The sequence below is a fragment of the Sceloporus occidentalis genome, unplaced genomic scaffold (genome assembly GCF_023333645.1).
Source record: "Sceloporus occidentalis isolate IW3139 unplaced genomic scaffold, rSceOcc1.0.p SCAF_202, whole genome shotgun sequence".
Lineage (NCBI taxonomy): Eukaryota > Metazoa > Chordata > Lepidosauria > Squamata > Phrynosomatidae > Sceloporus > Sceloporus occidentalis.
This window is the reverse complement of record NW_028317182.1, coordinates 1,272,181-1,344,269: the sequence shown is the minus strand read 5'-3', so window position 1 is coordinate 1,344,269 and position 72,089 is coordinate 1,272,181. Positions and strand designations below refer to the sequence as shown.

General features: G+C 42.9%; 2 protein-coding genes across 2 annotated transcripts; both read right to left on the bottom strand.

Annotated features, from left to right (window-relative positions):
- Positions 1-17,685: 17,685 nt before the first annotated feature.
- LOC149278083 (uncharacterized) lies at positions 17,686-21,097 on the bottom strand. The gene is made up of 2 exons (XM_089502416.1): positions 21,047-21,097; positions 17,686-18,890 (listed from the first exon to the last, which is right to left on the bottom strand). Exons 1-2 carry the CDS (start codon positions 21,093-21,095, stop codon positions 17,737-17,739), a joined length of 1,203 nt encoding a protein of 400 aa, XP_089358542.1. The 5' UTR covers positions 21,096-21,097; the 3' UTR covers positions 17,686-17,736.
- Positions 21,098-42,191: 21,094 nt separating this feature from the next.
- On the bottom strand, positions 42,192-66,138 carry LOC149278082 (uncharacterized). The gene is made up of 7 exons (XM_089502434.1): positions 66,124-66,138; positions 62,853-63,017; positions 61,901-62,021; positions 56,695-57,389; positions 50,787-50,906; positions 44,142-44,513; positions 42,192-42,197 (listed from the first exon to the last, which is right to left on the bottom strand). The coding sequence occupies exons 1-7, from the start codon at positions 66,136-66,138 to the stop codon at positions 42,192-42,194; spliced, it is 1,494 nt and encodes a 497-aa protein (XP_089358560.1).
- Between the last annotated feature and the right edge of the window lie 5,951 nt (positions 66,139-72,089).

Sequence of the window (72,089 nt, the reverse complement as noted above, 5' to 3'; positions counted from 1 at the left end):
AGAAGCAGAAACTTATGTACAGTTCTGTAATGATGGAGAATTATGAAAATGTGGCCTCTGTGGGTAAGGAAGCTGAATCCATTGCCCTTCCTGTGGAGACTGAGGGCCCTTTCATAATTCAATGTCAGAACGCTATAATTCCACTTTAGAATTATTGAATCAAAGAGTTGAAACAGACTGCAAGGACCATCCGGTTCAATCCTCTGCCATGCAGGAATAGACATTCAAAGCATCTCCGAGAGATAGCCATCCCGTCTCTGTCAAAAAACCTGCAAAGAAAGAGCACCAAACTCTGAGGGAATATGGCGCAGTACAGACCGTCAACAAGCGGCGTACCAGCACCGGTATTAGGGTTGGGAAGAGCGCATCATATACATGCTCCCTAACCGTAATACATACCAGCAGCACCATAATGCCAGCGCCCTGTGTACATGGGCACTGCTATTATGATGTCATGCACGCACCATGTCTAAACCTGAAAGAGCTCCTTCTGGACACGCACCTCATTCTCACAGCCACCAAATGGCTGCGAGAATGATGGCAGGGAGAGAGGCCCCTTTCTGCCATAGCTCTGGCTCCCATGGTGTCCAGGGGCATGAAGCCCCAAGGACATCCATTTCCAGGCCACAGGGACGCAGCATTTTGCCGCTTCTCCATGGCCTGGAATTGTGCTGGATTGGGGCCTCTTGGCTGCCAGTATCGCTGCCCTGGCCCAAATCCTCCGCGGAAAGGGGCAGCTGCAGACCACCCCTTTTCCATGGTCAGTACTGGGCCTATATTCCACTATTGAAGAGCTCTTACTGTCAGGAAGATCCTCCTAAAGTTTAAGTGGAATCTCTTGTCCCTGTGGCTTGCATCCATTGTTCCATGTCCTTTTCTCTGGAGTAGCAGAAAGCAAGCCTGCTCCATCCTGAATATGACATCTCTACAAATATTTCAATAGGGCTGTCATGTCCCCTCTTAACCTTCTCTTCTCTAAAGTAAACATACCCAGCTCCCTAAGTCGTTCCTCAGAGAGCATGGTTTTCAGACCATTCAACATTTTGGTTTTCCTTCTCTGGACATGCTCCAGCTTCTCAGCATTTGTTTGAATTGTGGTGCCCAGAACTGGACACAGGATTATTGCAAGTGAGCCCTACCAAAACAGAATAGAGTGGCATTATTATTTTCCTTGATCTTGACACTATACTCCTATTGATCCAGCCTAGGATCACATTGGCCTTTTCAGCTGCTGCATCACACTGTTGACACATGCCCAACTTGTGCTCTACTACCATTCCTAGTTCCCTTTCACACATTATTTAATTGTCAAAACATATTCCTGTGGAATCTTGGAATTTTTAGTTTTAGTGAGGCACTATTGTTCTCCACTTTGTAAGGATATCCAACCCTAAACTGCTAATTCTGGAATTTTGTGGGAAGGAGCCATGGATATTAATGCTTTTTTGCCCCTAAATGGTCCTCAGCCCATTCCTGAACAAGTTTCCTGGCTTTTGTTTCCACTTTTCCAGGCTCTGGAGAGGCTTTGTGGGAAAAAGTCCTCCCTTGACCCTGCAATGGCCCAGAGAGGGCCCAGCAGTGCCAAATGGCCTCCACTTCCCCAAAGGTATGCTGTGGGATATTGAGGGGCAAAATATTATGCCATATTTTTAGGCGACACAATGTGGGGTTGCCTCAAGATCCTGTGGCAGCCAATGTGACTCTCCCCAGTCCCCAACAGTAGTCCATCCCTGTCTTGGAGTTGTCTTAAAGCTGTTTTAAGGCTCTCCATGAACCTCACCAAAATTGGAATCCAGGTCCCAGCCCCTTTATTCTGCTTTTCCTAATGCATTATTTGTAAATTGATTGTCCTGCCTTTCTCAAGAAATGAGTCTCAAAGTGTCCCTTTTGTGCATCACACTCTGTGGGTGTGTGTCTGTGATAGAGAGATGGAGGGAATGTGAAAAACAGAAAAGCAGGAAAGAGATGGTGAAGGTGAAATGCTGAAGCAGTGCAGATGGGCAAGAGTGAAGGCTGGAGAGCAGAGAGAGAAAGGGAAGGGGATCAGGCCTCTGGGAGCCAGGAGGGGAAGGCAGGAGCAAAGCCAGGATTGCCTAGCTCTGTGCAGACAGGAAGGGATCTCTAAGAAGGGCCAGGAGAGGGGCCTTGGGGATTGGGAGGCAGCCACCAACTCGACAGATTTTAAGACCTGAACTGATGAGAACTGGTTCAGGCCCTTGTTTTCTAACATATTTAGCAATTATGAGCAATGTCTATGAAGAGAGGAAAGAGGGACAGAAAAAATTTCCTTTTTCTCTGATGTTTCTTTTCCAACCTGAGCTTGCTTGGCTCCATGGTTGATTCCAGAAGTGCTTTGTTACCTGAAATGCTGGAGTCTGGGGAGGACACCCGCAAGTGCTATGCTTTTAGGGGAATTTCATGCTTAGCTCAAAGGAGAGATTGAGGCAACAGTGATCTCGGGATTCATCCCAACTATATCAGGCCGCAAAGCACACAGACTCCAAAGGCATTTCAAATAGGTTTCTGTGTTTCATTTAAGGGGAAAGCAAAACACACACACACATACATCTAAGTGTTCATGAACATACACAAGAACTAGGTAACAAAGGTGGTCGTGGTGAATAGTGCAAGGCTTTGCTAATGGTAATACATTACCTAGATGGAACTTGATTGCAATTGCTGAGGGTCCAGAATGGGAAGAGAAGTCAGTAACTCCCATGACAAGTGAGGCTGGCGAGTGTAGTGAGGTGTTTAGCAATGTAAACCAATGGAGTGTCTCTCTGCAACTGGATTGATGCTGAAGACTAGTCAGTTGGGGCTGATATTTATACTGAAATTGTTGCTTGGGGGCAGAAACAAAACATTCGAAAAGGTTTAAATTGCTTTAGAATGTTTCCTGGGTGGGGAAAGAATTGTCTGAAACTGAATTAAATGCAGTGGGTCCTTGGTGGAAATTCTTCAGCCAAAAAGGATCATCACACTGGCTCTCAGGTCCTTCTTGGCTCTGAATTTGGGTCCCATTCACAAGCCAATGTATAGCACAATCTGAAGGTGACACTCCCAGAGATCAACAATAACATAGCAGAGAACAGAAGAAAATCTCCAGATATAGGTATTGGCAATGCACTGATTATTTGCCACACTTAAAAATAACTCATAGACACAGTTGATTTCCTCCAAGTCCTTGGAGGTTCTTTATCTTGAGTTGGAATAGAAAACAAATATGTACCAGCTCTCCTCACTGACTTCCATCAACTTCACAATCTCTTCTACACCCAACTCCAACCCACATCAGTCCGCATGTGAGCTGTATACTGTATTGGTTGTGAGGCATCTCCTTGTGTCACACAGCATGAAGCGTCTTCTGCAGTTAGCTTGCATCATGCCTTAGGGTCTGGATCAGGACTCTATGGCCGTCTCACAAGATACGATGCCACTTTTCAATCAAAATATTTTGACATATATTTAATGGAATTTTTTCAACTGCCTGATTTTCTGCTTCCACTGATTTCCTTATGGCAGTTTCCCTACAATCTCTTCTTTGCAAGCTCCTATAAGTAAGGATACAACCATTATATGGATTTGGGGGCATCCAGAACAGGGTCATGTCGGGTCACTCACACCAACTTTATTAATTTAACCTGAAATAGGGAGGGGTGAATGTAGGGCTAAATCTTGGAGTAACACCTTCCTCTCTTAACGCTGAGATTCAGTCTTCTCTGTCATTGTTCTCCTTTACAGAAGAACTTGTCAGTCGTGAGCGAATCCACACAACAAAGAAGTTACATAAATGCCATCACTGTGGGAAAAATTTTGCTTACAAGTCAGTCCTAGTCATGCATGGGAGAGTCCACACAGGAGAGAAGCCATACAAATGCCAGCATTGTGGGAAATGTTTTTCTCGGCAGTCACACCTAGTGAGACATCAGAGAATCCACACAGGAGAGAAGCCATACAAATGCCAGCATTGTGGGAAATGTTTCTCTCAGAAGTCAGACCTAGTGACACATCAGAGAGACCACACAGGAGAGAAGCCATACAAATGCCAGCATTGCGGGAAATGTTTTTCTTTGAAGTCAAACATAGTGAGACATCAGAGAGTCCACACAGGAGAGAAGCCATACAAATGCCAGCATTGTGGGAAATGTTTTTCTTTGAAGTCAAACATAGTGACACATCAGAGAGTCCACACAGGAGAGAAGCCATACAAATGCCAGCATTGTGGGAAATGTTTCTCTCAGAAGTCAGTCCTAGTGATGCATCGGAGAGTCCACACAGGAGAGAAGCCATACAAATGCCAGCGTTGTGGGAAATGTTTTCCTTGGAAGGCACACCTAGTGACACATCAGACAGTCCACACAGGAGAGAAGCCATACAAATGCCAGCATTGCGGGAAATGTTTTTCTTGGAAGTCAGTCCTAGTGATGCATCGGAGAGTCCACACAGGAGAGAAGCCATACAAATGCCAGCATTGTGGGAAATGTTTTTCTTGGAAGTCACAACTAGTGACACACAGGAGAAAAGCCACACAAATCCCAGAAGTGAACTAACATTATTTTTGTCAAGAATTGTGATGTTTTGTGTTAGGTGTGTCTGTCCGTATGTCTGTTTATGTTTTTAAATTTTATTTTGTTAGGTTTAGGTTCTAATTGCTATTAGTATATATCATTGCTTTAGTTTATAAGATTGACTGGGGATTATTGGTCGTGGTATAGGTTAGCTGAATAGAGGGGTGGGATTTGTTGCAGCTGGCTAGTATAGTTATGGCAATGATAGCTTTTGGAATTTGTGGGATGTTGGTTGATGAAAGTTAGAGGCCAGTATTAACAGAAAGGGCTAGTCTATGGGAATGGCAAAAGGGGCCTTGTTACCTGTGGGGCATAGACTGTGGGTATTGGAGGTGGGGGCTAGGTTTGAAAGAGGGTGGAGTTTTAGGTTTTGGGGTTTAAATGTATTCTTTGGCTTGAGGTGGGCAGTTCTGACTTAAATGCTGAATTTCTGACTATGTGTTCTTAATAAAGTTCTTTGTTGTTTCAACACACTGTACTCACTGATGCACAGAAGTTCTGCATTTGCACAAAATCGACACTTTCTTCTTTCCTCAGGCCTTAGATCCTTTCCTAGCCACAAAAACAGAGGCAAACACACATAAATTTATACACACACACACAGAGAGAGAGAGAGAGTGAGAGAGAAAGAGCTATATGTACAAAGCAGAGCCTTCCCAGCCTTTCCCTCCTGAGTCCAGCTCTGTAGCTCGGGCTCCTTTCCGGAAGGAAGAAAGGAAGGAAGGAAGGAAGGGCGTACTCTTTCCCTTCTTCCAAAGGCCGACAGTGGAAAAAGCATCAGCAGCAAGGGCCTTTCGATCCCTGCGCATGCTGAGGAGGGGCCTTTGGGGCATCTATGCATGCACAGTCTGAGCCCCTGAAGCCATTACTACCCTCACAGTCTGTTCAGAGGGAGGGAGTGAAGTGGGGATAGCCCTCGTCCATTCAGAGGAATGGCTGGAGGGTCTTCTGGGGGAGAGTTGGGGTGTTGTAAGAAGGAAGGAAGCCCCTCTTCTTCCCCCAAAGAAAGGCAGGGGGCCTATCAGGCCTCCTGTTCTTCTTTCCTTCCCAGCTCCTCCTTGGGGGTTTCCTTGGGACCCAGGTACTTGGGGAAGGGGGTATAAATAATAAATAAATAAATAAATAAATCTTTTATTTGTATCCCACTTTTCTGTGACAAGACAATCAAAGCGGCTCACAACACATTAAAATCCACATTTACAAAATTATGTCCCAAATTCCCCCCCTTAAAACAGGATCAAACATGTTAAAATATCTATTAAAAACACAATAAAAAATACAGCGAGGACAAAGCAGTGGGCTAATACATGATGTGGGGAGCAGTCATTCTGTGGCCGGCACTTTTATTCAGGAAAGGCCTGCCGGAAGAGATCCGTCTTGACAGCTTCTTTAAAGTTGTCTAAGCTGGCAATTTGACGGATCTCGTCTCACAGACCGTTCCATAGTTTGGGAGCAATTGCAGAGAAGGCCCTGGTTTTTAAAGGCTGCAATAGATTCCTCCCAGAGGACCTGAGGGTGCGGGGCAGATTATGTGGGAGCAGGCAATCTCTCAAATAGGTTGGACCCAAGCCATGCAGGGCTTTAAAGGTTATAAAAATAATAATGTTAATAATAAGTTTTATTTCTATATCGCTATTCCAAAATTAGATCACAGCGGTGTACAAAACATTCAATATGCAATACAAGATAAAAATGCAATGATCAATACTCAATTCATACAAAGGCTAATAAAACATTACAAAATACACATTCCATATTAAAACCGATAAAACACAATCACGCCAGCTGAAATATTTGAAGTTATCACACAATTATAGGGAAGGATCGCGTTAAGATGGGACTTCGGGGAAAGCTTGATGAAATAGAAAAGTTTTCAATCTCTTTTTAAAGAGATCTAAAGTGGAGGTGGCACGGAGATCCTCTGGAAGGGTGTTCTAGATCCCAGGTGCTGAGATGGAAAAAGCTCTCTGTGAGGTTGACTTATATCTGGAGGAAGGGATTTTCAGCAGATCCTTACCAGATGACCTGAGAGTGCGGGGCGGATTATATGGGGAGAGGCGGTCCTCCAAGTACCCCGGGCCCAAGCCATTTAGGGCTTTATAGGTCATAACCAACACCTTGTATTGTGCCCGGAAGCGAACAGGCAGCCAATGAAGGTCTTTCAGAATCAGTGTTATGTGGTTGGCCCTGGAACATCCAGAGACCAACCTGGCTGCCATATTTTGAACTATTTGAAGCTTCTGAGTTTGGTACAAGGGTTGCCCCATGTAGAGCGCATTGCAGAAATCCAATCGAGAGGTTACCAGAGCATGTACCACAGTTTCAAGGTCCCCCCGGTCGAGGTAGGGTCGCAGCTGGCGTATCAGTCGAAGCTGATAACAGGTGCCCCTGACCGTCGCATCCACCTGAGAAGTCAAGTGGAGCAACGAATCCAGGAGCACCCCCAGACTGCGGACTGTGTCCTTCAGGGGAAGCGTGACCCCATTCAGGACAAGTGGACAAATTACCTCACCCCGACCAGGAGAGCCTATCACAAGTACTTCCATTTTCTCTGGATTCAGACTGAGTTTGTTTTCCCTCATCCAGCCCATTACCAACTCCAGACAAGCATTTAGAGGAGAGATGCCAACCCTAGTCACTGCATCAGTCGGAGACACAGAAAAACATATTTGGGTGTCATCAGCATACTGATAACACCACGCCCCGTGTCTCCGGATGATCTCACCCAGCGGTTTCATGTAGATGTTAAATAGCATGGGGGACAGAATGTCTCCCTGAGGGACACCAGATGTAAGTGCCCTCCTGTTGGAGCACACGTCCCCCAGCTGCACCATCTGGAATATACCCGAGAGGTAGGAATGGAACCACTGGAGTGCAGTGCCTCCGATTCCCAACTCCCCCAGGCGTTCCAGAAGGATACCATGGTCGATGGTATCGAAAGCCGCTGAGATGTCCAAAAGCACTAACAGGGACACGCTTCCCCTGTCCATGCCCAGACAGAGATCATCGACTAAGGCAACCATGGCCATCTCAACTCCATAGCCCGCCCGGAAGCCGGTTTGAAATGGGTCTAGAAAATCTGTTTCTTCCAAGATCCCATGAAGCTGGAGAGCAACCGCTCTCTCGATCACCTTTCCCAGGAAAGGCAGCAGTGATACCGGTCAATAGTTATTCGGGGATAGGGGGTCCAGGGAGGGCTTTTTTAGTAATGGTTTTACTATTGCTGTCTTTAGACTTGATGGAAATTGTCCCTCCCTGAAGAATGAATTAATTATACAGTGGAGCATGGAAGTAACTGCCGTTCCTCCTTGGGCTGCCAACCATGAAGGACAGGGATCGAGAGAGCAAGTCGTCTTCCTTACGCTTTGAAGAATCTTGTCCACTTCCTCGGTACTCACAAACTCAAAGTGATCCAATTTAATAGAGTCCACAAAGTCTCTGGATACCTCTCTTATAGGTTCTGGCAAAATACTGGCGTCGAGATCAGCCCTCAGCTGAGAGATTTTATCCGCGAAGAAGTTGTTAAATTCATCACAGCAGGCTATCGATGGTTCTAAAATAGGGTTCAGGGGAGGGGGCAGTTGAGTCAGCCTTGTAGTTGAGTAACCAACACCTTGTACTGTGCCTGGAAACGAATAGGCAGCCAGTGTAGAGATTTTAGGATGGGTGTTATTCGGTCACTCCTATTTTTTCCGGAGACCAGCCTGGCTGCCTCAGTGTCAACTAAGGAAGGCATCTCCCCTCTGAATGAATGTCTTGAGAAAGTAAAGGTCTAGATGAGGAAAAACAGAATGAAGCTGCATCCAGATGAGACGGAGCTGCTCGTTGTTGGAGATCCTAATCCAGATATGGAGGTTTGTCACCTGCAATCCATCTGTGGATGGGGTCACACTTCCCCTAAAGGACTGTGTTTGCAGTTTAGGGGTGCTCCTGGATCCATCGCTCCAGACGTTGGCTCAGATAGATACGATGGCCATGAATGCCTGTTATTAGCTTCAGTTGATACGCTAACTGCACCCCTTCCTGGAACCTGAAGAGCTGAAAACTGTAATGCACACACTGGTGATATCCCCCAACCCTGAAGCCAGGCCATCAATAACAGAGCAATACACAGATTAACATGGGAATCACTTCTCCTTACCCAGGATCACACAGTGTGTGTGTGTGTGTGTGTGTGTGTGTGTGTGTGTGTGTGTGTACCCATTCTCTTCCAGGTCAGCATTCTCTAAAGATGGCAGCCACAGATATCAGCGAAACGTCAGGAATAAACTCTTCTAGAACATGGCCACATAGCCCAAAAAAGTACTACTGGTTTGATTTTATTTTTTTTAGCCAGACTCAAAATAGACCCGTTGAAGAGCTTCTCTTCGATACTTGAACCTCTCAACTTGTGCATATGGAAGATATTACACATTATACTATTTCTAGATGAAATGAGATTCAACCATTACAGGTGGAACTGACTGGAAAGAAATCAAATCAAGGAAAATGTTTATAATGGAGTCTCAAAAATGTAATAATAACAATTTATTAAGCTTTCCACTGCTATTTATAATTTTCCTGGAGGTACTGTTAAACAAAATAAGAGAAGATTAATCAATTGAAGGATTTAAACTGAAGGGGGAAGAGTATAAATTAGGTGCGTATGCAGACGATTTGGTCCTGACTATTTCAAATTCAGAAGAGAGCATTGAACATATTTTAAAAATATTAAAGAAATTTGGAAAAGTAGCAGGTTATCATGTAAATATAGAAAAAACAAGCATTTTGACGATGAATCTGAATAAAGAAGAAAGGAAGTCCCTACAAGAAAAATCAAGTTTCAATATAGTTAAATCAGTAAAATATTTAGGGGTAATATTAATATCAAAAATATAGAATTATTTAAGAACAACTATGAAACGATGTGGAAAGGTATCAAATTAGATTTGGAAAAATGGGCTAAATTACATATTTCGTGGATGGGTAAGATAGCAATAATTAAGATGGCGGTGCTTCCCAAATTTTTATTTTTATTTCAAACTCTCCCAATAATTGGCAATGACTTGACTTTTAAGAAATGGGAAAAAGAAATTTCTAAATTCATTTGCGATAGGAAAAAAGCAAGAATAAAAACAAAAGTACTACAAGACTCAGTGGTTAGAGGGGGTCTTGCCCTCCCGAGTTTAAAATGGTATTACCATGCCTGTGTGTTGGATTGGGTATTGGACTGGGTTAAACTTCAAAATGAAAGAATAATACATTTGGAAAAAATGGATTTAAAATTTGGGATTCACGGATACTTATTCTACAACAAGATTAAGATAGATGCAAATTTTAATAATCACATAATCAGGAGAATCCTTTTAAGAATTTGGAATACATACAGGAATAGATGGTGTCCCCAATTACCACTTTGGACCTCGTCTAATGAGGCACTATTTAAGAGAGAGGAATTGGAAAAAAAAAAAAAAATCCCTGGGTGACATATAAGGATATCTCTAAACTTCAAGAATGGGAGAGAGTTATGAAAACTCAGGAAGAGTTGATTGAAGAAGGCTTCTCTCTCATGCAACTGGTTCACCTACAGACAGTTGAGGGAGAGATTTCTAACGGATATTAAGGTGGAATTGGTTCGGTCGAGAGAGAATCAGAAAAAATAATAGAAGACCCCACAAAACAAATTTCCAAATTATACAATTTAATTAGAAAGTATGAATTAGAACAAGAAACAGTCAAGGGATTTATGATGAAGGGGGCACAAGATTTGAAGGAACAGATTCAATTGGAACATTGGGAAAATTTGTGGCAGACAAAAATTAAATATACACAACGTGTGATGTTAAAAGAAAATGTATACAGAACAATGTATAGGTGGTATTTAACACCATATAAAATATCAAAAATGTGTTGGAAATGCAAAACAAAAGTAGGAACATACTTACACTGTTGGTGGGGCTGTAGTAATTCAGAAAAATATTGGAGGAAGATACATAAAGAGATTGGAAAAATAATTAAGATTAGAGAAAAAGCTGTATCTCTTAAACTTGACAGACACTTTAGATTTGGATAAAGAAAATGAAAAATTGCTTTTCTTTCTGATCGTGGCGGCAAGAGTATCATTCACCAAATATTGGAAAGTGGAGGAAAGTCCGACGATAGATGAATGGAGACTGAAAGTCATGGATTATTTAGAGATGGACAAACTGACTACACTACTCAGGAAAGGCACCTTGAATAAATTTTACCAAGTATGGAAACCTCGGAAGGAATACTTACAGAGAGAAAAAGCGGTTACAATACAGACGGGGCTTGAAGTATAAGCGAACAGTATATGAAGGAGAAATTAGTTCCGGGGGGTAACACTCTAAAGGGGTAATTAAAGGAAGTTTAGGATTTCATATTAATAGGAAAAGGATTCTATGGAAAGTCATAAAAGAAAAAAGATAGGAGCTAGTGGATGTAGTTTAGGAGGTAATGGAGGATAATGGTAATTAGCCTTAGGAAGAGATAGGTAGAATTAGATAATATAGTAGTATTCAAAGATGTACATAATGTATATATCAGAAGTAATTTAGGATGGGTATGTTTTATTATCTGTTTTTGAAAAGGATCTGTAGATATCAATGATTGTAATTTCTCATAAATAAAGGATATTTGAAGAAATTTTTAAAAATTAAGCTTTCAGAAAGTTAACAACAAACCATGAGGAAATGCAAGAATATAGATCTATAGGCATTTCAATGTTGCATTTACTATTGTTATTGGATTTAATGTTGTGCTTATTCCTCTGTGATTGTCTGTACAATATGATTCTATTTTTTATTATTATTAAATTTTTTTATTGAAAATTAAAAACACACAACAACAATAACAAATGTATCTCGGTACAGACTCACTAGTCCTTATATCGAGTTGTACATCAAGAGGAAATTGGACAGAGCAGAGATCTAGAAAGGATTACGTAACCCAAGGGGGGAGATATACATGTACAGATATATATATACATATATATATTTACGTGTTGGAGAAGTGAGTCTTTCTCTATTCCCATAAAGTTTAGATGTTGTATCTTATCTTCTTTCTTTAGTGTTTTTGTTTCCCCTTTACCTCTTGTCTTCCGTTACATCCCTCCTTGTTCCTTCTGTTTTAGTTGAACTCCTTCCTACTGTTACCTTCTACTTCTTCCATCCTCTCCTTAGATCCCTTCTTTTCTTCCTCCCGTCTAATTACCTTCACCACTCCTCTTCTCTCCTATCTTTACTACATACACTCACCTTCCAACACCTACTTTACCTTCATTCATTCATTCTCTTCCCTCTTCCACTCTTCCACCATCTCTCATCCCATTCTTACCAGACTTCTCTCTCTGATCCTATTGGGTATAGTTGTTTTTGTTTTCCACCCTTTTGAACTTACTTCAGATTTATGATACCGTTATTATTTTCCTTTCAAAGGTCCATCCACAGCGATAGTATGATTTCTAAATCTTCCCTTTCCGCTTATTCTTGATCTTACTGCTATCTATTTATTGATCCTATACGTAATTCATTTTAAACCCATCTAATATCTTTTATTATTTTAGGTCGTCGAGATTTTTTCTTTCGTCTTAACTCTCCAACTCTTATAATCTACTAGAAATGATATGTGTACTCTACTATTTTATTTATTACTATTATTTACAAAAGCTAATTGTTGCTATCTTTCCCCATTCCTTGTTCAAACTTTCCAAAACTTTCGCCCATTCTTCATTTACTTCCTCTAGAGATTGATTTCTGAGCAATTGTGTCATTTTATCCATTTCTATTGCATCGTAAACTTTCATTAGCCAATCTTTTTTGCTTGGAAACTTTTTCCCTTTCCATTTTTGCGTTAGAGCCAATCTCGCCATTGATATTAGATAATACAAAACCTTCCCATGTCTTCTGTCTACATCCTCTTCCCACATATTTAATAGGAAAGTTTCAGGGAGAAATTTGATTTTTGTTGGTAGAGTCAGGTTTATCGTCTCGTATACCTTTTTCCAGAAATTCTTTACTAATTTACATGACCAGAGGCAATGATATAAAGTTCCAGGTTCTTTTTGGCATTTCCAGCATAAATTGTTTGTTGATTTATAAATCTTGGATATCTTTTCTGGCGTTAAGTACCACCGGAAATAGGTTTTATAATAGCTTTCTCTCAAATTATGTGAGGCCGAATATTTTAATCTCTTTTTCCACACCGCTTCCCATCTATCTAAATTTAGAGGATAACCAATATTTTTTGCCCATTGTATCATATTTTCTTTTATTACTTCTTCTTCTTCTTGCTGCCAACTAAGCAATAATTTGTAAAATTCTGATATCCATTTTGGGTTTTCTTTTTCTATTATTTTCCCAAATTCATTAGATTCGGCCTCAAAATTTGCTATTTTGGAATCCACTTTGAATCTTTCTCTTATCTGCCAGTATCTAAACCAATCTAATTCTATCCCTTCCTCAAAGAGTTCCTTTTGTGTTTTGAATTCTACACTTTCCTTTTTGTCTTTTTTAAATAGTTTTGAATATGTTAGCCATTCTGTTTTTTGTCTCGTTTCTGATTTTTGAATAGCTTCCTGGGGGGAAAGCCAAGTAGGAAATTTTGCCATAATTCTAAATTTATATTTATTCCATGTTTTGAGTAGTGACCTTCTAATGTAATGTAAATTAAAATCTTTATTTGCTTTTATTTTATCGTATCCCAAATAAGCATGCCATCCAAATATTACTTTGTCACCCTCGATCTCTAATAGTTCTTCATCTTTTAGCAAAATCCATTCTTTGATCCACATTAAACTGCATGCCTCAAAATATAATTTTAAATTTGGTAGGCCTAATCCACCTCTCTCTATTGAGTCTTGCATTGTTTTTAATCTAATTCTAGGTCTCTTTTTTTGGCAAATAAAATTACTTAAATCTCTTTGTCAGATTTTGAAAAAATCGTCTTTGATTACGATTGGGAGTGTTTGGAATAGATATAAAACTTTCAGAAGAACCATCATTTTTATTGCTGCTATTTTCCCCATGAATGATAAATTTTATTTTCTCCATTTCTCCAATTTCAATTTAATTTCTTTCCATGTTTTTTTATAGTTAATGTCGAATAGCTCATTCAGATTGTTAGATATTGTTATTCCTAAATATTTTGTGTTTTTTTCTATTTTAATCTTTAACATTTCTGATAATTTCCTTTCTTTTTCTGGAGACATGTTTTTAGTTAATATCGTGGATTTATCTTTATTTAGCTTACAACCTGTTATTTCTCCAAATTCTTCAACTTTTTTTACTAATTCTATTGCGCTTTTACACGGGTCATTTAAAAAAATTACAAGGTCAACGGCGAAAGCCCGCACTTTGTATTCGTGTTTTTTTTATTTTTAAACCTTGTATATGGTCATTATTCTTGATCATTTTAATCAGTCTTTCAATTGTAAGTATAAATAATAACGGGGAGAGGGGACAGCCCTGTCGTGTACCCCTGTTAATTTTGATAAAATTGGATTTTTCGCCGTTCACCATAATTCTTGCTTTTTGGTCTTTATATATTTCTCTAATCCATCCTATAAACTTGGTGCCTAATTCCAATTTCCCTAAAATTTCAAAAAGTGTCTCCCAACAAACTGTGTCAAATGCTTTTTCTAGATCTACTAATAATAAGCCTAATTCTCTTTCGTTGTGTTTTTCATAGAATTCCAATATGTTTAATACTAATCTTGTGTTTTCTCTTATTTGTCTCTTGTTGTCCATTGTTCTGGTCCATTGTTCCAGGTGATGCTGGAGAAGAGTCCCTGCCTCCAGCGGAACCAGAGGCTGCAGGCGATGAGGAGAGGGACTCCTTGCCCAATGCATGGCTCACCTGGAGGCCCAGCACCAGGAAGGCCAGTCCCCCCACCTTCACAAAGGCCCCATTCCCACTCCCTCATTTGCCCTGGACAGAACTGGGCAGATCCAGGTGCCCCCATATCGAATCTCCCCGGAAACAAGTTCCTACTACCCTTGACCTCAATCTGGGGAATCAACCCCCTGAACTTGACCTGATCATGACCGGGACTGAGTTCATATTTGCCGGCAGCAGGGAAGAGCCGGTTGTTTTCAAAAAGAAAGGGTCAATAGTCCACTTTCAGTAAAGCCACGCTAGGGGGGATTTGCCCTGGATCTCTTGCGCAAGCCCCTGATCAAGTTGTGTTAAAATCGGCGCATGTGTGAACTTCCAACTTTTAAACCGGTTTGGGAACCAGAGTAAAATGTAGTCTGAATGGCCCCTACATTTAAGGGTGAAGGGAGCAAGAAACAACAAGCAAAGTCTAAACACTTCCTTTGACCATTGCAGCGTTGGAGTGTGTCGCCACCCTGGAACTGTCAATGGCTCAACTGCAGCAAGGCCAGGAGCAGCCAGAATGTGGCTATACAACTCGGTGTGTGGCACTCACCACAACAAGGATGTGGGTCTTCCTTTTTTTACTTTCAAAATTTTTTATTACACTGAGATATTCCCATGATAGTATTTAAATTACCAAATATCGACCAAATATTAACTATTAATTTAACAGAATGGTATCGCCTTTTTCTTCAAATGTTTTAAGACAACTCCATTCCATTTCTAAATATCCTTTTGGTTTCCCTCTTAGTAAGGCAGAAACTATATCCATATTTCTAGCTTCATATATCTTAATCAACCAATCTTCGACAGAAGGATTAATTGTAGATTTCCAAACTTGAGCAAATAAGATCCTTGCACATGAGACCATGTATAAAACAATTCTATTGTATTTTACTGACTTGATGTTGTGTGTCATGTTTAGTAAAAATAAATGTGGTTCAAAGGGAATATTTATATCAAGAATGTTTTGGATGCTTCCATGAATCCTTTGCCAGAATCCTTTAGCTTTAATGCATGTCCACCAATATGAAAGAAGCTTCCCCCCATTTCCAGCACTTAGCATTGCCAGTTTTGTATATCTGGTGGGTTTCTGGGGGGTTAGATACCACCTGTATAACATTTTGATATCATTTTCTTTATAGTTTTGGCACAGAGTGAATTTATTTGTTCCTTTCCATGATTTTCCCCATTCCTCTATAGTTATAGTTTTATTTATATCACGTGCCCATCTTACCATGCTGTGTTTAATAATTTCATCTTCTAGATCTCTTTCTTTTAATAGCTTATAATATTTCATATGTGTTTACCTTTTCTGTCCATCATCATTTTATCTATTTCATTGTTATCCATCGTTAACTCAGGAGCTTTATTGTCTGCCTTAAAATGATTGTTTAATTAGTTGTATAAAAACCAATCCTTCATGTTTCCTCTTTCATTAACTTCTTCCATAGATTTCATATTGTATTTTCCTTCTGGTGTTTTGTTTATTAAATCTCCGTATCTTAGCCATGAAGTATCTTTGTCCTTTGTTCTATTGTAATAGGCCTCTTGCAATGACACCCAAAATTGATGTCTCATTTTATACCATACTTTAAGCAATGATCTTCTTATAACATGATGGTTAAAAGTATTATCTTTTGGTTTTGTATACCACATATATGCATGTATACCAAGATTCAGGTTAGCTTTTTCTATATTCAATAAAGTCTTGTTTTCTAATTTGAATCATTCTTCTAGTCATTTGAGACAAGCTGCATAATAATACAGCTTAAAGTTTGGTAAGTTACATCCCCCCTTGAAGCAAAGATCATTTACTAAGGCAACCATAACAGTTTCGACTCCGTATCCCATCCTGAAGCCAGTTTGAAATGGGTCCAGATAATCTGTCTCATCCAAGACCACTTGGAGATGAAGAGCAACTATCCTCAAAATTATGTTGGTTAGAAATTGAAGACAGGAGACCCGTCTGTAATTGTTCATGTCCAAGGGATCTAGGGAGGGCTTTTCCATAAACGGCCGTAACACTGCTTCTTTTAAGCATGATGGAAAATAGCCCTAACTAAGAGATGTATCTATGATATATTTCAGGTGATATAAAAAGGGCAAGGGTTGGGAGGGCAAGTTCTCCTCTTCACACTTACAAGGAGCTTGTCCACATCCTCAGTACTCAGATTCAAACTGATACAGTATGATCTTACTCATGGACACCTCACTTATAGCCTCCGCAATAATGCTGACGTCCAATTTGGCTCTTATCTGAGAGACATTATCTGTGAAATAGTCATTTAAAGCATCATAGTGAGCTGTGGAAGGCTCTAATAATGGGTTCCAGGAGGAAGGTGCCTGAAACAGGTCCCAAATCCCCACCCCCACCCCGGACTTCAGCAGTCCCTTTATGCTTCTCTTCCCTTGGCACTTTCATTCCTTTCAGATGCCCCAAAGACCCCTTCTCAGCATGCGCAGGGATTGTAAGGCCTTTGCTGCTGCTGCTGTTTATTCCATTGTTGGCCTTTAGAAGAAGGGAAGGACTACGGCCTTTTTTCCTTCCTTCCGGAATGGAGCCCAAGCTGCGGAGCTGGACTCAGGAGGGAAAGGCTGGGAAGGCTCTGCTTTGTACATATAGTTCTGTCTCTCTGAGTATATATGTGTGTTTGCCTCTGTTCTTATGGCTGGGAATGGAGCTGAGGGCTGAGGAGAGAAGAAAGGGTACATTTTGTGCAAATGCAGAATTTCTGTACATCAATGAGTCCAGTGTGTTGAAACAACAAAAACTTTATTTCAAACACATAATCAGAAATTCAGTGTTTAAGTCAGAGCTGCCATCCCCAAACCAAACATTAAAACCCCAAAACCTAAAACATCACACTCATCCAAACCTGGCCCCCACCTCCAATTCCCACAGTCTATGTCCCACAGATAACAAGGCCCCCTTTGCCATTCCCACAAACTAGCCCTTTCTGTTAATACCTATCCCCAACTTTCTTCAGCCAACATCCCACAAATTCCAAATGCTATCATTCCCATAACTATTCTAACCAGCTGCAGCCAATCCCACCCCTCTGTTTAACTAACCTATTCCACCACCATGATCCCCACTCAAATTTATAAACGAAAGCAATAAACTATAATAAAGGCAAATAAAACCTCAAAATAACAAAATATAATTGAAAAACATAAACAGGCATATGGACACACAAACCTAACACACGAAATCACAAGGGCTTTTTCTTATCACCACAAGATTTAAAATACATTCTTTGTTTTGCTTCTTGATAAATATAATGTTAATTCATTTCTGGAATTTGTGTGGCTTCTCTCCTGTGTGGACTCTCTGATGTTTCACTAGGTTTGATTTCGATGAAAAACATTTCCCACAATGCTGGCATTTGTATGGCTTCTCTCCTGTGTGGACTCTCTGATGTCTCACTAGGTGTGACTTCGAAGAAAAACATTTCCCACAATGCTGGCATTTGTATGGCTTCTCTCCTGTGTGGACTCTCTGGTGTGCCAATAGATATGACTTGGAAGAAAAACATTTCCCACAATGCTGGCATTTGTTTGGGTTCTCTCCTGTGTGGACTCTCTGGTGTGCCAATAGATATGACTTGGAAGAAAAACATTTCCCACAATCCTGGCATTTGTTTGGGTTCTCTCCTGTGTGGACTCTCTGATGTGCCAATAGGTATGACTTTGAAGAAAAACATTTCCCACAATGCTGGCATTTGTATGGCTTCTCTCCTGTGTGCACTCTTTGATGTGGCACTAGGTTTGACTTCTGAGAAAAACATTTCCCACAATGCTGGCATTTGTATGGCTTCTCTCCTGTGTGCACTCTCTGATGTGGCACTAGGTTTAACTTCACTGAAAAACATTTCCCACAATGCTGGCATTTGTATGGCTTCTCTCCTGTGTGGACTCTCTGATGTTTCACTAGGTCTGACTTCCAAGAAAAAGATTTCCCACAATGCCGGCATTTGTGTGGCTTCTCTCCTGTGTGGACTCTCTGATGTATCACTAGGTGTGACTTCGTACAAAAACATTTCCCACAATGCTGGCATTTGTATGGCTTCTCTCCTGTGTGGACTCTCTGATGTGTCACTAGGTATGACTTCGTACAAAAACATTTCCCACAATGCTGGCATTTGTATGGCTTCTCTCCTGTGTGGACTCTCTGATGTATCACTAGGTATGACTTTGTACAAAAACATTTCCCACAATGCTGGCATTTGTATGGCTTCTCTCCTGTGTGGACTCTCTGATGTGTCACTAGGTGTGACTTCATACAAAAACATTTCCCACAATGCTGGCATTTGTACGGCTTCTCTCCTGTATGGACCCTCCGATGCATGATAAGAATTGACTTGTAAGCAAAATGTTTCTCACAATGCTGGCATTTATGTGACTTGTTTCGTGGGTGGACTCTCTCATGACTCAAATGTTCTTCTGTAAAGAAAGACAATGACATATGAGACTGAAAATCAGAGTTAAGAGAGGAGTGTGTTACTCCATGATTTAGCTCTCATTAACCCCTCCTTATTAGAGATAAAATTAAGAAAGTTTCTGTGAGTAACCTAAGCATGGCCCTGCTGCTTATGCCCCTAAATCCATAGAACGATTGTGTACTTACTTATAGGAGTTAACAAAGAAGAGATTGGAGGGGAATTTGCTTAAGGGAATCAGTGGAAGCAGATAGTCAGACAAAGGATATTCTATTAAACATGTGTAGAAATATTTTGACTGACAGGTGGCATCATATCCTGTGAGACTGCCATAGAGTCCTGAGTCAGAGCCCAAGGCATGATGGAAGCTAACTGCAGAGGATGCTTCATGCTGTTTGGCTCCAGGAGATGACTCACAGCCAATACAGTATACAGCTCACATGCGGATTGGTGTGGATTGGATTGGAATTGTATGTACAAGAGATAGTCAAGTTCATGGAACTCGGAGAGGAGAGCTTGCAAATATTTGCATTATTAGGAGCAGGTAACTAGTGATTTGAGAAACCCATGTTTTTCTTCTCGTTCGTTGAGAACTCGATGAGAATTTCTTTAAAAAATATTTGTTCCACAAATCCCCCTTCTAAAAGGTGATTTCTTCTCTCCCTTTCAGCAGCTAGCGAAATATTTTTCACAGATTTCTCGAATGACAATAAAAGACAAGTCAAATAATTATACTACAGTGGTCCCCCGGGTTACGAAATTAATTGGTTCCGCTGCCGCTTTCGTAACCCGGAAACTTTCGCTAGCCGAATAGCCCATAGGCGCTAATAGCGAAAGCCGCGATTTCATGTGAAATCGCGCCGAAAAGCACCAAAAATTTTTTTCGTAACCCGAAAAAAAAAACATAACCCGGAACAGTTTTTTTCTTTTGAATTTTTTCGTATCCCGGGAATTTCGTAAGGCGGTGCTTTCGTATCCCGGGGTACCACTGTAATTACTTTGCATTTCAAACTCAATTACCATGTCAAAAGGAAGTTTGGCAGATGTTTAAAGACCATTCCTATGCTTAAAAAAAACCTGAAGGCACACACACAAAAGGGGGGGGGGGGAATCCAAGTCTCAACAAATAAACTATGATCAAAGCCCCAACAAGAAATGGTAGAGTTGAGGGGACCCTCAAGGACCATCCAGTCCAACCCCCTTCTTCTTTGAAGTAATATATAGGAATACATGGTATCCTAGAGGACATGTAGTCTGACCCCTGTTCAACATCAGGATGGCACTGGAAGATGGGACAAACTGAGGGTTTTCTTGACATAAAGAGGAGCTTTGCCATGGGATGCCGCTGAAGTTGAGACAGTGTGGCCCTCACAGATGAGAAGGGGAGGGGTGGGGTGCCAAGTGGCAATGCTCTTCTGCCAAGCAGGAATCCTCAAGAAGGAGCAGAGTGGGGTGCGATGGCAGGAATTTTGCCATGGATAAAACCTACCATGAAGGAATACCAGTGAATTTCTATGGTGAACTGGGAGGCTAGAGTTCTAATCTCAGCTCAGCCATGTAAATCCACAGGGTGACATTGGGTAAGTCACACTCTCTCACTCATGGATGTTCTGCACTCTCCTTACCTATTATTACCATTATTGTTATCATTGCATGATAGGTTTGGCCCTTACCATCACCATGGGAGAGGTGCAGAGAGAGAGTTGGCCATGTACTGCCTCTGAGGCTGAGAGAGTGTGAGCCTCACAAAAGAGAAGAAGGGGCAGGTTGGAGTGCAATAGCAGGAATTCTGCCATGGATAAAACCTACCATGAAGGAATACCTAGGAGTTGCAGTTGAAGCTGAGAGCCAGTGACTTGCTCAAGGTCAGCCAGTGAATTTCTATGGTGAAGTGGGAGAATGAAGATCTACTGAACTTTTCCCCTTCCCCACTGCCATACTGTTGTGTGCCGTAATAAATTATGTAGTAAGAGCTCTTCCACAGTGGAATATACTCTCTTAGAGTTTAGTGGAGTCCTCTTCTTTGGAGGTCTTTAAACAGAGGCTGGATGGTGCTTGGAATGTGTATTCCTGCATGGCAGAAGTGGGTTGAACTGGAAGGCCCTTGTGGTCTAGTCCAACTCTATGATTCTGTAATGCTGGTGGATTCCAGTTCCTTACCCACAGAGGCCACATTCTCATAATTCTCCATCATTATATAATTGTACATCAGTCTCTGCTTCTTCGTCAACAATTTCCATTCATCCTCAGTGAAATATACAGCCACATCCGCAAAGGTCACCTGCAACAGAAAATAGCCCTCATCCACAGAGTGACTAAGCAAAAGGGGAGGAAAGAACATGGTGCCTCCAAATATTATTTCATCACTTCAGAATTCAGTCCAGGAAATAAATTTTAAATGCTGTCCACAAGAAAAAAGCTACTGGCTGTGAGATCAGTTTGTATTGAATCCTTTCAATATAATAAAAATATAATTCAGGCCATGTCTGGAATACTGAGGATGGATTAAGATACTGACTATCCCAACACATATAGTATATTTAACCACAAAAGACTTATGGTGCGTTTAGCCATTTCTTGCCAAATTTTAGAACCAAATGTCATTATTAAAAAAACATTTGTGGGAAACACTCTGGGCTTGAGGGCCACTGGGCCCACCCCATAGTTAGATCCAGAGATGTTCTCCCATATCCCCCAACTTTTCACAGATTGGAAAAGCAATACACATGTGGATAAGCAATCTAGAAGGCGGTGGAGATGGCCAAAGTTGTTTATGAGGAAGATCACACAAGCTAGGAAGAGCACAGCAATTTGCTTTTGCTTCAGCCTCCTGGGAAGGGCAATACCTCGCTTCCTTCTTTCCTTTCCCCACTTTTGAGTTGATGGGGTGCAAACTGAATGGCACTCAGGAATTGAAGTGAGCTGAGAAGGGGGAAAGTGGGAGGATAAGAGAGCAACCGGGACATTTTAAAAAGCCCCTGAAAAAGTGGGGTGACAGAGGGTTAACCAGGACTGTCTCTGCTAAATTGGGAGAGTATGTTCTCTGCCTGCTTTCAAGAGCTGGCCCAGCAGTGACACAGATGAAACTAATAGTCAAGAACCTCAACTCACCAAAGAGTTCTTGTATCTCTGCATCCTCTTTCTGTTGGAGCCCAACTCCCTCCGCTTGGCCTCTGTGTCGGCCATTAGGTGGGCAGGGGTCCTGGTGGTCTTGCACTTGGGTCACTTCCAGCAAAAGGTGCCCCAAAGCTGTGTCCAAGGGGGCCAAGATGAAGTTCCTGCAAAAAGAGACCAGAGATTCAAAAAATGACACAAATTGGATTTCCTATAAAGAATTAATCCAAATAGATAGAACTGGTTATAGAATAAAGACACGAGAAAATCCTAATGATCAGGGTTATAATCTTTCATGGTTCTTTTACAGACAATTAAGAAAGCTCTTCCCAATGGATAAAAACAATACATTATTGGCAAATCAGACTCTGATCTAGAACAGGAAATAACGTTGACGAAAGAGAACAGCATCCTGCTGGTGAGATACACAAGTGATACATGCCTCCTTTGGGCTGATGCAGAGGTGGATATCCCCTTCCCCCCTCTGTTCCAAACAAAGCCCCCTGGACCTAGCCTAGATTCACCGCAGATCCCCTACACAAAAGATACTCCATGCCTTATTAGAGTGGTGAAGGATGAGGGGATGGGGAATTGGAGAGGGCCCTGGTTATGTCCCTGTAGCTAGACGTGAAATGAGTGCATCATAAATAAATAAATAAATCATCCGCTGAAACCTCAGTGCTTTCCCCCATCATCAGCCCCTTTCCCAAGGCTGCATCCACACTGCAGAAATAAGATACTTTGACACCACTTTATACCACTACTAATCCCAGGAGAGTTAACACACTTTAGAACTGGATTATTTCTGTAGTGCAGATACAGCCTGAGTCAGTTGTAAAAGGGCAGAAGCACCCAAGTCTTGTTTTTACCTTCCTAATAACGGTTTTCCTTTAAAAAAAAAAAAGCAGTCTGCTTATCTGTCTAATCCTTATTTTTGTTGTTCTTGTTTGTTTCTATGTTTATTTGGTAATAATATGAGATGGTCTGGTCTGTCTCCTTCCTTCTTGCCTGAAAATCTCTTAATAAGGAAACTGAGGAGACTTTTAAAAACTCCCAAAGGAGCTACTTTTGGGCTAGTTTTGGGGGCAAGCCTCTCCTTAGAAGTCAAAGCCCGATGTTTGGGAATAATAACAAGGCTTCTATTAAAACCATCCTTCCCATTTCTAATCCCTTTTAAAACCCATGTTCCCCAGTAGAAGCAGAGCTGTGTAAGAAAACCCTCTCAGAAAAGACACACAAAAGGACACACTTCCTTCCTTTTGGCCCAAGGAGCCTGGTCTCCTTCTTCTCAGGGAGAGAAACAGGAGCCTCTCGGTTCAACTGAAGAGGCCTCAGAGAAGGTTCTGGAACATTATTCCCACAGTCACAAGCAGCACAAAATGGCCGCTAGAACACAAAATGGCCGCCTCTGCTGCTTGGCAGTTGGAGGCCTTCAGGGAACCCTTAATGGAGGATGAAAGGGCCCCAAAATAGGAAGGGAGCCCAAACATGATTTCCAAACCACAACAACACCTAAAAATTATCCTGATGCTTCTGTTGAAAGTAGAAACCTGATCCCTCTCTCTCAATACAATCAACAGTAAAAGATATTAATATTTTCTCCCCATCCAACCACTGCCTTCAACACATAGGCAGCACAAACTCAATACAGCATGAGCAGATCAATATCTATGGGACTGACAGGAGTAGATTGGGTCCCCTACTACAGCCCTACTACAGAGTCCTGACCGTTGAGAAGCAGCCTTGAGCAACTGAGGATTTCAGACCGATACAGTTCCAGCTGCAGGACTGTTGGAGACTGCACTTCCCAGAATGAGATGCCTCCCTTTTGGTGCATTTTATGTAAAGGGACTGACTAAAGAGGACTAAATTAAAGGCTGTATTGTTGACTGTTAAAATACACACTAAATAAAGTCATGGGAATATCAATAATGTACACGAAAATTTCCAGTCAAGCTTATAAATGTTGGGATCCTATGGATAAAGTTGCTCTTTCTTTGCTCCCAGAGGCTGCCTTGTCCTGAGTCCTGGGGGATGCCAAGGCTCCCCTGGAGCAGGAGAGAGGGCTCCATAGGGGTCTGAGGGATGCTCTGGTGGGGGATGCTGGGAACTGCAGTCCAACAATCTCTGCAAGGCCTTGCTTTGCCTTCTCCTCCTGAGCCAAAGCAAAAGAGGAAATCTTGCTGGAGGACTTTGTGGAGAAGGAAAGGTGTTTCCAGGGGGAAGCAGAAATGGCAGTTTAAATGCAGGCAGGTCCTTGAGGGCAGGCTGACCAGTTGTCCTCCTTTCCCAGGACATGTCCTACATTTCAGCCTGCTGTCCAGGAGGAGGCCCAAAAGGTCATCTGTTTTTAGCCTGACTAAGAAGCATGAATGTACATTTCTCTGAAGGTTTTTAGCTTTTATTTGGTCACGCTCTCCATTTTCCTTGAATGTCTTCCACTTTGCAGTGCCTTGTCCTCCTTTCTGGGGAGGACATCTGGTCACCCTGCTTGAGGGTCTCTTCCCCGATAGGGGGATGTGGTCCAGAGGGAGGGCCAGCCGTGGGTCTCCAGGGGTAGTGTTAGGGTCCAGAAAAGGGAGGGAGAGGCTGGGAAGCCAGACCTTCAGAGTTTCTCCATGCAAAGCAGCTGCTCCAACCACTGGGCTATATTCCCTTCCCAATGGGTGCAGGGGTACAAAGCGGCTGCTGGCATTTTGTCTTCTGAATCCTCCCTGCATTGATCACCTCTCCTGTGGCACAGCCCCACTTCTGCCCCAAAACAGTCTTACGTAGGGATGCCATATCCCGCCTGGGGGCGGGACTTTCCCAGTTTGGGGTGGGTCCGCACGGTCCCGCCCCGGTTTGGCCCCGCCCCCGGGACCCCCCTCCTGCGACGGACGCCAGGCAGGGAAAGGAGCCTCGCATGAGCGAGGCCCCTTCCCTGCTTGGCCTCTGCCACCGAGGGAGGTGGCCTGGCTCTCCTCCCTCTTTCCAGGCCTCTGTGAAGGCCAAGCCTCCACAGAAGCCGGGAAAGGGAGGGGGCCGCCCGCGATCGCTGCGATCGCGGGCGAGCTCCTGGCTCTTTCCCGGCCTCTGTGAAGGCCAAGCCTCCACAGAGGCCGGGAAAGGGAGCGGATTCCTTCTCCGCTTGGGCTCCGTGAACGGAGCCCAAGCGGAGAAGGAATCCTCGCTGAGCAGAGGGATTCTTTTCCCCTTGGGCTCCGTTGGCAAAAACGGAGTCCAAGGGGAAAAGAATGCCTCCCTGGGGGAAGATTCCTTCTCCGCTTGGGCTCCGTGAATGGAGCCCAAGCGGAAAAGGAATCATCCCCTCAGCGAGGCTCTTTTTCAAATGTAGGACCCCCCCAAAAAATAGGTCCTACATTTGAAAATTTTGTCCTACATTTGTCCCGGTTTGGAGGCCCTGACTAATGGCAACCCTAGTCTTACGGAGAAGGCCCAGTTCAAGGGGGAGCTGAGGATTTCTGTTCATCCATTTTGTGAGAGATAATGTTTTAAAGAAAGCTTTTCCTCTGCTTTGGTTTTGTGGAAAAATACCTAATGTATAGCATTTCCCACCTTGGCAGGGGATGGGGTCAGATCAGTGGGGTCCCTAGGGACTGTGGGCCCCATGACCTCTTAGCAAATCTATGGGAGACGCTGCCTCAAAGAGCATTGGAGGAGTCTCTGGCTGGCTGGCCATCTCTTCGGAGGACTTGGAGGGCAGAATGCAATGGAGGAGTCTCTGGCTGGATGGCCATCACTTCGGAGGACTTGGAGGGCAGAATGGGGCTGACTGTTTGGCCCTTGGGGCTCCCTTCCAGCTCTAGGAGCCTACGAAGCCTACCTTACAAGGCTGTTGTGGGAGTTAACACAAGACAATTACTACACAAGAATGGCCACCTTTTAGCAGTTTACAATAAAAAAATATCCATACAATACAATAAAAACATGCTTCATGATATCCCAAACCCTTCCTAACCCTCCCATCCAAAATAAAATACCATTAAATTACTGGACAGTTATTAAAACAGTTATTAAAAACAGGAATAGTAGCCAAAGCCCAATGTTTGTGAAGAATAATAATAAGGCTTGTATTAAAACTATCCTCCCATTTCTGATCCCTTTTAAAACCCATGTTCCCCAGAAGGAGCAGAGCTGTGTATTACGAAAACCCTCTCAGAAAACATACACACAAAAGACACACAAAGAGACACACTTCCTTCCTTTTGGCCCAAGGAGCCTGGCCTCCTTCTGACTCTGGAGCCTCAGGAGAGAAAGAGAGGCCTCTGTTCAACTGAGGCTCAGAGAAGGTTCAGGAACATTATTCCTCACAGTCACAAGCAGCACAAAATAGCTGCCAGAACACAAAATGTCCACTGGAACATAAAAATGTTGTCAAAACACAAAATGGCCACTGGAACACAAAATGGCTTCCAGAACACAAAATGGCTGCCTCTGCCTCAGTGCTTGGCAGTTGTCAGTTTGAGGCCTTCAGGGGGAGAGAGAGAGAGAGAGAGAGAGAGAGAGAGACTGAGGGGAAGAGAGGAAGGAGGTCCTGGAGGGAGGGGGTCTTGGGAGATAGAGAGCCTTCCTGAGATATTTGGGGTTCACTAACTAACAAAGGGGTTTCTGGCTTCATGAAGGATTTGGGGCAAACGGGATCTGAAAGACAGTAGTAGCCTTTTCTCTTGCCAATGGGATTTGCAGTGTATTTCCTGGGCTTGATCTCCCAGCATCCACAGGGCCAGAAAGAGGAGGGGTCCTGCCCTGCAGTAAGGCCCCTCCAATCCCTCTGAACCAAGGATTACAACTGACATGTCTGTCTGTGTTTCTTTATTTCTTTCTCCCTATCTGTCTTGTGAGGTGTGATTAAGCCCTGTTAGTGGTGTTACTCCTCTTGTTGTTGTTGTGTGCCTCCTAGTTGTTTCTGACTTATGGCAACCCTAACGGAAGTCCTTCATGAGCTTTTCTTGGCAAGATTTGTTCAGAAGTGGTTTTGCAAGTGCCTCCTTCTGAGGCTGAGAGAGTGTGACTTCTTGCCTAAGGTCACTCAGTGGGTTCCTGTGGCCAAGAGGGCATTCAAACCCTGGGCTCCAGGGTTATAGTCCAGTGCTCCATCCACTAAACCACCCTGGCTCTTTCTTGAGGCTTTGTAGTTATTTGTGGCTCCAAGTCATTGCCGACTTCTGGGGAGCATCTCCAGGAGTTTTCTTGGCAAGAGCTGTTCAGAGGAGGTTTGCCATTGCCTTTCCCTGAGGCTGAGAGAGTGTGACTTCTTGCCCAAGGGACCCAGCTGGTTTCATGGAGGAGTGGGGCACTGGACCCTGGCCTCCAGAGTTTTAACCCAACACTCAAACCACTGCACCACACTGCCTCCCATTCCCATGTACATCCTGGGAAATAATTGCAGACTTTCTTCTGTTCTTCATGTGTGTCTTCAAGTCGTTTCCAACTTATGGCAACCCTAAAGCAACCTTATCATGGGGTTTCCTTGGTAGGTTTCTTCAGAGAGGGGTCGCCATTGCCATCCTCTGAGGCTGAGAGAGTGTGACTTGCCAAGGGTCACCTAAGTCCACTGCAGCAATAATCCAATCTGAGACTGCTTTAACTCCCCCTGGCTCAGTGCTAGGGAATTCTGGGAAATGTAGTTTTCTGAGACATTGAGCCTTCTCTGTCATAGATCTCTGGTGCCACAATAAACTCCAGTTCCCAGGATTCCCTAGCACTGAGCAAGGGCAGTTGAAGCACCCTCAAACTGGACTATTGCTGCCGTGTGTTCTGGACCTTACCTGGCCGCAAATTGTCCATAGCCTGCAATGCATCTCCTAATTCTGTTGGCAGTCCCTCCCTCCCAACACTTTCTCATTTCCCCGCAAAACCAGCGCAAAGCTGGCAGATGGAAAGAGGTTTTAAAGCAGCATTTAAATCTGCCATATTTGTTTTTAAAAGACTAAATGTCCCAAATGCTATTATCAGTTTTGTAGCTATTATTACAGAAAGACGTAGAGTACAAACTCCTCAAGTACCTTTATTTTCTGGAGTGAGATGGGCTTTTCCAACTGACTCACTTTGATGCTCTCCGGTGGTCCAAGCAGCCAAACTGCGACCCTGTAGTAATAATAAAAATGATGATAATGATAATATTTTATATCCCTCTCTCTTCAGCCAAAAGGCTATCAGAGTGGATTACAAATTGTTAATTAGACATTTAGTCATTATGGCTCTTAGCCCAGAGACCCCTAAATTCCTGAAATCTCGCTGCCATCATCCAGTGAATTATAAAAGGGTTTCCCTTAACCTACACTGGGACCAGTTAAGGAACCTTATTTCTACTTCTTTACTGATCTTCCCAAGCATCAACTGAGCCAAACCACCTGTAAAAGGAGCGTTGAGTAGCAGATACCCCAAGGAGATATTTACTGTAAATAACAAAATATAACTGAAATATAAGTCATACAAGATATTTAGAATCTTGCAGGTACAATATTTGTAAGTATATAATATTGAATTCATGCAAGCTATTAAAGAAATAAATAAACCTAAGCATCCAATTCTGAGACTAACTTCCAAGATCCGCTCATTAACTCTCTCTTGATCTCCAACCGACACAATTCCCCCAACTGTCTCTTGGTCTCTCAGGCCTTATATCTCCTTCTCACGGAAGCTTCCAGAACAACCTTCATCTTGCTCTCTGATTGGTCAAGAGAGCCTTCCGTAGCAGTGATGTCATTCTGTGTGGGATGTGGGAGGGACTGGACTTTGAGCCAATGGCAGCCCTCAGAGTGTCCTCAGGAGGACTTCTTCTGTTCCTAAAAGAGCATTGAACCCATGGCTTTGAGGCAGGGTTGATCCTCCATTTTGATGTAGTGAGGCTCGTGGTGAAGGCAGTTGGTTTGCAGCCACCATGAAAGGAAGCCATTCCTAATGGCTGAATATGTGGTCTTCCTATTTCTATTGCCAGGGAAGGGAAGAAGGCCCCAGAGTGTTCTCTGCCTCCAAAAAGAACTGGACCTCCAGGAATACTAGAAATCAAATAAATAAATAAATAAATCTGATTATTGGGTGATGCTGCCCTAGATTTCTGTCAGTTTAGTAAAGCAAATTGGGAAGACCTCCAGGGAAGAGCTTTCATTGCTAAACAAATAATTCTATCACAGGAGAAATGTAGATGACCAGGAACAAAGACTGTGGCCTTGTCTTTTCCCTCTCACCCCTTTCTTGAAGATCCAGGTAGCTAAGGAAAAGAGAAGGGAGGATATTCCAATGTGTCCCACTCTACTGATATCCTGAAGTGATCAAATCATATTTGGGATTCACCCTGTGCTTCCCTCCTGAATCGCTCTCTGGATGAGGGCCATTTTCTATTGCAGATCACCTTTTCACAGTGTTCTTCACAGAAGAAGAAAGGCCATTCTTGAGTCTGAAGCAGACATTTTTATACAGGATTTGGAAACCAAGTTTAGGAAACGGTGCTATAGTCTATTAAGCACAGAGTGATTTTTCCCACTGGAATGCTTGTATAGTCACACAACTACAAATCTAACAATTCCATATCACTGAGAGCCATGGCAGTTAAAGGAAGCCCTATGAGGAAGGACTTAGGGAACTAGGGATGTTTGGCCTGGAGAAGAGAAAGTTAAGAGGTGGTATGATAGCCCTGTTTAAACATTTGAAGGAATGCCGTATTGAGAAGGGAGAAAGCTTCTTTTCTGCTGCTCCAGGGACTATGGATGCAAAGTGCAGGAAAAGAGATTCCACCTCAACATTAGGAGGAACTTCCCTACAGAAAGGGCTGTCCGACAGTGGAACAAACTCCCTCCGAGATTTTGGTGGAGTCTCCTTCCTTGGAGGTCTTTAAGCAGAGGCTGAATGGCCATCTGTCAGGGATGCTTTGATTGAGAGTTCCTGCATGGCAGAATGGGGTTGGACTGGATGGTCCTTGGGGTCTCTTCCAACTCTATGAGTTGTAATTCATTTTGGTTGCATCTACACTGCAGAAATAGTCCACCTTTAACTGCCATGGCTCTCAGTGATATGGGATTCTGGGATTTGTAGTTGTGTGACTGTACAGAGGCATTCCAGGGGGAAGAATCACTGTGTGCTTAATAGACTATAGCAGTGTTTCCTAAACTTGTTCCCAGGATTACAGATCCCCCATTTACTGACCAGTAAAGTCCAAACCACTTGGAAGACCAGAGTTTGTGAAACACTGGTCACTATAGGAAAGCCTTTGTCTGCATAGATCATGAAAGGCTATGGAAACAGGCGACTTGAAGATGGTGCACACACACGCTCACAGACACACCTATTTTTATGTAATTCAGTGAAATTCGCTTTCTCCCCCAAATTCTATGCCAGTTCAATACCTGCAAGATACATAGTCCTTCTACACTTTTCCCTTTTCTAGCACACAAAAATGTGAAGCTGCTTTTTAGCTTTATAGAGTACAGTTGCCCTCCACATTTGCGGCTTTGACTTTTGTGGCTTTGATTATTTGAGGTTTTGGTTGATATGTTCTCTCTAGGAATCTCTCGCATAACTCTGCCAGAAGTTGGCCATAGGTTTATTCCCTGCTTCTGGTTTTCTCTTTGCTGTTTTTCATCACTGTTTTGTTGAATCACTGTTGTGTTGTGTTTTGTATTTTCAGCTAATTCTATTCCATGCATAGAATTGTGGTCAGTGGGTGACAGCGAATGAATGCCTGTGTTCTCGGAATAGTAATAAATGGTAGACGGAGAGTGATTTTCCACCCCCATCCCCTGGTGCTTCCTTTAAAGTATTTCGTGGAAGGTGGCTGTTCATGTGGCAGTCATCTGCTGGACATTGCCCATGTCATCAGTGGTCACAAAGGATTTCCCTCTAAAGCTTGTGACATCTTCAGTACCCTATTTAAAAAAAAACTGTAACCTCTTTGCTTAAGCATTTTCTTACTGTCCATGTGGGCTAATCTCATGCTGAAAAAGGGGTGTCCCTTCTTCACCTCCAAATCATGTCTCTCCTGTTCTACAGGTTATAGGTCCTAGTATGTGTTTTACCATATTGCAAGAAAGGTGCTATAATGCACCGACAGAGTTCATGCTTTGCACGTAGGAGGTTCTGCGTTCAGTTTTTGTGTAGGATCTTATGTAGTAAGGAAGCTAAGAAAGATCTATCCCTGTTCCTTAAAAGTCAGTCAGAGCTTTCCCCAATCTTCTAGATATTTTGAACAGTAACTTGTGTATATGATTCCACTATAGGAACTGATAGGGATTTGTAGTCCAAAATGCTAGGAGACTATCACCCGAGGGAAGTCTGTTACTGATAGAGCTGACCAGAGATCTCCATATGAGGCAGTATATAAAATACCTTTCCTTCTTCTTCTTCTTCTTCTTCCTCACTTGGTGACACTGACCTGCTCCATGCGATAGTTTTCCTTTTATCTTCTGTGCGACTGAGTGTGTTTTTCAGCATTTGGTGCTTAAAGCCCTATCTAATGTACATACTGCCCTGGTATTATTGTAATGAGGAACCGTGGTTTCTTGTGACATGAATAGTATATGAGCCTTGAGCTCTCATACTCTGCCCTCCTCTTTTTGCTCGCTGGAGAAGGGTTTGAAAGCATTTGCTTCCAGTTCTTTTTTAATTGAATAAACAAAAGAACTTTATTGAAGACCGTCAGGATAGAAGTGATCAGCAATGCATTTAGGTCAGATCTGAGGCTGCCCTCCTCCCCACGAAAGTATTAAGACTCAAACTAATTAGCTCCAGCTACTCAATTTTAAAGAATCCTTTGGAGAAGCCACAGCGTTGCTTTTTATGGGTAAACTCTGGTTAAAACAAACCAAGATCTGATACCTTAGTTCATATTTGGTTGGTTTTTGTCAAGTGCGTTTAGGGAAATCACATTGTTCATGTTTGGATGTCACAGAGGTCTGTTTAAGTCCGTAGAATGAATGGCCCATCTCTTCTTCCAAGGTATGAAAAAGCAGGAGTGGAGATGGGAAACTGCATGTGTGAGCATAAAGCTTTTGTTTTGAATATTGGAAAGGTCGTATCTCTTGATATAAACCAAGGTGTGCATTGACATCTAAAGGGAGGACTTCCTCACAGTCCCACCATCCTCACAGACATAGTAAGGATTCAGGAAAGTGCCTTGTCCATGGCTGCACCCAATAGATAGGACTTGGCTCCACAGAAAGTCCGGTTGTCTCCTTCCCTCTTGTCTTTCTTCTGGCAGATAGAGACATTTCTATTTTGGCAGGCTTTGGGGTTTTAACTATGGAGTTCCAGCGTGTGACATGGTATGCTCTCTGTATATATAAAAACTGTTTTAAATATATTTTTGTTTTTAGTGTTTTAGTCATGTTTTCAATGCTGGTGCCTAATTTCTTTATAGCTTTTGTAAATCAATATTTTAGTTGAATATTTAAAAAATGGAGATGTCTCATCCACAGGGTCAGCATGAGCCAGGGGCCTCGGGACCAGTTTAAGGGCAGTTAACAACATGTACATAATGTGAAAATGACAGATTCGAGTCTGTAAACAGTATGATGTAATCTGATTTCCTTATTCAGCTTGTTCAGAATATTCCAACTGTGTTATATTTTAGAATTAAATGAAGTTTGCAGCAATATTGTACTCTGGTTATTTGGCTTAAAGGTCATACAACAATGAAATACTACATTAGCCACACAGAGAAGAAAGTAAGGGGGATGTTGAACTGTCTGGACTAGAAGATTGTGGAGAACCTGGGGCACTGGTGGCGCAGTGGTTAAATGTCAGTGCTGCAGCCAGGGTTGTGAGTTCGATCCCAGGCAAGGCTCCAAGATCCACTTGGCCTTCCATCCTTTCGTAGGTTAGTCAAATGAGTAGCCAGCTTGTTGGGGGCAATTGGCTTACAGGTTGTAAACCATTTAGGGAGTGCTGAGTGCAATGTTAAGGGGTACAGAAGTGTACATGCTATATTGCTAATGCTATAACACAATAATTTGGGAATTGTTGCTTCTATACTTATTTATTTATTATATATTTAGAGTATTTATTCTTTTCTCTTCAGCCACAAAGGATCCCAGGGCATCTTACAGATAGTTAATTAGACAATTCCCTGCCCCTCAGACTTACAATCTAAAAAGAAATGACACAAAAGAGAAGGGAATGGCAGTGGGAAAAAGGATCAGGCCAAGCAGGTACTGCTGATTCTTCTCTCCCTTCAAGACAAGGGCAGTGCCAGGTTGCCAGGGGATTGCAAGAGTTTTGAGGTTCCCTCATTTCCCTCCTCTTGGCTTTGCCCTACTCCCCCCCAGAGCCCACTACCCCCAGGACTCCAGAGAAAACTCTCCTCCCCTCCCCCATCCCAGAAAAATCTTGTTTCCAATGCTATTGAACCCTATCCTGTGTGATGCTTTCTATTTGACATCGGTTCTTAAATCTCTCCATGGCCTTCCCATTAGTTTCCAGGCAAAATACAAGGTGTTGGTTTTAACCTTTAAAGCCCTCCATGGCTTGGGTCCTGACTACTTGTGGAAGCGCCTCCTCCCATACAATCCACCGCAGACTCAGGTCCTCTGGGAAGAACCTGCTGCAACTCAAGAAGACCAGACTTTCAGCAGTGACCCAGAGTTCCTTCTCATCATCCGCTCCCAGGCTCTGGAACGACCTCCGGATGAGATCCGTCCTATTTCCACCTTGGAAGTCTTTAGGAAGGCTATTAAGACGGATCTCTTCCGGCAGGCCTTTCCAGACTAGATTAGATGTAGTCCCTTGCCTCTCCCTCCCCCTGACCCTTACCCTTGCCATCGTTACTGTTATGGAAATTGTTACTGATGTATCATTTCTGCCCTCCGCTTCAGAAAACGATTCAATTCTTGACTGAAAAAACTTTTTTATTATATTGTGTTTTGGATGTTTTAAATTTTCTTGCTGTTTAATAGCTTTTTAGGGATTGATTAATGTTTTTATCATTGGGAGGAGGGTTGGGAGTTTTAATAGTAAGGAGCATCAGACTGAAGTCACAATGGGACAGTTTCAATGCTTCAGGCAAGGAGCATCAGACTGAAGTCACAATAAGACAGTCTCAAAGGTTCAGGCAAGGAGCATCAGACTGAGGTCACAATGGGACAGTCAGTCTCAATCCTTCAGGAAAGAAGCATCTTCCTGAACTCACAATAGTCTAGCCTCAATCCATCAGGAAAGGGGCATCAGCCTGAGGTCACAATAGTCCCTATCGTGCAGGCAAGGAGCATCAGCCTTAAATCACACTATGCCAGTCTCAATTTCTCAGGCAATGAGCATCAGTATGATGTTGTAATGGACCAGTATCAAACCTCCAGGTAAGAAGCACCAGCCTTAAATCACAATAGTCCCGTCTCAATCTTTCAGGCAAGCAGCATCAGACTGAAGTTACAGTGGGCCAATCTCAATCCTTCAGGTAAAGAGCATGAGCCTGAAGCCATAATAGTCCCATCTCAGTCTTTCAGGCAAGGAACCTCAGGGCGAGATCACAACAGTCCTGTCTCAATCCTTCAGGTAAGGAGCAGCAGACTCAGGTCACAATGGGTCACAATATGTCATGAATCCCTTTATTTGTGAATTTATGCACAAGGATTGCTAGGGCCAGGCTGCTGCTGCTGCTTCTTATTCTGCTGGCGGACTTTGTGGGAAAGGAAGGTATGCACCGGGAGTTCAGGGGCCTCCCCTTCCTTCCCTCCTTTCTTCCTTTGAGGAGACCACAATGGAGCCCAAGGTGCAGAGCTGGACTCAGGAAGGAAAGGCAGGAAAGGAAGACTCTAGTTTGGAAATATAGCTCACTCTGTGTATCTTGTATGTTTGTGTGTGTGTGTTTTCCTTTGCTGTTGTTATCGCTGGGAATGGAGCTGAGGACTGAGGAGAGAAGAAAGGGTCAGTTTGAGCAAATTCAGAACTTCTGTGCATCAAAGAGTCCAGTGTGTTGAAACAGCAAACAACTTTATTGAGAACACTTAGGAATTCAGCGTTTAAAACAGAACTGCCCATTCCAATAAAAGCAATACATTAAAACCCCAAAACCTAAAACTCCACACTTTTCTAAACCTAGCTCCCACCTCCAATTCCCACAGTCCATGCCCCACAGGTAACAAGGTCCCCTTTGCCATTCCCAGAAACTAGCCCTTTCTGTTAATACCTGCCCCCAACTTTCTTAAGCCAACATCCCACACTTTGCAAAAGCTATCATTCCCAAAACTATTCTAGCCAGCTGCAACAAATCCCAGCCCCCCATCTACATAACCTATACCACGACCCACAATCCCCAGCCAAATTTACAACACAAAGTAATTATCTATACAATTAGCAATGAAAACCTAAACTTAAGAAATACAACCTTAAAACATAAACATACATATGGACAGACAAACCTTACAAGCAAAATCACAAGAGCCTTTTCTTAGCACCACTGGATTGAAAATATAATTTTTGTATTACTAATTGACAAAAATTGACAACCTTGTGGTTTTGAGTGAATGGCTGCAGTACAGGCATTTAACCGCTGTGCCACCAGGGCTTCATTAATGAATGAAAACTCAATGATAACACCAATAATAATAGAAAAATCCTTCCCAAAAAATTTAAAAGACTTATTAGATAAAGAATTAAAGGAAAGGAAAATAGATAAAATAGATGATTGGATGGAATTAAAAAGAGGAAAAGAAAATATAAAAGAAAAACTTAGGGGGATAAATATGTCTTGGTTACATTTTATGCAAATAGAAGAATGGTTTAAAAACTGGAAGGAAAAAATATAGAAAAAGGAAAATATACACAATTTGAACAAATAGTTCAGAAAGGAAAAGAAATGGAGGGAAATGAAAATATGAAAGGTGGTGCAGTGGTTAAATGCCTGTACTGCAGCCATTCACTCGAAACCAGAAGGTTGCGAGTTCAAGACCAGCAAAAGGGCCCAAGCCCGACTCAGGCTTGCATCCTTCCGAGGAGGGAGCTAAAATGAGTACCCAGACTGTTGGGGGCAAATTAGCTTACTTGCTAATTAGCTTACTTGCTGTTCACCACTATGATCTTTGGAATAGCGGTATATAAATAAAACAAATTATTATTATTATTATTATTATTAAAATTTATAAAATATTAAAGGAGAATAAAAGAAAAAATTAAATCAAATTATCTTAAAAGAAATATGGGAGGATGAATTAGGATGTAAAAATTTGTGATAACGAATGGAATAAGATTTGTGAACAAAGACATTTGAAAAATTTATCAGTGTGAATTAAGGAAAATTATTATAAATTGATTTGCAAATGGTATTTGACACCAGTGAGAATAGATAATATAAACAAAGATAACTCAAAATATTGTTGGAGACGCTGTCAGGAAGGAGGGTCATATCTACATATAATGTGGTGGCAATGTAAATATGTACAAACATTTTGGGAAATAATAATATTAGAGATAGAAAATGTTATGAATATAAAGACAGCTAGAAAACCAAACATAATATTGTTATCAATAGACAATGAAGTAGAATGGAAAGAAGAAAAAACCTTGTAACAAATTTGTTTACTGATGCGCAATTAATTATAGCAAGAAATTGGAAAAAAATAAATGTGAAATTGGAGGATTGGTATAAAGAAGTTTGGAAGTTAGCAATTAATGACAAATTAACATATAAATTGAAAGTAAAAAAGGATTATGGAAAAGAAATGATTCCGATGAAATATAGGAAAAAAATTATTGAAAATGTGCTAAGAAAAGAAGATGGGAAATTACCTCCAAAGGAGGAATTAAAATTTTGGATGGAATATAAAGGAGGGAATGGCTCCGGGGGAAAAGGGGGTCCAATGAGGGGATATTTAGGGTTTTGAATAAGATGTAAAAGTATATATATGTATGGAAAGAATATTAAATCTATTTTGTTTTGTAAAATTTCAAAAATACTAAATAAATACAAAAAAATAAAGGCTTCTAAGAGCGTCAGAAGAAAGGTCCTCTGGGTTGTTGTAGCCAATCTAGTCTTCTTAGGCTTTCGGAGAGTTTTTCCAGTGAAGGGAGGATTGTGTGGAAGAAGGCACTCCTGCAAGTAGTCAGGACCCAAGCCATGTAGGGCTTTAAAAGTTACAACCAACACCTTGTATCTTGCCCAGACACTAATGGGCAGCCAGTGGAGGGATTTAAGAACCGGCGTAATGTGGGCAGTTCTAGAAACTACAAACTACAAATTCCATGATTTCACAATATGTTGCTATAAAAATTGAATTGGAACCAGTTTTCCATGCAGTGTAGCTTTCTAGACCACTTGCCCCCATTCTATAGGAAGGCAATGGGTGCTTACCCCACAGAGGACACATTTTCATAGGTTTCCATCATCACCTCGTTGTACAGACATTTCTGCTTTGGACTCAAGAGTGGCCATTCCTTCTTTGTGAAGAACACTGCCACATCTGAAAAGGTAATCTGCAATAGAAAACAGCCTTCGCTGAAAGACAGAGGATTGTATATAACACCCCCATTGCATCCTAGTCAGTCAAATTCCCAATGGCTCCACTACAAAAAAGGAGGTCTGGACACTAACCTGTCCGGAGGTCTTTCCTCCAGTTTCTTCCACAAAGGAGGAATTGAGGGTTGTTTATCTTCTCTCCCTTCCTTTGGAAGCCATCTTGGTTCTTTCCACACCTGCAGAAAATACAAAGTGTTTTTATGCGCACACATTTATGCAATCTTTCACGGACCACTGAAAATAAAATTCAACAGCGTTAAGGGCAAATCAAACTTGAATCGTCCCTAAAATTCAAAATAAATCCATTGGAAAGCAGGATATTAATTAGTGCTCTTGGACATCTCAGCGGCTTTCGATACCATAGACCATGGTATCCTTCTGGGGCGCCTGGCTGAGGTGGGAATCGGGGGCACTGCGCTCCAGTGGTTCCGCTCCTACCTCTCTGGGAGGTCCCAGATGGTGCAGCTGGGGGACGTGTGCTCCAGCGAGCGGGCCCTTAAAACTGGGGTCCCTCAAGGAGCCATTTTGTCCCCCATGCTATTTAACATTTACATGAAACCGCTGGTAGAGATCATCCGGAGACATGGGGCGCGGGGTTATCAGTACGCTGATGACACCCAAATTATTTTCTCTATGTCTCCGACTGATGCAGTGACCGGGGATGGCGTCTCCCCTCTCGTGGCCTGTCTGGAGTCAGTAATGGGCTGGATGAGGGAAAACCGACTCAAGCTTAATCCAGAGAAAACGGAGGTACTAGTGATAGGTTCCCCTGGTCCAGGAATGACGGTGGTTCCACCAGTCCTGAATGGGGTCACGCTCCCCGTGAAGGACTCCGTGCGCAGTCTGGGGGTGCTTCTTGACTCTTCCCTTCACCTGACTGCTCAGGTGAATGCGACGGTCAAGAGTACCTGTTATCAGCTTCGGCTGATTCGCCAGCTGCGCCCATACCTGGCCCAGAGGGACCTTGAAACTGTTGTACACGCTCTGGTAACTTCGAGACTGGATTTCTGTAATGTACTCTACATGGGGCAACCCTTATACCTAACTCGGAAGCTGCAATTGGTGCAGAACATGGCAGCGCGGCTGGTCACTGGTGTTCCCAGGACCAGCCATATAACACCCGTGCTTAAAGATCTCCATTGGCTGCCCATCCGCTTCCGAGCACAATATAAGGCGTTGGTTATTACCTATAAAGCCCTAAATGGCTTGGGTCCAGGATTCCTGAAGGACCGCCTCTCCCCGTACATTCCACTTCGCACCCTCAGATCATCTGGGCAGCAACTCCTGAAGGCGCCTGGGGCTAGGTTGGCTGCTACTGCCAGAAGATCCTTTTCCACAGCTGCCCCAGCCCTCTGGAACACGCTGCCCAACGGAGCTCCGCTCATCCACCACCCTGGCCCAATTTAGGAAGGGCCTAAAAACCTTCCTATTTAATCAGGCATTCCCCGACTAAACATCCTGTGGGCCTCCCTCCTCTCTCGTGGCCGTGAGGTTGGGCTAAGGGGGTTTTTATTGTTTTTATGGTTTGGTATTGTTGTGTATGCTTTTAATCCTGTATTCTGTTTGCGCTTCGGTGCATTTTGTTAGCCGCCCTGATCATTTGGAAGGGCGGGGTATAAATAAAAATTTTATTATTATTATTTATTATTTATTTATTATTAGTCTTGCCTCCAAACCCTCAGAGAGAGAATCTTCTGAATGCTGGAAGACTAAGTGCACTGGGCCTTTTGGGGCGTAGAGACCAGCATCCTTAGCCGGCATGAGGGCGAAGATGGCGTCTGCCCAGCGCACTCCTTGACTCTTCCCACATGCCGGTGTAATGCTGCACATTGCATCACATCCCAAGTGACCTCACGCCGTTCCTCTGGTGCTACATCCAGATGACGCAGTGCCAAAGGAGTGCAGAAAAGACACACCGTTGGCAGATATGGCACTTTCCCCCCGGTGCAGAACTTTTTGCACCACGGAAAGGCCAGATCAGGGACATGGAGTAGCCGTACCATAGTGCAAAAAGGAGCTGCAAAAAGCAGTGTGTTTGCTGTGGCCCTGATCTGGGGCTAAAAGGAGCGGCCTGTACATCCCCTTAATTTCCAGAAAATGGGGTTAGGATTGGAGTCCTAGGGTTGGCCCCAGCCTTCATCCCTCCCAAAGATATCAAGAGGAGGAGGGCTGGGTAGGACTCATGTGTCTGACTGATTTTAATGGGTCTATTTTTTTCTTCCAATAATCTACCTAAAATCATAATGTATAGATAGACAGAAATAACAACAACAACAACCTAGTAACAACAACCATAGCAACTGCAATATTTAAATGTCTATATTTAATGTTTCCCATTGCCTTCCCCTAAGGCTGAGGGAGTGTGACCCAGAGAGTTTCTATGATGGGTTACACGAGGGAGCTGCAGCGTCCAAACAGTGCGACTCCCTCACGCAGCAAAAAAGGAGCTCCAAAATGGAGCTCCTTCTTGCGGCGCAGCTATGATGCTGTGAAGCGCCGCTGGCGCACTCGCGACGTCATAGGCGCCGCAACACGTCTGGACGCTATGCGTCCAAGATGTAAAAATGGCGGCGGCCATCTGGAACGGCCACCGCCATTTGTGACGGACGGAGTCCGTGATAGGGAAATGAGCGTCTAGAAGAGATGCTCCTTTTTTAAAATGGGACGTCACGTCCCTAGTGGCGGTGTGTAACCCGCCTATGTTGGAACTGGGATTCAAACCCTGATCTCCAGAGTCCTAGTTCCACTATGCTCAAACCACTAGCCCACACTGGCTCCTACAACATGGACATCGTTTCACTGGGCCATTGTATGTCATGGACTTGGTCCAGCTTCCTCATCCATGGAGGTCATTTTAGAAGCCCCCTTCTCCTCCTCCATTTCCAGGCCCAGCTCCTTCTGAAAGCCCTCCAACTCTCCCAGTTTGGCAGGGACCCTCCCCTGGTTCATTCTCTGCCCTCCCACCTTTTCAGCTGCTCTTCAAAGGCCACAGTTTCCTCCTCCTCCTGCCATTTCTCCCCTTCTCTTGAGCTCACTGCCATTGCTGCAAACTGAGTCCAAAGGGCAAAAGGAGTCTACCCTCCATGAAGACAGCCAAGGAGAAAGGAGAAGAGGGGCCCTTCCCAGAGGCTCAGGCAAAAGCAAACAGCTGCAGCCTCTCCTAGTTTGCCTCTCCTTCCTCAGAAAGAACCTTGCAATCTTGATCATATTCTGAGGTTGTTTGGTCCCAGCCTCCCTTTGATTCTCTTGGATCCCTCTCCAAAATCTCAGGGCCCCACAGAGACTCCCAAGAGAGGAGAGGAGGCCTGGCAGCCAAAGAAGAGGGGAGGAGAAGGGGGGCTTCCTTGCTTCCAGCCCCCAAAGCTGCCTCCCTACAGAAGACCCTCCAGACCCCCACCCTTGGCTCCAAAATGGGGGCTCTTCCCCCTCAGCCATCCTTCTCACAGAAGACCCAAATTTGGGGGTCTCCCATCGCCATCTTGAGGCCCCCAGCTTCCCTTTCCTGCCAAGGAAACCCAGAAGGAGCCCTTCTTCTTCCTAAGCAGCCAAGGGTCAAAGCCAACATCATTCTAGAACCCTATTCAAGCTCCAAGCCAACCGCCAGCCTTTCCCAGAATTCCACGCTCTCCCTCCTCCCAGTGGAGGAAACTGGGAGATGGAGCAATGGGTGCAAACTCCAGGGAAAGAGAGTTTATTTTCTTAAACTTGTAATTTCAGTTGTCCCTTTATGTGGGAGAAAGCGATATTATTATTATTATTATTATCAACAACAATTATGATAATTAGTTTCTTGTTCCCAAAACCACAGAGCCTTGTGAAATCTCAAAGACTGTGTTTATCACACAGGGTTCTCCAAGAACTCTTCTTGTTCCTGGATCTCCCTTGGAGTTAAAACTGTGAGACTTTGCAAACGGTGAGATCTGGAGTCAGTCCTGCGCTCAAAAAATAAAACTCATTTGAAACAAAAGAAGCTTTATTGATGAATCCAGGCAGAAACATCCATTAACGCCTTTTTGCAAAGTCTGAAGTCCAAAGGAACTTGCTCCCTTCTTAATACACTCAACCCCTCCCTAAGCCAGCCCCCAATTCCCAAGCTAAAGCAACACAAGCGGAGGTTGCATAGATACCAAGGTTGTCTATACTTCCCCTTCCCTTCTCCCAGACAGCCTCACCCTGAAGAGCAGTGTTCCCAAGCCAGCTTCACTCCTCCTTGAGAACCAGTCTACAGCTGCAACCCCATCCCTCTTTCCAAACGCCCTCCTTCATCTAAAAGCCACTCCATCTGCCCTTCTATCATTTTCCATGATGTGCTTTCTATAACCCATCATTCTACACTACCTACTATGAACTACAACTATAACTCCTACTTTAACTCTAATAATTAAACCCTAACATTTTTACTCTTTATGACAGAACCCTTATACACTATTTCTGACATGCAATGGGCCAGTCTCAATCCTTCAGGTATACAGCACCAGTCTGAAGTCACAATTCTCCCGTCTCAATCCTTCAGGTAAAGAGCACCACCCTGAAGTCACAATAGTACCATCTCAATTCTTCAGGCAAGGAATCTTAGGCTGAGATCACAATGGGCCAGTTTCAATCCTTCAAGAAAGGAGCCTCTGTATCAGATCACAACGGTCCCATCTCAATCCGTCAGGCAAGGAGAATCATCCTGAGGTTGCAATGGGTCAGTCTTAATCCTTCAGGTATGGAGCACCAGTCTGAAGTGAAAATTCTCCCGTCTCAATCCTTCAGGCAAAGAACATCAGCATAAAGTCACAATGGGCCAGTATCAATCCTTCAGGAAAGGAGCATGAGCCTGAGTTAAAGTTGGGCCATGTATCATATTATGTGGAGACTGATAGGGTTTTATATTCTAGATAACTATATATATATTGCTAAGCCATCATGTTAATTAAACTGTTGTGTGGCTGAGTTCTGTGGTCCAAGGCCACAGGTGCAGTGGTTTAGAAAAGGCACATGAGAGCTAAATTGCTTTTAGGAAAGCTGCCAGAATCCCGGATGGGAGGACACTGCGCAGAAAAGGGCGGGAGAACACTGTGCGGGAAAGGGATATCCAATTAATTAGCTTGATTGGTAAATGGAATGGGGTGGATTCATATGGTTGTAAAAGGGATATGTTTATATCTTCGTTAATTCCTGACAAAAAAGTGACTTCTATTACATGTATCTTCTTCTTCAATAAAAGCTATTCCTTTTCCAAAGTACTGCCTTTTGTGTTGCAAGATGGGCTGCAATTAGGATATCTCTCTCCCGTTCCATTCACCCTGCTATCGAAAAAGGGCTGGAGAGCATACCAAACCAACCACAGAACCTTTCCCTGCTCTTGTGTAATGCCAGGTCAGTCAAAAATAATACACACATAGTCCATGATATCCTACTGGACCAAGAGGCTGACCTGGCTTGTTTCACGGAGACCTGGCTGGATGATGATAGCTCAGCCACCTGGGATCAGGCCTTACCAGCCGGGTTCTCCCTCAGTGAGCAGGTAAGGGGAGTGCCTTTGGTCCATAAAGACAATCTTGCTTTGCCCAGGATACCTATCCGTATGATGGACCACATCAAATGTACGTACCTCAGCTTAAAGACTAGGGAAAGTCTGGGGATTCTGTGGGTTTACTGTCCGCCCTGTTCCTTAACAGACTCCCTAGCGGATCTGACACAACTGGTCTTTGAGCTGCTGCTGGATTCGCCTAGGCTTTTAGTCCTGGCAGACCGCAACATCCCCCTCGATGCCACTTCTCAGCATGCGCAGGGATTGCCAGGGCCTAGATGCTGCTGCTGCTGCTTATTCCGCTGGGAGCCTTTGCGGGAAAGGAAGGTATGCTCTGGGGGTTCAGCGGCCTCCCCTTCCTTCCTTCCTTTGAGGAAACCACAATGGAGCCCAAGGTGCAGAGCTGGACTCAGGAGGGAAAGGCAGGAAAGGAAGGCTCTCTCTGTGTATCCTGTATGTGTGTGTGTGACTGTGTGTGTTTGCCTCTGCTGTTCTTATGGCTGGGAATGGAGTTGAGGACTGAGGAGAGAAGAAAGGGTCAGTTTTGGGCAGATTCAGAACTTCTGTGCATTCAAGAGTCCAGTGTGTTGAAACAGCAAAGAACTTTATTGAGAATACATAGAAATCCAGTGTTTAAGCCAGAACTGCCCACTCCAATCCAAACAATACATTAAAACGTCAAAACCTAAAACACCACCCTCTTCAAAACGTAGCCCCCACCTCCAATTCCCACAGTCTCTGCCCCACAGATAATAAGGCCACCATTGCCATTCCCACAAACTAGCCCTTTATGTCAATACCTGCCCCCAACTTTCTTCAGCCAACATCCCACACATTGCAAAAGTTTATCATTCCCATAACTATTCTACACATCTATAACAAATCCCAGCCCCCGAACTACCTAACCTATGCCACGACCCACAATCTCCAGCCAAATTTACATCCCAAAGTAATTATCTATACTATTAGCAATTAAAACCTTAAAATAACAAAATACAACTTTAGAACACAAACAGACATATCGACACACAAAGCTTACAAACAAAATCACAAGGGCCTTTTCTTAGCACCACTGGATTGAAAATATATTTTTTGTATTCATTATTGAGAAAAATAATGTTAATTCACTACTGGGATTTGTGTTGCTTCTCTCCTGTGTGGATTCTCTTGTGTCTCACTAGGTTTGACTTCGTAGAAAAACATTTCCCACAATGCTGGCATTTGTATGGCTTCTCTCCTGTGTGGCCTCTCTTATGTGTCACTAGGTCTGACTTCTGAGAGAAACATTTCCCACAATGCTGGCATTTGTATGGCTTCTCTCCTGTGTGGATGCTCTTGTGTCTCACTAGGTTTGACCTCTGAGGAAAACATTTCCCACAACACTGGCATTTGTATGGTTTCTCCCCGGTGTGGACTTTTCGATGCATGACAAGGACTGACTTGTAGGCAAAACATTTTCCACAATGGTGGCATTTGTGTGGCTTCTCTCCTGTGTGGACTCTCTGATGTGCCACTAGGATTGACTTGTAAGCAAAATTTTCCCCACAATGCTGACATTTATGTGACTTCTTTCTTGTGTGGATTCTCTCATGACTGACAAGTGATTCTGTAAACAAGGAAAATGACACACAAGACAATCTCAGCGTTAAGAGAAGAAGATGTTACCCCAAGATTTAGCCCCACATTCACCCCTCCCTATTTCAGATTAGATTAATAAAGTTGGGGTGAGTGACCTGAGCATGACCCTGTTCTAGATGCCCCCAAATCCATATAATGATTCTATCCTTACTCATAGGAGCTACCAAAGAAGAGACTGAGGGAACTTTGATGAGAGAATCAGTGGAAGCAGATAGTCAAAGGACTGTTGAAAAAATATTCCATTAACCATGTGCAAAAATACTTTGATTGACAGGTGGCATCATATCCCATGAAACTGCCATAGAGTCTTGAGTCAGAGCCCAAGTCATGATGCAAGCTAACTGCAGAGGATGCTTCATGCTGTTCGGCTCCAGGAGATGACTCACAACCAATACAGTATACAACTCACATGCGAATTGGTGTGGATTGGATTGGAGTTGTGTGTACAAGAGATGGTGAAGTTGATGGAAGTCGGAGAGGAGAGCTTGCAAATATTTGTATTATTTTGCAACTCAAGACAGAGAACGTCCAAAGAATTTCAATGAAATCAAGTGCATTTGTGTCTTATTTTTAGGAGAAAAGTGGCCAGTGCATTGCCAATATCTATATCAGGATATGTGCTTCCGTACTCTGCTATGTTATTCTTGGGCTGCATCTAGGAGTGTCACCCTCAGATTGCGCTATATATTGGCTATTCAGAGCCAAGAAGGAACTGAGAGCCAGTGTGTTAATCCTTTTTGTCTGAGATATTTCCACCAAGCACCCATTGCATTCAGTTTGGTTTCAAATTATTCTCTCCCCCAGGAATCTTTCTAAAATGATATAAACCTTTTTGAACACTCGGTTTCTGGCCCCAAGAAACAATTACAGTATAAATATCTGCCCTGACTGACCGTTCTTTGACATCAGTCCAATTACAGACAGACAGTCTGTCGATTTACATTGCTAAACACCTCACTACACTCGGCAGCTCCACTTGCCTTGGAAGCTAATGTCTTCTCTCACCATTCTGAATCCTCAACAATTGCAATCAAGACCCACCTAGTTAAAGTTTTACCATTAGGAAATCCTCACACTATTCACCATTCCCACCTTTGTTACTAGTTCTTGTGTGTGTGTGATCACCTTTATCTGATACGCGTGTGTATGCGTGTATATTGCTTTTCCCATAAATCAAACATAAAAACCTATTTCAATTGCATTTGGAGTTCTCTGTGTTTCCAGGCCTGGTATAGTTGAGCTGAATCCCAAGGTTGCTTTTGCCCCAACCAAACTATATGTCTGTTTTCAGCTAAGTACCACATTGCCCTAAAAGCATAGCACTTGGGAGTGTCCTCCCCAGACTCCCGCATTTTGTGTAACAAAGGGCCTCTGGAATCAGCCATGGAACTAAGCTCAGGTAGGAAAAGAAACATTAGAGGAAAAGCAGGTTTGTGTCCCCCTTTCCTCCCTTCACAGATATTACTCATAATTGCTTAATGGAACCCCTAATTATCTCTACAAACAAGGATTTGAGCCGATTCTCAGATGTTCTCTCAAACCAGTTCTTAAAATCTGTCAGGTTCATGGCTGCCTCCCAATCCCCAAGGCCCCTCTCCTTTGGTCTCTCTCCAATAGTGCCTCACTAAACTACAAATTAAAAAATTCTACAGGATGTTGCTATCACAATTAAACTGCGCTTGAAAGGGATCTAGCACTCCTAAAGGCCAATGTGATTCTAGGCTGCATTAATACGAGTATAGTTTCTAGATCAAGGGAAATAATAGTGCCACTCTATTCTGCTTTGGTCAGGCCTCACTTGGAATAATCCTGCGTCTGGTTCTGGGCTCCACAATTCAGTTGGAACATGCCCAGAGGAGGGCAACCAAAAAGGTGAAGGATCTGGAAACCATCAAGCTCTATGAGGAGCAGCTTAGAGAGCTGGGTATGTTTACCCTGGAGAAAAGAAATGTAAGAGTGGATATGATATCCATGTTTAAATATTGGAAAGGGTTGTCATATTGAGGATGGAGCAAGCTTGCTTTCTGCTACTACAGAAAAAAGGAGACACCACAGTGGATGCAAGTCACAGGGAAAGAGGTTCCACCTAAACATTAGGAGGAACTTTGGGACAGTAAGAGCTCTTCAACAGTGGAATATACTGCCTTAGAGTTTGGTGGAGTCCTCTTCTGTTGAGGTCTTTAAAAAGAGGCTGGATGTTGCTTGGAATATATATTCCTGCATGGCAGAAGTGGGTTGAACTGGATGACCCTTGTGGGCTATTCCAACTCTATGATTCTATAATGCTGGTGGATTCCAGTTCCTTACCCACAGAGGCCACATTCTCATAATTTTCCATCATTATATAATTGTACATAAGTCTCTGTTTCTTCGTCAACAGTTTCCATTCGTCCTCGGTGAAATATACTGCCACATCCGCAAAGGTCACCTGCAACAGAAAATAGCCCTCATTCACAGAGTGACTAAGCAAAAGGGGAGGAAAGCACATGGTTCATCCCAAATATTATTTCATCACTTCAAAATTCAGTCCAGGAAATAAACTTTACATTCTGTCAGCAAGAAAAAAGCTACTGCCTTTGAGATCAGTTTGTCTTGAATACTTTCAATATAATATACAACATAATTTAGGCCATGGCTGGGATATTGATGATGGATTACGATACTGACTATCCCAACACATATAGTACATTTAGCCACCAAAGAATTATGGTGCATTTAGACATTTCTTGCCAAATTTTAGAACCAAATGTCATTATTCAAAAACATTTCTGGGGAGCACTCTGGGCTTGAGGGCCACTGGGCCCAACCCCAATTTAGATCCAGAAATGTTCTTCCATATCCCCCAACATTTCACAGATGGGAAAAGGAAGACACATGTGGACAAGCAACACCAAAAGGTGGTGAATATGGCCAACGTTGTTTATGAGGAAGATCACACAAGCTAGGAAGGGCACAGCAGTTTGCTTTTGCTTCAGCCTCCTGGGAAGGGCAATACCCTGCCTGTTTCTTTCCTCTCCTCTCCCCACTTTTGAGTTGATGGGGGGCGAACTGAATGGCATTCAGGAACTGAAGTGAGCTGAGAAGGGGAAAGTGGGAGGAGGAGAGAGCAACCGGGACATTTTTAAAAGCTCCTGTAAAAATGGGGTGACCGAGGATTAACTAGGACTGTCTCTGCTAAATTGGGAGCGTATGTTCCCCTCTTGCTTTCATGAATTGGCCCAGCAGTGACACAGATGAAACTAATAGTCCAGAACCTCGACTCACCAAAGAGTTCTTGCACCTCTGCATCCTCTTTCTCTTGGAGCCCAGCTCCCTCCGTTTGGCCTCTGTGTCGGCCATCAGGTGGGCAGGGGTCCTGGTGGTCTTGCACTTGGGTCACTTCCAGCAAAAGGTGCCCCAAAGCTGTGTCCAAGGAGGCCAAGATGCAGTTCCTGCGAAAGGAGACCAGAGATTCAAAAAAGGACACAAATTGGATCTCCTATAAAGAATGAATGCAAATAGATAGAACTGGTTATAGAATAAGACATGAGAAGATCCTAATGATCAGGGTTATGATCTTTCTTGGTTCTTTTACAAACAATTAAGAAAGCTCTTCCTAATGGATAAAAAACAATATGGTATTGGCAAATCAGACACTGATCTAGAACAGGAAATAATGTTGAATAAAGGGAACAGCAGCCTGCTGGTGAGATACACAAATGACATATGCCTCCTTTGGGCCGATGCAGAGGTGGGTATCCCCTTCCTCCCTCTGCACCAAACAAAGCCCCTGGACCTAGCATAGATTCACTGCAGCTCCCCTACACAACAGATACTCCATGCCCTATTAGAGTGGTGAAGGATGAGGGGATGGGGAATTGGAGAGGGCCCTGGTTATGTCCCTGTAGCTAGATGTGAAATGAGTGCATCATAAATAAATAAATCATCTGCTGAAACTTCCAGAGCTCCCCAGTGCTTTTCCCCATCATCAGTCCCTTTCCCAAGAAGTCTGCATCCACACTGCAGAAATAAGACACTTTGACACCACTTTAAACACTCAGGCCTGTTACAGACAGCCAAAATAAAGCTGCTTTGAGTCACAGTGGAGGTATAGTATTTCAATGATGCATGCGTCCTAAGAGTCCAGGAGCCACACCAAAGCCACGCTCCAGTCCTTAGGGCTGGAGCGTGGCTTTGGTGTGACTTGTGGACTCTTAGGACGCATGCATCATTGAATCACCATACCTCCACTGTGACTCGAAGCAGCTTTATTTTGGCTGTCTGTAACAGGCCTCAGTGCTATAGAATCCTGGGCTTTTGCCTTTGGGACACTTAGCTTTCTCTGCCAGAGAGCTCTGGTGCCACAACGGACTACAAATCCCAGGACTCCATAAGATTGAAACAGAAGAATTAACACACTTTAGAACTGGATTATTTATGCAGTGCAGATACAGCCTGAGTTGGTTGTAAAAGGGCAGAAGCACCAAAGTCTTGTTTTTACCTTCCTAATAATGGTTTTCCTTTAAAAGAAATAAGTAGTCTGCTTATCTGTCTAATCCTTATTTTTGTTGTTCTTGTTTGTTTCTATGTTTATTTGGTAATAATATGAAATGGTCTGGTCAGTTAGCTTCCTTCTTGCCTGAAAATCTCTTAATAAGAAAACTGAGGAGACTTTTAAAACTTCTCAAAGGAGCCACTTTTGGCCTTTTTTGGGGGACAAGCCTCCTCTTAGAAGCCAAAGCCCAATGTTTGTGAAGAATAAGAATAAGACTTGTATTACAGCTATCCTCCCCATTTCTGATCCCTTTTAAAACCCATGTTCCCCAGAAGGAGCAGAGCTGTGTAATATGAAAACCCTCTCAGAAAAGAGACACACTTCCTTCCTTTTGGCCAAAGGAGCCTGGCCTCCTTCTGACTCTGGAGCCTCAGGAGAGAAAGAGGAGCCTCTGTTCAACTGAGGCCTCAGAGAAGGTTCTGGAACAATATTCCCCACAGTCACAATCAGCACAAAATGGCCGCCAGAACACAAAACGGCAGCTGGAATACAAAATGGCCGCCAGAACACAAAATGGCAGCTGAAATACAAAATGGCTGCCAGAACACAAAATTGGATTCCATCCAATCAGGGCCAGGGATGATGGGAGGGATGGGGACTCCATCCAATCAGGGCCAAGGATGATGGGGGGACTGGGATTTCATCCAATCAGGGCCAGGGATAGAGGGAGAGAGGGGATTCCAGCCAATGGCAGCCCTCAGAGTGTCCCCTGGAGCCAATCATGTGTAAAATACATATCATAAAAACATCACAAAGTATAAATTTCCAATTACAGTAATCACAGGGCAGTTATGCTGTTATGACCGGAAGTAAATGTATACACAGTTATGATTATATATACATGCTGATGTTGACCAGAATGTGAGATGTGTGCATCAATGTGCATTCATATGTACCTCCATATTTCTCCATGCATTTGCTTATGTTTAAATTGTATGCAAGTAGAAGAGTATATATAAATGTGTGTGTTTATTCTAGCCAGATGCAACAAATCCCAATCCCCATCTACCTAACCTATACCACAACCCACAATCCCTAGCCAAATTTACAGCCCAAAGCAATTATCTTTACTATTAGCAATTAAAACCTAATCTTAATGAAATACAACCTTAAAAGATAAACAGACATATGGACAGAGAAACCTAACAAACCAAATCACAAGGGCCTTTTCTTAGCAACACTGGATTGGAAACATTTTTGCATTCCTTACTGACAAAAATAATGCTAGTTCACTACTGGGATTTGTGTGGCTTCTCTCCTGTCTGGACTCTCTGATGTGTCACTAATAATAATAATAATAATAATAATAATAATAATAATAATAATTTTTATTTATAACCTACTTTTCCAAAAATAGATCAAAGCGGGGTACAGCAAAGGAAAAAAGTGTAGCACAATATGCAATATAAAAACATACAGTATAAAAACATCATAAAAATAACCCAATACTTTAAAACACTATAAAATCTACAACAAGCGTTAAAACCAAAGAAGACAAACTAGCTAGTTAGAACCATTGCATATCAGGGGAGAACAGCATGTAATCAGGGCACATGCGCGAAAGCTTGTCGGAAGAGAAAGGTCTTTAATTCCTTCCTAAAAAGATCAAGGGAGGTGACAGAGCTTGACTTCGTAGAAAAACATTCCCCACAATGTGACATTTGTATGGCTTCTCTCCTGTGTGGACTCTCTGATGTTTAACTAGGTTTGATTTCAATGAAACACATTTCCCACAATGCTCACATTTGTATGGCTTCTCTCCCGTGTGACTCTCTGATGCCTAACTAGGACTGACTTTGATAATATTATATGTACTTATATATTCTTCTATATATTATACTTATACAGTCTGCCCTTCTTAAACATGGATTTTTTATACACGGACGCAAGCATCCACAGCCAGAAAAAGTTCCACAACAGTATACATTTAAAATATTAAACCTTGATTTTCCAGTTTTTATTACGGACACCATTTTGCTCTCTCATTATAGTCAATGGGACTTGAGCATCCCCGTATTTTGTTATACAATGGGGATCTTGGAACCAAACCCTGGCCTACAACAAGGGTCCACTCTCTGTGTGTGTATGTGTGTGTATATATATTATCATCATATACAATCCATATATCTATATCTATATCTATATTTCACATTAAAACCCATCAATAGTGGCTTTTTTTCCAGCAAGCCTGGAGTTTTTGGCACATGCGCAAAAGCCTCCTACAGCGCCATCTGCTGTCCAGCAAAAAGTTTGCGTGGGAAGGCCCTGTGGCGAATAGAGCCTCAAGCTGACCAATGAAAAGGCAGCTAGAGCTCAGCCAATCAGGTGCTGGCTGAGAAGAGGGGAAAACCAACCGGTGGCTGTCAGTTGGAGAAGAGTCCAGTTGGGACTTTGGACTCTGAGGGGAAGGTTCTAGGCAAGGCAGTGTGAGGGCTTGGGTTGTTAGCAGTCCTCCTGAGGGACTGGAAACAGGTTTTTCCTTGAGTCCAAAGGGAAGGACTTGGGTCCCAAACAGACTCTAGGAAAGAGAGGGATGGGTTGCATACCTTAACTGTGTCGATAGTCTATGGGGCTTGGGCCCTAGAAGGGAATTTGGTAGCACTAATTATTTATTCATATTGAACAAGCTTTGAAACGAGTTACAGTGGACCCTCGTTATACGCTGGGGTTTGGTTCCAAGATCCCCCGTGTATAACAAAATCCGTGTATGCTCAAGTCCCATTAAGTATAATGACATAGCAAAATGGTGTCCCTAATAAAAAATAGAACATCAAGGTAAATTTATACTTTTTCGGAACATTTTCAAACCATGTATACTTGAATCCGTGTATAAAAAATCCGTGTATAAGAAGGGCTGACTGTATATTTATTCCATCCTGTATTACAATAAGCCTTCGTTTTTATTTTAAACCTCACTTGGCTCATGGTGAGGTTAAAAACAGCAATGCTACCTATAGCTTAAAATCTTTGGTGTGCCTCACACATATTTTGGTGGCAGTGGTGGGATAACAAAAGTCCCAAGCGCCTGCCACAACAGAAAGGTGAGTTTTCGGGCCTTAGGCTGTGAGTATTGGTAGTGTGCTTTGCTCTACTCTGCCCAGAGACAATGCCCAGAGGGTGGAATCGCTGGACAGATGGGGAAGCCCAGTACCTCTATCACTGTCTGGAGACGAATGTGGACCTGGACCTCCTAATGGGGTCCACATCCCACCCTAAGAGGGCAATCTACTCAAAGATTGCCAGAAAGATGAGGAGACGGGGCTTTGAGAGGTCAGAGACGCAGGTGGCCTCCAAGGTGAAGGTGATGAGGACGGCCTTCTATCGTGCTATGCGTGAGCAAGGCGACAGCCCTGCATCATGCCACAAACCTCTGTTTTTTTATGAGATGTGGCATCTCTGGATGCTGTCTGGGGGTCCTATATTGGACCTCAATGCCACTGCGGGTGAGTCTTGGTTGTTGACATTTCCTGTACTGGGGTGCTATGATTGGTTGTCTTGAGGCACCTGTCAGCTCATTTCTGCACTTGTGTCTCCAGTTCCTCTTTCCTCCACACAGAACGCCGGGGGAGGCGTCACAGGGAGGCCATGCGGAGTCCACCTCGCCCGGAGGAGGAAGACAATGGGAGTCCACGCCATCACCCTGAAGGTTGGCTTATGAAAATATATATACACATGTATGTAAGTACGTGTGTGTGAACATGCACATGTTCAGACAGATATCTATGGTTATGTATGCAAAGACGTGTTCTATGCAAGATTTATGTTTAGAGACTTGAAACTGTTATGAGTTGCCTTCAGGCACCAGAGCTCATTTCTACAGCCAGTAGGTGTTCAGATTAAGGTATAAGTCTGAGTGCGCTTAGACAGAGATGCATCCACATATATACATATATGCATACATCCATCTGTTGTTGTCCATTGTTCTGGTTCCTTGTTCCAGGTGATGCTGGAGAAGAGACCCTGCCTCCAGCGGAACCAAAGGCTGCTGGCAATGAGCGAGAGGGACTCCTTGCCCAATGCATCGCCAGGGACGTAGCCAGGATTTTAGGAAGGGGGGGGGGGTCAGACTAAGTGCCACCATTATAATGAGGCTTGGTTGCAGTGGCGCAGCAGCAAACACCATTCATTTTTCTAATGGAAGGGGTGGGGGGTCCGGACCCCAAGATCCCCCCCTTGGCTACATCCCTGGCATCGCTCACCTGGAGGGCCAGCACCAAGAAGATAAGTCCCCTCACCTTCACAAAGGCCCCATTCCCACTTGCTCATTTGCCCTGGATAGAACTGGGCAGATCCGGGTGCCCCCATATCGAATCTCCCCGGAAACAAATTCCTACTACCTTTACCTCAGTCGGGGTAATCTACCCCGTGAACTTGACCCGATCATGACCGGGGCTGAGTTCATATTTGCCAGCAGCAGGGAAGAGCCGGTTGTTTTCAAAAAGAAAGGGTCAATAATCCGCTTTCAGAAAAAACACGCTAAGGGGGATTTGCCCTGGATCTATTGTGCAAGCCCCTGATCGAGTTGTGCTAAAATCGGGGCGAGTGTGAGCTTCCAACTTTTAAACTGGTTTGGGAACTGGGGTAAAATGTAGTCTGAATGGCCCCTACATTTAAGGGTAAAGGGAGCAAGAAACAACAAGCAAAGCTGCTCTAAACACTTCCTTTTACCATTGCGGCGTTGGAGCGTGTTGCCACCCTCGAACTGTCAATGGCTCAACTGCAGCAAGGCCAGAAGCAGCACAGAATGTGGCTATACAACTCGGTGTGTGGTGCTCCCCACAACAATGATGTGGGTTTTCCTTTTTTGACTTTCAAAAATGTTTATTACACTGAGATACTCCCATGATAGTATTTAAATTACTAAATATCGACCAAATATTAACTATTAATTTAACGGAATGTTATCACCCTTTTCTTCAAATGTTTTAAGACAACTCCATTCCATTTCTAAATCTTCTTTTGATTTCCCTCTTAGTAAGGCAGATACTATATTGTTATTTCTAGCTTCATATATCTTAATCAACCAGTCTTTGATACAAGGATTAATAGTACATTTCCAAACATGAACAAATAAGATCCTTGCACATGAGACCATATATAATATAATTCTATTGCATTTTACTAACTTTATGTTGTGTGTCATGTTTAGTAAAAATAAATTTGGTTCAAAGGGAATATTTATATCAAGAATGTTTTGGATGGTTCCATGAATCCTTTGCCAGAATCCTTTAATGCATGTCCACCAATATGAAAGAAGCTTCCCTCGGGTTCCCCGCATTTCCAGCACTTAGTATTGCCAGTTTTGTATATCTGGTGAATTTTGGGGGGATTAGATACCACCTGTATAACATTTTGATATAATTTTCTTTATAGTTTTGGCACAGAGTGAATTTATTTGTTCCTTTCCATGATTTTCCCCATTCCTCTACAGTTATAGTTTTATTTATATTATGTGCCCATCTTACCATGCTGTGTTTAATAATTTCATCTTCTAGATCTCTTTCTTTTAATAGTTCATAATATTTGGATATGTGTTTACCTTTTTTGTCCATCATAATTTTATCTATTGCATTGTTATCCATCCTTAACCCAGGAGCTTTATTGTCTGCCTTAAAACGATTGTTTAATTGGTTGTATAAATACCAAGTCTTCATGTTTCCTTTTTCATTAAGTTCTTCCATAGATTTCATATTGTATTTTCCTTCTGGTGTTTGGTTTATTAAATCTCCATATCTTAGCCACGGAGTATCTTTGTCCTTTGTTCGATTGTAATAGGCTTCTTGCAATGACACTCAAAATAAATGTCTCATTTTATACCATACTTTAAGCAATGATCTTCTTATAACATAATGGTTAAAAGTATTATTATCTTTTGGTTTTCTATACCACATATATGCATGTATACCAAGATTCAGGTTAGCTTTTTCTATATTCAATAAATTCTTGTTTTCTAATTTGAACCATTCTTCTAACCGTTTGAGACAAGCTGCATAATAATACAGCTTGAAGTTTGGTAAGTTGCATCCCCCCTTGAAGCAAAGATCATTTACTAAGGCAACCATAACAGTTTCGACTCCGTATCCCATCCTGAAGCCAGTTTGAAATGGGTCCAGATAATCTGTCTCATCCAAGACCACTTGGAGATGAAGAGCAACTGCCCTCAAAATTATGTTGGTTAGAAATGGAAGACGGGAGAACGGTCTGTAATTGTTCATCTCCAAGGGATCTAGGGAGGGCTTTTCCATAAACGGCCATAACACTGCTTCTTTTAAACATGATGGAAAATAGCCCTAACTAAGAGATGCATCTATGATATATTTCAGGTGATATAAAAAGGGCAAGGGTTGGGAGGGCAAGTTCTCCTCTTCACACTTACAAGGAGCTTGTCCACATCCTCAGTACTCAGATTCAAACTGATACAGTATGATCTTACTCATGGACACCTCACTTATAGCCTCCGCAATAATGCTGACGTCCAATTTGGCTCTTATCTGAGAGATATTGTCTGTGAAATAGTCATTTAAAGTATCATAGTTAGCTGTGGAAGGCTCTAATAATGGGTTCCAGGAGGAAGGTGCTTGGAATAGGTCCCAGATCCCCCCCCCCCCAACTTCAGCAGTCCCTTTATGCTTCTCTTCCCTTGGCACTTTCATTCCTTTCAGATGCCCCAAAGACCCCTTCTCAGCATGCGCAGGGATTGTAAGGCCTTTGCTGCTGCTGCTGTTTATTCCATTGTCGGCCTTTGGAAGAAGGGAAGGACTACGGCCTTTTTTCCTTCCTTCCGGAATGGAGCCTAAGATGCGGAGCTGGACTCAGGAGGGAAAGGCTGGGAAGGCTCTGCTTTGTACATATAGCTCTGTCTCTCTGAGTATATATGTGTGTTTGCCTCTGTTTTTATGGCTGGGAATGGAGCTGAGGGCTGAGGAGAGAAGAAAGGGTACATTTTGTGCAAATGCAGAATTTCTGTACATCAATGAGTCCAGTGTGTTGAAACAACAAAAACTTTATTTCAAACACATAATCAGAAATTCAGTGTTTAAGTCAGAGCTGCCCTCCCCAAACCAAACATTAAAACCCCAAAACCTAAAACATCACACTCGTCCAAACCTGGCCCCCACCTCCAATTCCCACAGTCTATGTCCCACAGATAACAAGGCCCCCTTTGCCATTCCCACAAACTAGCCCTTTCTGTTAATACCTGTCCCCAACTTTCTTCAGCCAACATCGAACAAATTCCAAATGCTATCATTCCCATAACTATTTTAACCAGCTGCAGCCAATCCCACCCCTCTGTTTAACTAACCTATTCCACCACCATGATCCCCACTCAAATTGATAAACGAAACCAATAATCTATAATAAAGGCAATTAAAACCTCAAAATAACAAAATATAATTGAAAAACATAAACAGGCATATGGACACACAAACCTAACACACGGAATCACAAGGGCTTTTTCTTATCACCACAAGATTTAAAATATACGCTTTGTTTTGCTTCTTGATAAATATAATGTTAGTTCATTTCTGGCATTTGTATGGCTTCTCTCCTGTGTGGACTCTCTGATGTGCCAATAGGTATGACTTGGAAGAAAAACATTTCCCACAATCCTGGCATTTGTTTGGGTTCTCTCCTGTGTGGACTCTCTGATGTGCCAATAGGTATGACTTTGAAGAAAAACATTTCCAACAACGCTGGCATTTGTATGGCTTCTCTCCTGTGTGGACTCTCTGATGTCTCACTAGGTCTGACTTCCAAGAAAAACACTTCCCACAATGCTGGCATTTGTATGGCTTCTCTCCTGTGTGGACTCTCTGATGTGCCAATAGGTGTGACTTCTGAGAAAAACACTTCCCACAATGCTGGCATTTGTATGGCTTCTCTCCTGTGTGGACTCTCTGATGTGCCAATAGGTGTGACTTCTGAGAAAAACATCTCCCACAATGCTGGCATTTGTATGGCTTCTCTCCTGTGTGGACTCTCTGATGTGCCAATAGGTGTGACTTCCGAGAAAAACATTTCCCACAATGCTGGCATTTGTATGGCTTCTCTCCCGTGTGGACTCTTCGATGCATGACAAGGACTGACATGTAGGCAAAACATTTCCCACAATGCTGGCATTTGTATGGCTTCTCTCCTGTGTGGAGTCTCTTATGTGCCAATAGGTGTGACTTCTGAGAAAAACCTTTCCCACAATGCTGGCATTTGTATGGCTTCTCTCCTGTGTGGACTCTCTCGTGGCTGACAAATTCTTCTGTAAAGGAGGACAATGACAGACAAGACTGAATCTCAGTGTTAAGAGAGGAAAGGGTTACCCCAAGATTTAGCCCTACGTTCATCCCTCCCTATTTGAGATTAAATTAATAATGTTGGTGTGAGTGAACTGAACATGACCCTGTTCTGGATGCCCCAAATCCATATAATGACTGTATCCTTACTCAGAGCTACCAAAGAAGAAATTGAAGGGGAACTGTCATGAGGAAATCAGTAGAAGCAGATAGTCAGGCATTTGAAAAATATTCCAATATATATATGTAAAAATACTTTGATTGAAAAGTGGCATCATTTCCTGTGAGACTGCCATAGAGTGTTGAGTCAGAGCACATGGCATGATGCAAGCTAACTGCAGAGGATGCTTCATGCTGTGTGGCACCAGGAGATGACTCCCAATCAATACAGTATACAGATCACATGTGGATTGATGTGGGTTGGAGTTGTGTGTACAAGAGATTGTGAAGTTGATGAAAGTCAGAGAGGAGAGTTGGTACATACTGTATTTGTTTTCTATTGCAACTCAAGCTAAAGAACCTCCAAGGACTTGGAGGAAATCAATTGTGTCTGTGAGTTGTTTTTAAGTGTGGAAAGTGGTTAGTGCATTGCCAATATCTATATCTGGAGATTTGTTTCTGTTCTGGCTGTGTTATTATTGAGCTCTGGGAGTGTCGCCTTCAGACTGTGCTATACATTTGCTTTGAATGGGACCAGAATTCAGAGCCAAGAAGGACCTAAGAGCCGGTGTGATAATCCTTTTTGGCTGAAGTATTTCCACCAAGCACCCATTGCATTTAATTCAGTTTCAGCCAATTCTTTCCAAACCCAGGAAACATCCTAAAGCAATTTACACCTTTTTGAATGCTCGGTTTCTGCCCCCAAGCAACAATTTCAGTATAAATATCAGCCCCAACTGGCTGTTCTTCAGCATCAGTCCAGTTGAAGACTTACACTCCGTTGGTTTACATTGCTAAACACCTCACTACACTCACCAGCCTCACTTGCTATAGCAGTTACTGACTTCTCTCCCCATTCTGGACCCTCAGCAATTGGGATCAAGATCCATCTAGGTAACATATTACCATTAGCAAAGCCTTACACAATTACCACTCCCACCTTTGTTACCTAGTTCTTGCATGTGGTGCGTGAACACCTATATGTGTATATCTGTTTGTGTGTGCATGTATTTTGCTTTTCCCCTAAATAAAACACAAAAACCTATCTGAAATGCCTCTGGAGTTCTGTGTGCTTCTGGGCCTGGTATAGTTGGGATGAATCCCGAGGTCACTGTTGCCTCAATCTCTCCTTTGAGCTAAGTATGAAATTCCCCTAAAAGCATAGCACTTGTGGGTGTCCTCCCCAGACTCCAGCATTTCGAGTGACAAAGGGTCTCTGGAATCAACCACAGAGCTAAGCAAGCTCAGGTTGGACAAGAAACATGAGAGAAAAAAGAATTTTTGTGTCACCCTTTCTTCTCTTCGTAGACATTGCTCATAATTGCTAAATGGAACCCTTAATATGTATGAAAACAAGGGCCTGATTTCAAGTTCATTTCTTAAGTTCACTGCTCTACATGGGGCTACCTTTGTACCAAGTTCGGAAGCTTTAGTTAGTTGAAAACACGGCAGCCAGATTGGTCACCAGAACATCTAGGTCAGACCATATAACACCAGTATCCCTACATTGGCTGCTAATTAGCTTCCGGGCGCAATACCAAGCGTTGCTTATTACCTTTAAAGCCCTACATGGCTTGGGCCTGAGCTACTTGAGGGAACGCCTCTCCCTACACCATCCGCCCCTCACTCTCAGAACATCTGGGAAGAATCTATTAGATTACCCAAAGGTCAGGCTAAGAACAACTTCTCACAGAGCATACACAGCCATGGCCCCCAAGTTATGGAACAACTTGCCGGAGGAGATCCGTCTTAACACCACCTTGGATGCTTTCAAGAAAGGACTTAAGACGGATCCCTTCCGGCAGACTTACCCAACTGACCTCTTGTAAAGAACTTAAGGGAAAATTCCACTTCTGATCACAACTGTGCATTTTAAATGATGTTTTTATTTGTCCCAAATTGAGTTTTAACCGTTTTGTTGTTTTACTGTGTGTCAATTAGATGCTATTGTTGTTTTGTGGCTATTTTATGAACAGACCTTACTGTCAGGAAGTTCCTTCTAATGTTGAAGTGGAATCTCTTTTACTGCAGTTTGCATCCATTGTTCTGTGTTCTAGTCTCTGGAGCAGCAGAAAACAAGCTTGACATTCCTTCAAATATTTAAACAGGGCTAACCTTCTCTTCTCCAGTCTAAACATCCCTAGTTACCCAAGTCGTTCCTCATAGTTTCCAAATCCTGCACCATTTTAGTCGCCCTCCTTTGGACATGCTCCAGTTTCTCCACATCCTTTTTGAATTGTGGTGCCCAGAACTGGACACAATATTCCAGGTGAGGCCTGACCAAAGCAGAATACCATGGCACTATTACTTCCCTTGATCCTGGCACTATACTTCTATTGATGCGACCTAAAATCACATTGGCCTTGTTAGCTGCCGCATCGCACTGTTGACTCATGTTCAACTTGTGGTTTACTTGGACTCCTAGATCCCTTTCACACGTAGTTTCATTCAGCCAGGTGTCCCCCATCCTATATCTGTTATTTCATCTCCCTCTTAAGCCTAATCTCCTTCCCTTTCTCCCTCCGCTCTCCAACCTTCCTTCTTGCCCATCTGCACTGCTTCAGTATTTCACCTTCACCATCTCTTTCCTGCCTTTCTGTTTTTCACATTCGCTCCTTCTCTCTATCACAGACACACACCCATTTATGTGATGCATAAAAGGGACACTTACAGGTTCATTTGTTGAGAAAGGCAGGATAATCCATATACAAATTACTCATTGAGAAAGGCAAAGCAAGGGGGCTGGGACCTGGACTTATGTTTTGGTGAGGATCAAGCACCAGGGAGCAGTATTAAGACATCTCTAAGACAGGGATGGGCTACTGTTGGGGATTGGGGGCGTCACATTGGCCCCCTGGGGATCTCAGGGGAAACTGCACATTGTATTGCCTGAAAATAGGAATAAAGTTTTGTGCCTCAGTATCCCATTGCATCCCTTTGGGGAAGTGAAGCAGAATCTCAAAAGGCTGGAAGAGGGCCAAAAAAGGAAACATACTCAGAGATGTGCTACCATTTCAATGAGAAATGCATTACTGGTAATCTCCATGCTTTCTTCCTACAAAATCCTAGCATTGGTGAGATATCTGGGGGCGGAACTTAGTTTCAGAATTAAAAAGTCCTTTGCTTCCACCAAAAGGTTTATTGAGAAACTCAGGCAGAAGGGTCCATTAATACATCTAAGCTGTCCCTGAAGTGTCTAAACCTTTTCCCTCTGTCGTTAACTACCTTCACACTCCTTCCTTTTCCTCCCCTTCAGCCCCTAACCAGCCCGGCTGCCAAGGTACCTATGGCCTTCTTCTTCTACCGTTCACAGGCGCCTCTCCCCCCGGGGGCATGTCTGCCACCCAGAGTTCACAGACCAGGCAGTTAACAGCCTCCACAACTGCTTCCCTTCCCTGAAGCCATTCTAGGCCCCAATATCCTTAGCAACTACTTAAAACTACTAGCATTTAAACTACTAACAATCCCCCCTAGACCCCAATACCATTCTGGATGAACCACAGAACCTGCTTCTGACAATTGGCAGTTTACAATGCAGTATTTAGAATCCTTATAAAGTGGAGAGCAATAGTGCCTCACTAAACTACAAATTCAAATATTCTACAGGATGTTGCTATCACAATTAAACTATGCTTGAAAGAGATCTAGGACTCCTAGTAGACCACAAGTTGAACTTGGACCAACAGTGTGATGCGGCAGCTAAAAAGGCCAATGTGATTCTAGGCTGCATCAATACGAGTATAGTTTCTAGATCAAGGGAAGTAATAGTGCCACACTATTCAGCTTTGGTCAGGCCTTACTTGGAATAATCCTGTGTCTAGTTGTGGCCTCCGAAATTCAAAAAGGATGTTGACAGGTTGGAACATGCCAGAGGGCAATCAAAATGGTGAAGGATCTGGAAACCATCAAGCCCTATGAGGAGCGGCTTAGAGAGCTGGGTATGTTTACCCTGGAGAAAAGAAAATTAACAGCGGATATGATATCCATGTTTAAATATTGGAAAGGGTTGTATTGAGGATGGAGCAAGCTTGCTTTTTGCTGCTACAGAGAAAAAGAGACACCACAATGGATGCAAACGACAGAGAAAGAGGTTCCACCTAAACATTAGGAGGAACTTTGGGACAGTAAGAGCTCTTCGACAGTGGAATATACTTCCTTAGAGTTTGGTGGAGTTCTCCTCTTTGGAGGTCTTTAAACCAAGGCTGGATGGTGCTTGGAATGTGTATTCCTGCATGGCAGAAGAGGGTTGAACTGGATGGCCCTTGTGGTCTATTCCAACTCTATGATTTTATAATGCTAGTGGATTCCGGTTCCTTACCCACAGAGGCCACATTCTTATAATTCTCTATCATGACATAACTGTACATCAGTCTCTGCTTCTTCGTCAACAGTTTCCATTCGTCCTCAGTGAAATATATCGCCACATCAGCAAAGGTCACCTGCAACAGAAAATAGCCCTCATCCACAGAGTGACTAAGCAAAAGGGGAGGAAAGCACATGGTGCATCCAAATATTATTTGCTCGCTTTAGAATTCAGTCCAGGAAATAAACTTTAAATTCTGTCAGCCAGAAAAAAGCTACTGCCTTTGAGATCCAGTTTGTCTCAAATCTTTTCAATATAATATACAATATAATACACAATATAATTTAGGCCATGGCTGGGATATTGATGCTGAATTAGGATACTGACTATCCCAACACATAGTCACCAAAGAATTATAGTGCATTTAGACATTTCTTGCCACATTTTGGAGGCAAATGTCATTTTTATAAAGCAGTTCTGGGGAGCACTCTGGGCTTAAGGGTCACTGGGCCCACCCCCAATTTATATCCAGAGACATTCTCCCATAGCCCCTAACATTTCATTGATGGGAAAAACAAGACACATGTGGAGAAGCAACCCAGAAGGCAGTAAAGATGGCCAAAGTTGTTTATGAGGAAGATCACACAAGCTAGGAAAGGCACAGCAGTTTGCTTTTGCTTCACCCTCCTGGGAAGGGCCATATCCAGTTTCCTTCTTTCCTCTCCTCTCCCCACTTTTGAATTGATGGAGTGCAAACTCAATTGCACTTAGGAACTGAAGTGAGCTGAGAAGGGGGAAATGGGAAAAGGAGAGAGCAGCCAGGAAATTTTTAAAAGCCCCTGAAAAAGTGGGGTGACAAAGGATTAACCACGACTGTCTCTGCCAAACTCGGACAGTATATTATTTGCTTCCTTTCATAAATTGGCCCAGAAGTGACACAGATGAAGCTAATAGGATAGTGACTCACCAAAGAGCTGTTGTACTTTGGCAGCCTCTTTCTGTTGGAGCCCAACTTCCTCCGCTTGGCCTCTGTGTCGGCCATCAGGAGGGCAGGGGTCCTGTTGGCCCTGTACTTCGTCACTTCCAGCAAGAGAGGCCCAAAGCCGTGTCCAAAGAGGCTGAGATGGAGTTCCTGAGAAAAGGGACCAGGGTTAGGATTGGCTTGGCAAGAAACCCTGCAGCACTCAAAGTCACAGAGAACAGCATCCTGCTGGTGAGATACGCAGGTGACATATGCCTTCTTTTGGCCAATGCAGAGGTGGGCATCCCCTTCCTCCCTCTGCACCAAACAAAGCCCCCTGGACCTAGCATAGATTCACTGCAGCTCCCCTACACAACAGATACTCCATGCCTTCTTAGAGTGGTGGGGAATTAGGGGATGGGGAATTGGAGAGGGCCCTGGTTATGTCCCTGTAGCTAGATGTGAAATGAGTGCATCATAAATAAATAAATCATCTGCTGAAACCTCCAGAGTTCCCCAGTGCTTTTCCCCATCATCAGCCCCTTTCCCAAGAAGGCTGCATCTGCACTATAGAAATAAGGCACTTTGACACCAGTTTAACCACTCAGTGCTATGGAATCCTGGGATTTTACATTCTCTGCCAGAGAGTTCTCATGCCACAACAAACTACAAATCCCAAGATTCCACAAAATGGAGCCAGGAGACTTAAAGCGGTTTCAAACTGGATTATTTCTTCAGTGCAGATACAGCCAGAGTTGCTTGTAAAAGGGTAGAAGCACCCATGTCTTGTTTCATTCTTGGTAATATGAGTTATTCTGGTATGTCTCCTTCCTTCTTCCCTGAAAATCTCTCAATAAGAAAACTAGAGAGACTTTTAAAACCTCCCAAAGGAGCCACTTTTGGCCTTTTTGGGGGACAAGCTTCCTCTTAGAAGCCAAAGCCCAATGTTTGTGAAGAGTAATAATAAGGCTTGTATTAAAGCTATCCTCCCCATTTCTGACCCCTTTTAAAACCCAAGTTCCCCAGAAGGAGCAGAGCTGTGTAATAAGAAAACCAGACACAAAAGACACACTTCCTTCCTTTTGGCCCAAGGAGCCTGGCCTCCTTCTGACTCTGGAGCCTCAGAAGAGAAAGAGAAACCTCTGTTCAACTGAGGCCTCAGAGAAGGTTCTGGAACAATATTCCCCACAGTCACAATCAGCACAAAATGGCCGCCAGAACACAAAACGGCAGCTGGAATACAAAATGGCCGCCAGAACACAAAATGGCAGCTGAAATACAAAATGGCTGCCAGAACACAAAATTGGATTCCATCCAATCAGGGCCAGGGATGATGGGAGGGATGGAACATTCCCCACAATCACAAGCAGCACACAAAATGGCCACCGGAACACAAAATGGCCTCTGGAACACAAAATGGCCACCTCCAACTCAGCGCTTGGGAGTTGGAGGCCTCAGCACAGCAGTGAAGCCTACCACTTCCAAGCCTTGTCCCTCTCCTTCCTCCTTGTCTCTCTCTAACCCCTTCTCACTCTCTACTCCTCTCTCTAACCCCTTCTCACTCTCTACTCCTCACTCACTCTTCTGCGCACAGAGCTAAATAGAGAGGCAGAAGCTCCTCCCCTTCTTCATTCTGGCCAATGGGGGCAGAGGACCTGGAAGGCCCCACCTGTTGCCCCACCCTCACAGGCTCCTCCTGCAGTTACAGTTGGCCCTTCTTATACACGGATTTTTTATACACGGATTCAAGCATACACAGTTTGAAAATGTTCCAAAAAAGTATAAATTTACCTTGATTTTCCATTTTTTATAAGGGATGCCATTTTGCTATGTCATTATACTTAATGGGACTTGAGCATACACGGATTTTGTTATACACCGGGGATCTTGGAACCAAACCCCAGCGTATAACAAGGATCCACTGTAATATGGAAGAAGGCAGGAAGGGACTGAGGGACCCTGGAGCCCCAGCCACACGGACACTGGCCAAATCTCCCATCATTAAGGTCCTATCGCACATACGGTCTGGCATTTGTTTTTTCCATTTTTCAAAGAACAGGCCTTTATTTCCTAAGGGTACATAAACTCCCACCATTAGGATCCTTTGGTCTTGTAAAGTAACTTCTACACCAACCAAGTATCCATTGGGGTCTGAGAATACCTCTTTAGATTCTCATTTATCCTTTACATCTATCACTCCACCTTTTTTCCTCTCTTTTAAGGCTGCTATGTATTCTTTCCCCAATTTGGCGTTTTTCAGCAATCTTATATCCTCTTTCTTTATATGGGTTTCCTGAAGGCAAATGACATCAAGTCTCTGTTCCCCTCAATAATGAAAAAGTTTACCTCGTTTTTTTGGGGCTGTTAATTCCTTTAACATTCGATGATAGGAGGGCCGTCTTTTCCCATTTCATTGTCATATTCTCCATCTATATCGTCATCTCTTGTGTTTTGGATCTGGTTTCCTAAGCAATTCTCCTTCTTCTGTTTCTTCTTCTAAGCTCTCTTCCTCCTTTTCCTCTTCTCCTTTTCCGGGGTTGTTTCTTTCTTCTTTCCGACTGTCCCCTTTATTAAGTTCTTTTTCATTCTCATGTAGAACATTTCTTGCTTTTTGTACCGAGTTGATTTGGTATCTTTTTTGCTTGAATTTAAAAGATAGGCCCTGAGTTAATTCCCATTTGTAGTAGATCCCATTGCTGCGCAAAACCTTAGTCAGTAGTCCATATTCCTTCCTCTTCCTTAACAGTTTCCCAGAGATATCATTAAACAATAACATTTCACTTTCTTTGGTTTTGAATCTTGTATGAAAGTGTTGTTGAAGAATTGCTTCTTTCATCTGAGTCCTAACAAAATACATCACAATATCTCTGGGCAGTCTCTTCTGTTTTGCGACCCAGGAGCTTACTCTAAACATCTTCTCCACCTCAAGGAGAAAAGATTCATTATCTAGGTCCATAAATTCAGCCAAGGCCGGTATTATCCTTTTATGTAGATCTTCGTCCTTCTGTTCAGGAAGACCTCTTATTCCAAGATATCTCTCCCTAAATCTTTGCTCTAATTTAATTTTTTCTGCTGTATCTTCAGTATGTTCTTCTGTTAATCTCTCTATCTCTTTTCCCAATTTTTAATATTCTTCCTCCAGGAATGTCACTCTTTCCCTGGTTTGTGATAATTCTGATGTTATCTTTTCCAGAGAGTATTTATGTTAAGGAACGGGGTGGACATTAAACCAGCAGAATCCCCAGACTTTCCCTAGTCTTTAAGCTGAGGCAAATACATTCGATTGGTCCATCGTACGGATACGTATCCTGGCCAAAGCAAGATTGTCTTTATGGACCAAAGGCACTCCCTTTACCTTCTCACTGATGGAGAACCCGGCTGGTAAGGCCTGATCCCAGGTGGCTGAGCTCTCATCACCAGCCAGGTCTCCATGAAACAAGCCAGGTCAGCCTCTTCATCCAGAAGGAGATCCTGGACTATGTGTGTTTTATTTTTGACTGACCTGGCATTACACAAGAGCAGGGAAAGGTTCTGTGGTTGTTTTGGTATGCTCTCCAGCCCTTTTGGGAAAGCAGGGTGAATGGAAGGGGAGAGAGATATCTGTCAGGGTCCTAATTGCAGCCCCTCTTGAAACACAAAAGGCAGTACTTTGAAAAAGAACAGCTTTTATTGAAGAAGATACATGCAATAGAAGGGACTTTATTTGGCAGGAATGAAAGAAAGTATAAACATATCACTTTTATAACCATATCAATTAACCCCACCCCATTCACCAATAAAGCCAATTAATTGGGTAGCCCTTTCCTGCGCAGTGTCCTCCCATCTGAGATTTTGGCAGCTGTTCTAAAGACAATTAAGCTCTCATGTGCCTTTTCTCAACCACTGAACCTCTGGCCTTGGACCACAGAGCTCAGCCACACAACAGTTTTAATTAACATTATGGCTTAACAATATCTATCTATCTATCTATCTATCTATCTATCTATCTATCTATCTAATATGAAACCCCATCAATCCCAATCTAATATGGTACCATATGAAAATATAATAAGCATAAACCCATAACAACATAATACAATATAACAACACCAATGACTCTCTATGTTCCCTCCTCCTTTTCCAGAGACCAGTCTTTTAAACTCAAGGCTCTGTTAGAAGGGTGATTCCCACACATTCCAATCCTAGCAAAGAAGCACATTCTTTAGCCATGATCTCTCTACCTCTTTCTAGTATCTTCTATTAAAGCATATATTAAAAAATATTATTTTAACCCACCATAAATCCCATCTATCTTAACTCTAATTTAAACCTAAACCTATAACCCTTATGGCATGAATCCCTAAATCAATAAATGCATGAATACATGACATATTGTGACCTCAGGCTGATGCTCTTTGCCTGAATAATTGAGATAGTAGTACTGTGACTTCAGAGGGGTGCTCTTTACGTGAAGGATTTAGACTGGCCCATTGCAACCTCAGGCCAATGCTCCTTGCTTGAAGGATTCAGACTGGCCCAATTTGAACTCAGGTTCATTATGACTTCACGCTGATGCTCCTTGCCTGAAAGACTGAGACTGGCCCATTGTGACTTTATGCTGATGCTCCTTGCCTGAAGGATTGAGACAGGAGAATTGTCACTTCAGACTGGTGCTGTATACCTGAAGGATTGGGACTGGCCCATTGCGTGTCAGGACTAGTGTATAAGAGTTCTGTCATAAAGGGTAAAAATATTAGGGTTTGCTTATTAAAGTAGGAGTTGTAGTTCATAGTAGGTAGTGTAGAGTGATGGGTGATAGAAAGCACATCATGGAAAATGATAGAAGGGCAGATGGAGTGGCTTTTAGATGAAGGAAGGCGTTTGGAGAGGGGCTGGGGTTGCAGCTGGAGAATGGTTATCAAGGAGGAGTGAAGCTGGCTTGGGAACACCGCTCTTCAAGGTGAGGCTGTCTGGGAGAAGGGAAGGAAAGTAGAGACAACCTTGGGATCTATGCAACCTCCGCTTGTGTTGCTTTAGCTTGGGAATTGGGGTCTGGCTTAGGGAGGGGTTCAGCAGGTTCCTTTGGACTTCGACTTTGCAAAACCGTGTTAATGGATGTTTCTGCCTGGATTCATCAATAAAGCTTCTTTTGTTTCAAATGAGTTTTATTTTTTGAGTACAGGACTGACTCCAGGTCTCACAGTTTTAACTCCAATGGAGACCCAGGAACAAGAAGAGTTCTTGGAGAACCCGGTGGTTCTGGAGAGTCCGGTGGTGGAGGAGCAGTGCCTTCTTCAGAGGAACTAGGAGCCATGCCCAAGACTGGGAAACCTCCTGAAGCTCACACCATCCAGGCCACCACTGGAGGATTTGGGTTTCTGGCCCCAGACTGGGGAAAGGAAGGCCGTCGGGGGGCAGAGTGACAGCCTGGGACCTGGCAGTGGGGGAGTCGCTTGATAGCTGCCCCAGGACAGAAGAACACCAGGTAGACGTTTATCGAATGGAGGAAGACATAAAGGAATTAAAGGACCTTATGAAGTGGATGGTGCCCAAGTTAAAGATGCGGAGGAGAAAGATGTCAGAGGCGAACCGAGGGAAGCTGATGCTCCTTGCCTGAAGCATTGAGACTGTCCCATTGTGACTTCAGTCTGATACTCTTTGCCTGAAGCATTGAGACTGTCCCTTTGTGACTTCAGTCTGATGCTCTTTGCCTTAAGCATTGAGACTGTCCCATTGTGACTTCAGTCTGATGCTCCTTGCCTGAAGCATTGAGACTGTCCCATTGTGACTTCAGTCTGATGCTCCTTGCCTGAAGCATTGAGACTGTCCCATTGTGACTTCAGTCTCATGCTCTTTGCCTGAAGCATTGAGACTGTCCCATTGTGACTTCAGTCTGATGCTCTTTGCCTTAAGCATTGAGACTGTCCCATTGTGACTTCAGTCTGATGCTCCTTGCCTGAAGCATTGAGACTGTCCCATTGTGATCTTTGGTTTCCAAATCCTTCACCATTCTAGTCACCTTCCTTTGGACACGCTTCAGTTTCTCAACATCCTTTTTGAATAGTGGTGCCCAGAACTGTTGTTGTTGTTGTTATTGTTGTTGTTGTTATTATTATTATTAACCTTTATTTATAAAGTGCTGTAAATTTACACAGCGCTGTACAGACAATCTTTATAATTGGCCGGTTCCCTGCCCTCAGGCTTACAATCTAAAAAGACACGACACAAAGGGAGTGGTGGGGAAGGGGCCTCTCTAGTAGGATAATACATATAAAATACATAGCAATACAGGAAATGATTCAATAAAACAGACAACAAAAGAACATCAAATAGCAAGTGAAAATTATGCAATGCCTGGGAACGCTGCCCTGAACAGGATGGTCTTCAACTCCGTTTTGAAGCTGGTTAAAGAAGTGATGGCTCTTGCTCGCGGGGGAAGAAGGTTCCAGGAGTGAGGGCCTCAGGTGGGCTCTGACCAAAGCACAATAGAGTGGCACTATTACTTCCCTTGATTTTTCTAGACACTATACTTCTATTGATGCAGCCTAAAATTGCACTGGCCTTTTTAGCTGCTGCATCGCACTGTTGACTCATGTTCAACTTGTGGTCTTCTTGGACTCCTAGATCCATTTCACACATAGTTTCATTCATCAAGGTGTCCCCCATAATCCTATATCTGTGCATTTCATTTTTCTGGCCTTAATGCAATACCTTACATTTCTTCATGTTGAATTTCATTTTGTTAACTTTGGCCCAGCTTTCTGGTCTATTCAGGTCCTTTTGAATTTTGATCCTGTCCTCTGGGGAATTAGCTACTACTCCTACTTTGGTGTCATCTGCAAATTTGATAAGTATGCCCCCATTTCTGTCATCCAAGTCATTGATAAAGATGTTGAATAGCACTGGGCCCAGGACAGAACCCCACTGGACACCCCACTGGTCACTTCTCTCCAGGATGAAAAGGAGCCATTGCTGAGCAACCTCTGGGTTCGGCCGGTCAACCAATTACAAATCCATGTAACAGTTACCTTGTCTATCTTGTTTCATGTTTTTGTTTTATATACTGTTCTTCCCTTTACCTGGACCTTCCTCCGCTCCCATTGGCTGCCCATTCCCCCCTCCCCTCGGTTGCCCTGAAAACGAAAGGACCACCGGAAGGAAATGGGGGGAATTGCAGTGCTCCATCATGGGAAATTTGCAACCGGGGGGTTTGTGGTGGTGAAACAGAGCAGAAGCAAAGCTGCATTCCACACCAGACCAATTCGGAGTGGAATCGGAGTGAGCTTGGAAGCGATTTCTGTCCATTCGCTTCTTACCTATTTCGCCAAAATGAGGGGTCACTTTGGAATCACTGCGGAAGCCCCACGGAAGGAGCCCCCAATTAGACTATTTCGATCATGCCAAGAAGGAAGGGAGATGGTTCGCCCTTAAATTAAAAGAGAAGAGAAATAGAAACCAAATCAAGAAAGACAGGAAAATATTATCAAGACAAGAGGATATTAAACAGACCTTCTTTGAATACTTCAAAAACTTATATGGAAGTGAAAATCTCAAGGTGGAAAACTTACCCGATTGGTGTAACATAGAAGAAAGAGTGAAACTAGACGAAGAGCAAAGAAATTTCTTAGAGCCAGATATAACTATGGATGAAATTTTAGAAGCAATAGAGGAAGGGAAAGCCCATAAAACCCCAGATGGCTTTCCCTTATATTTGTATCAAGCCTTTAAAGAAGAGTTATGCCAAGTTTCCAAAGAAGTTCTTACTGGTAAAAGACCAGATACATGGAAAGAAGTGAAAATTACCTTAATTGTGAAAGAAAGCAAAGCAGGTGATGACCCCGCTAATTATAGGCCTCTCTCGTTATTAAACTCAAACTACAAAATATACACAGCAATTTTGGCTAAAAGATTTTAAAAGATCTTAAGTAAAATCACTGATGTGGATCAGAAAGGTTTTCTCCCTGGAAGACAACTAAAAGAGGACACACGGCATGCCTTGAATATTTTGGAGGACTATCATAGACATAATGGCAAGCAGCCAGGTTTATTTCTTTTAGACCTACAAAAAGCATTTGATTCTGTAAATTGGAACACAATGTTTAAAATCTTAGAGGCGATGAATATAGGAGATAATTTTCGTAGACGGAAAGAGATTGTATTCGGATCAAAAGGCTAATATTTTAAGAAACGGAGAGAAAAACCCCTCCTTTCCAATTAAAAAGGGAACGCGTCATGGATGCCCCTTATCTCCCCTTCTCTTCATAGTTGTGATTGAGATTTTAATTAGGAAGGTAAAACTGGATATTGATTTGAAGGGAGCAACAATTAAAACACATACTTAAAAAAATAAAAGCCTATGCGGATGATTTGTTTATAGATCTAGAGGAGCCCTTAGATAATGCAGATAAGCTTATCAAGGCTCTAAAAAACATTGGAGACTTTAGTGGTTTCAGAGTGAATTTACCAAAATCCACGATTTTAACAAAAAATATGAATAAAGAACAAATGTCCAAACTAACCGGATGCACTGGAATTGAAGTTAAAGGGAAAATTAGATATTTAGGATTAATGATTTCAAATAAAACAAATGAACTCTTTGGGAATAACTATAGCACTCTGTGGAAAAGGATTTGAAATGAAATTAATAATTGGAATAAACTGCACTTATCTTCTTAGGTAAGATAGCTGCCATTAAAATGAAGATATTACCTTAAACCCTCTTTTTATTTCAAACTCTCTCTATTATAATCCCAGAGAAAATGCTTAAGAATTGGCAAAGGGATTTAACAGACTTCATTTGGGAGGGAAAACCCTAGAGCAAAACTAAAGGTTTTACAAGACGCAAAGGAAAGAGGAGGCTTAATGGTTCCAAATATTAAATTATATGATGAGGCTAATTAAAAACTGGATTAATTTGCAGGATAAAGAATCATGAGAGTTGGAAGGAGAAGGCCTTAAATTTGGAAGGCATGCTTTTCTCTTATATGACAAAGAAAAAGCAGATCCCTCGCTTAACAATCCTTGTATTAGACATGCGTTGTTTTAAGATTTGGAACAAGTATAAAGGTCGGATAGTTATGGGATTCCCAAAATGGGCCTCGCCTTAGAAGCCATTTACAGAACGAAAATGGAGAGAGAAGGGAATTGGATTATTTATGATGATCTCTTAAAGTTTAAGGGTGAAGAAATAGAAATTAAAACACAAAAAGATTTAAACTTACAAGGTTTTAGTCTGAATTGGTTTGAATATCAACAAATATATTC

Excerpts from the sequence above, each read along its gene's own strand:
- LOC149278083 (XM_089502416.1), bottom strand. The coding sequence starts at position 21,095 with ATGTACAATTATATAATGATGGAGAATTATGAGAATGTGGCCTCTGTG. Across the intron at positions 18,891-21,046 it reads TGAGAATGTGGCCTCTGTGG|AAGAACATTTGAGTCATGAG; the intron begins GTAAGGAACTGG and ends CTTTCTTTACAG.
- LOC149278082 (XM_089502434.1), bottom strand. Across the intron at positions 50,907-56,694 it reads ACCTATTGGCACATCAGAGA|AGTCACACGGGAGAGAAGCC; the intron begins GTCCACACAGGA and ends TAGGCATCAGAG. Across the intron at positions 44,514-50,786 it reads AGCCATACAAATGTCACATT|CATTGTGGGGAAAATTTTGC; the intron begins GTGGGGAATGTT and ends CATAAATGTCAG.